The 68044-nt window shown below is 39.4% G+C and overlaps 1 protein-coding gene and 1 long non-coding RNA gene across 2 annotated transcripts; one reads left to right on the top strand and one right to left on the bottom strand.

Moving 5' to 3' along the window:
- Positions 1-27389: 27389 nt before the first annotated feature.
- LOC142168759 (uncharacterized) lies at positions 27390-29503 on the top strand. Its single transcript, XR_012698732.1, has 2 exons — positions 27390-28208; positions 28277-29503. It is a non-coding gene; the product is annotated as an uncharacterized LOC142168759 (long non-coding RNA).
- A 999-nt stretch (positions 29504-30502) lies between these two features.
- On the bottom strand, positions 30503-36303 carry LOC107792682 (putative inactive ATP-dependent zinc metalloprotease FTSHI 3, chloroplastic). Its single transcript, XM_075229721.1, has 4 exons — positions 34889-36303; positions 32748-33071; positions 31714-32014; positions 30503-31126 (listed from the first exon to the last, which is right to left on the bottom strand). Exons 1-4 carry the CDS (start codon positions 36068-36070, stop codon positions 30927-30929), a joined length of 2007 nt encoding a protein of 668 aa, XP_075085822.1. The 5' UTR covers positions 36071-36303; the 3' UTR covers positions 30503-30926.
- Between the last annotated feature and the right edge of the window lie 31741 nt (positions 36304-68044).

Below are 68044 nucleotides of genomic sequence, written 5' to 3'. Positions count from 1 at the left end.
AGTACATAAATGTGTAGCTGCAGAAGATTACCTCGCGGCCGCAGTTCAGAAATTTGCGGCCGCAAAACTACACTTCCTGCCAGCTGAAGAAATCTGCGGACCGCACATGGAATTGTGCGGTCGCAGAACCTCTCGAGGTGCATTTTTGTCTGTGATTTTTGGCCCTGTATACATAGACGAGTTTCACAAAATTATGTCAAGTTTGAACATCTGAAGCTGTTGTAGCCGTTTTTCTTTACTATTTTAGGAAGTTTTACATTATTTTGGTGTTTTAACATTAGATTTCATCATTTTAATCTTCCATTATGAGTTTAATTATCTTTTCTTCTCTATTTTCTGCAATTTGCATTATGAGTAGAAAGCCTTTTACTAAGGTTGTGACCCAACCCTAGTGTGTAAACCTTATGGGTATCTAATTTAGTACTTGTTTATGATTGGGTGTTGATTATTTAGCTTAGTTCATGCTTTAATTTTAGAATTAATGGTTGCAAATATTGATTCATGCCTATTTGACTTAGTCTCTACTTGAAAAGGAGAGACCTAGTCTAGGCTAAGTTAGCTAACAAGGAATTGGGTTAATTGAGAGATTGATTAAACTAATTAAAGGGTTCAAACAAGAGATAATTATAACCCGACTTGAGCCCTTATCAACTGTTTTGATTGATACCCATTTGGACTTGAGAAAGCCAAATTGGGCAAAATCACTCTCTGACCGAGATGTATTGAGTGAGCAACGTAGAGTTGAGAGCTATAAGACACCCCAATCAACAAAACAAGCATTAATATCTTTATCCTATTAGGCAAACACCTAGGTTATGGTCACAACCCTAGGCCTTTAATCCAATTGGAAAAACCTCAAAAACATTTATTTATAATATATTTTCTTTATCTTGCATTCATTAGAGTAACAGTAGAAATAGAAAACAAAATCTTGCTATGGAAGTGCAATCTTAGATAACCCATTTGCTTAATTCAAATATATACTCCTCACTCCCATGATAACTCCCAGTGGATTTGACCCTCGACTCCTAGTTGGGTAATTATTATTCCATACGACCGTGTCATATCTCTTATTGAGGTGTGTTGTAGACGTGATCAATTTTTAGCTTCGTTGTCGGGGAGTTAAAACGGTGCTAGCTATATATTTGAGCGTGTTTTTGGAATATCTTCTTTTCCTTCTATGTTACTAACTTGTTTGAGTAATCGTAGGTGCAACCATGGCAAACAATGAGCTCGGAAATTTACCTTTGGGAGATGTGGACGTCGAGGATGATCAAGTTGATGAGGTTCCTCTTGAACCTCCAGCCAACAGAAGAGGCCGAGTGCCTCATGACAATTTCCCCGCTCCACCCCCACCTCCACCACGAGCGGCTCCACATCGGATATTACCCAATGAAGGATGTGCAAGTGCAATAGTCCATCCCCGTATTAGGGAGGGCAACTTTCAAATCACCAATGTGATGCTCCCTTTGCTGGAGCAATGCGATTTCTTCACCGGTGCTCCAACTCAAAATGCGTACAAACATTTGAAGGGATTTGTGGACACTTGTTAGGGGAGTAAAAAAACAAATGTCTCCGACGATGCATTGAGGCTAAGGCTTTTTCCCTTCTCTTTACGGGGGAAAGCTTTAGATTGGTTGAAACGATTGCCAAACCATTCCATCAACACTTGGGATGAGTTGGCGTAAAAGTTTATTTTTAAGTTCTTCTCTCTGGGGCACATGGCTACACTTCGGGATGTGATTTTGGCATTCAAGCAAGAGCCAAATGAACCACTATACGAGATATGAGAACGCTATAGAAAAATGGTTAAGGAATGTCCCAACAACGATATGATGGAGAATATGATTCAATAAACTTTCTATCGTGGGATTAACATAAGCAACCAATGTGTAGTGAATCAACTTGCTGGTGAGAATTTCATGACTACGCCTTATACGGAAGCTTGTGAGATTTTGGATGAGATGGCGGAAACATCATCGGCTTGGCAATCCCGGGCTAATATCCGAACGTGATCCACCTTCACAAAGAGTTGCATGACCATGGGCAAGCCATTGCTAAATTGACTACCACCATGAATCAACTAGCAAAGTCTCAACTTCAAAAAGTGCAAAATCCTAAGCAAGTCAATACCATGGGAGGGGTGAACATGATGGTAAACAAAAGAAGGACTAGAGGTCCACAAGTGTAAAATCGAGTGGAGAATTATGTGCAAGAAGATAGTGGCTTTGATCAAGATGATTCTTATAATGAACAAGAATAGGAGGTGTAATATGTGAACAACTTTCATGGGCAAATAAATAACTTCCAAGGTTCAAACCAACAACAATGGCAACCTCAAAATAATCAAGGCAATTGGAATTCTAACAACCAAGGAAATTAGAGTGGTGGCAACTATCAAGGGACATGACATAACAACAACAATCAAGGAAATTGGAGTAGAAATAATCAAGGAAATTGGGGGTTACAATCAAGGCGGATGGAATAATAATTAAGGCAACCGGGGTTCGGGTTTTCAAAAGCCCCCGATGTATCAACAACCGAGCAACCCGCCTCCTTATCCTTCCCATGGTCCAAGTTCTTCAAACAAAGAGATGGGGCATATTAAGAATATGTTCAAGCAAATAATGGAAACGAATGCCAATTCGGATGCCCAACTTGCCTCACACAACACATCGATCCACAACTTAGAAGTGCAAATGGGGCAAATCTCTCAAGCTCTAAATTCTCGTCCTAAGGGGGAACTACCAAGTGGCATAGTAGTAAACCCAAAGGGTGAAAACAACATGGGTCATGCCATGGCCATTACTACAAGAAGTAAAAGAGGTGGGAATGCACCCACCTCAAGTCAAAGGCAACTTATGGATGATGAGCGAGTGGTACAAGAAGAAGAGGTCCCGAACAATGTGGTGCAATTAAATGATGAAGTTCGGATTGATATTGATGATAGTGTGAAAGAGACTCAAGAGGAGGTCAACCCATCTAGGTATCACATTATTGACATACTAGAATTGATAGTGCAAAAGGCTAAGGCACCATTGCATAAGCCTCCACCTCCATACCCTCAAAGACTTTCCAAGCAAAATGGCGAGAGTCAATTCAAGAAGTTCATTCAAATGATGAAGAGTCTCTCAATCAATGTTCTATTAGTTTAACCTTTGGAACAAATTCCTGGCTATGCAAAGTTTATGAAGGATCTCGTGACAAAGAAATGGTCAATGAATTTTGAAACCACCAAAGTAACTCATCAAGTGAGTGCAATTGTGCATTCAATGGCTTCTAAGTTGGAGGATGCTGGTGCTTTCACGATTCCTTGTACAATTGGAAGTGCCGAGTTTGCAAAAGATCTTTGTGATCTTGGGAAAAGTATCAATTTGATACCGTATTCGGGCTTTAAGACCTTGGGAATTGGAAAACCAAGACCTACCTCTATGAGATTGCAAATGACCGATCGTACTATGAATAAACCTTTGGGAGTGATTGAAGATATCTTGGTTCGTATTGATAAATTCACACTTCCAGCGGATTTTGTCATTCTAGATTGTGAAGTTGATTATGAGGTGCCAATTATTCTTGGGAGATCTTTCCTTGCTACGGGAAAGGCTCTTTGTGATGTTGATGCCGGAGAACTTACATTCTGGGTTGGTGAATAAAAAGTGGTCTTCCGTGTGTTTAAGTCCATGCGGAAACCAAATAGCAATGAGGTGTGCTCTTTTGTGGACTTGGTGACCGATGTTATTGTTGATGAATCAAGTGCTATGATCAATGTTGGTGATATGTTGGAGGTCATCTTTATCAACTTTTATGATGACCATATGGATGGCTTCATGGAATGTGTGAACTCTTTGCAAGGAATGGGGTCGTACAACTATGCTCCCCGAACATTGTCCTTGGATCTTGAAAATAGGACAACTCCTCCTACAAAGCCTTCTATTAAAGAGACTCCTACCTTGGAGTTGAAGCCATTGCCTCCACATCTTTGGTATGAATTTCTTGGTCCTTGTCCTACTTTACCGGTTATTCTTTCCTCTTATTTGACTAACGTGCAGGTAGACTCCACTTTAGCGGTGCTACAAAAGAGGAAGAAGGCTATTGGGTGGACTTTGGCAGATATTCGGGGGATAAGCCCTGCATTTTGCATGCATAAGATCAACTTGGAGTAAGGCGCCAAACCATCTATTGAAAATCAAAGGAGACTCAATGAGGCTATGCAAGAAGTTATCAAGAAGGGAATTATTAAGTGGTTGGATGTCGAGGTTGTCTACCCTATCTCCGATAGTTCGTGGACTTCTCCAGTTCAATATGTCCCAAAGAAAGGGGGCATGATGGTGGTCACCAATGAAAAGAATGAGTTAATTCCTACAAGAACGGTGACCGTATGGAGGATGTGTATGGACTATCGCAAGCTCAACAAAGTCACAATGAAGGATCATTTTTCACTTCCTTTCTTAGATCAAATGCTTGATAGATTGGCCGGCCGTGCTTTATATTGCTTTCTTGTTGGGTATTCGGGCTACAACCAAATTCTTATTGCTCTGGAGGATCAAGAAAAAATAACATTTACATGTCCCTGTGGTACTTTTGCCTTCAAGTGGATGCCATTTGGTTTGTGCAATGCACCGGCGACTTTTCAAAGGTGTATGATGGCTATTTTCATGGACATGGTGGAGGACTACCTTAAAGTTTTCATGGATGACTTCTCGGTGGTTGGATATTCTTTTGATGATTGTCTTGCGAATCTGGATAAAGTGTTGGCTAGATATGAAGAAACAAATTTGGTGCTTAATTGGGAGAAATGCCATTTCATGGTCGAGGAAGGCATTGTCATTGGCCATAAATTCTCAAAGAATGGAATTGAAGTTGACAAGGCAAAGATTGAGGTGATTTCTAAACTTCCACCTCCAACTTCGGTAAAGGGTGTGCGGAGTTTCTTAGGCCACGCGGGTTTCTACCGGCGCTTCATCAAAGATTTCTCTAAGGTGGTGAATCCGTTGTGAAAGCTTCTTGAGAAGGATGCTAAGTTCAACTTCAATGATGATGGCATGAGAGCTTTTGAATTGTTGAAGTTCAAGTTGACAACTACTTCCATCATCACCACTCCAAATTGCAGTGTCCCTTTTGAACTCATGTGTGATGCAAGTGACATAGCGGTTGGGGCTGTTTTGAGGGAACGCATCAAAAAGATTTTTCATCTGGTCTACTATGATAGTAAGACCATTAATAGTGCCTAAGTCAACTACACCGTTATGGAGAAAGAGCTCATTGCCATTATGTTTGCAATTGAGAAGTTCTGCATGTACTTGATGGGTGCAAAGGTCATTGTCCACATGGATCATGCGGCGCTTCGGTATCTTATGAGAAAGAAGGACTCCAAAGCTTGGTTGATGAGATGGGTGCTTTTGTTGCAAGAGTTTGATATTGACATCCAAGATAGAAAAGGGAGTGAAAACCAAGTGGCGGACCACTTGTCTCGTTTGGAGGAGGAGGGGAGGCCACATGATGGCCTTGAAATCAATGACTCATTCCCCGATGAGAAACTCTTGGCTATTTCAATGAAAGAGGTGTCATGGTTTGCGGATCTAGCAAATTTCCTTGTGTGTGGTATCATCCCGGATGAGTTCTCTTCAAAACAAAGGAAGAAGCTCAAACGGAATTGTCAAGATTATTATTGGAATGAACCATACCTCTTCCGAATTTGTACGGATGGGGTGATTAGAAGATGTGTACCGAAAAAAGAGCAAGGTAAAATTTTTGGGGCTTGTCATTCTTTTCCATATGGTGGTCATCATGGTGGAGAAAGAACGGCGGCCAAAGTGCTAAGTTGCAGTTTCTATTGCCCCACTCTTTACAAGGATGCTAGTGAGCTAGTGAAAATATGTGATGAATGTTAACGGGCTGGTGGAATCTCAAAGAAAAATGAAATACCTCTCACTACCATTTTGGAGAATGATATTTTTGATGTGTGGGGTACTGAATTCATGGGTCCTTTGTGAGTTCTTGTGGAAACACCTACATCTTGGTCGCGGTGGATTATGTATCCAAATGGTTTGAGGCCTTTGCTCTACCCAATAATGAGGCTAGATGTGTGGTAGCGTTCTTGAAGAAGAATATTTTCCCAAGGTTTGGTACTCCGCGGGTAATTATAAGCGATGGGGGTCACATTTTTGCAACAAGGCTTTCGACACTTTACTTAGCAAGTATTGTGTTACTCATATAGTCATGACTCCCTATCATCCCCAAGCTAGTGGTCAAGTGGAAGTTTCCAACCTAGATATAAAGAGTATTTTATCCAAAACGCTAAATGCTAATCGGACGGATTAGGCCAAGAAGCTTGATGATGCACTATGGGCTTATCGGACGGCTTACAAAATACCTATCGGAATGTCACCATACCAGTTGGTGTTCAGGAAAGCTTGTCACCTTCCGGTGAAACTTGAGCACAAGGCCATGTGGGCTCTAAAGAAGTTGAATCTTGATTGGGATGTAGCCACTAACTTGTGGGTTGCACATTTGAATGAATTGGATGAGTTCCAGTACCATGCTTATGCAAGTTTGTCCTTATACAAAGAAAATATGAAATATCTTCATGACAAATACATTTGGAACAAAGAGATTAAGGAGGGCGATCTTGTATTGTTGTTTAACTCAAGGTTAAAGATGTTTCCTGGGAAGCTAAAGTCTAAATGGAGTGGTCCTTTTGAAATTGTGGGTGTGACACCTTTTGGGGCATTAGACTTGAAGAACAAAAATAATGAAGTATTCTGAGTCAATGGTCACCAGGTGAAGAACTACTTGGGAAAAGTTAGAGATAGCCACGTCGTGGAGGTCATTCATTTCAATTAATGGTATTCTGCGTCATGTCGCGACATTAAATCAGGCGCTTCTTGGGAGGCAACCCATGTTTCTTTTCTTTTTCCTTTGGTAGTTAGGTGTTATCTTTGTTCTAACTTGATTTGAAGTGTGCTACATGGCTGAGTGTGACTTACAGAAACTGTGGACAAAAATGTGGCTAAGTTTTGAAATAAATGGGGACCGCAGTTGATTTGTGCGGACCGTATAATTTGGAATGTTGTAGCAAAAGAGAAATGCGGTCGCACAATTATCTTGCGGACCGCACAAATGAGAAATGGAAAATACAAACTCTCTAAAGTTTGATCCTGTCAGAGGAGAGGTGGATGTGCGACCGCAAGGGAAATATACGATCGCACATGAGATCTGCGGCCGCACACAAAATTGTGCGGACCGCAGATGAGATGTTGAAGATAATGCCCCAGGTAATAGAGTCCAGACCGCACATGAAAATGTGCGGCCGCACTCGACCTTCTTCCCCTTTCATAGACCATAAGTATAAATAGAAGGGCAGGGGCAAGGGTATGCTTCAATTTCTTGTATGCTTCAATTTCTTGTTAATATTGTTCTTATAATTTGTAGATATTTAGTCATTTGTAGGTCATTTGTCAATAGAATTCAATTGTGCATTCATGTGGGGTAAATCTGTAATGGGTTAACTAATACGTGCTCTATAGGGATTCGGTCAACATATTTTCATGCCTCTATATATGTTGTTTCCATGTCAAAATTTGCACAAAATTGATAAACCTAGATAGAAAAAAATTGGATTGTTCGTAGTTTTTGAATTCTATGGCCGCACATGAAATTGAGTCCGCATATTGTGATTTTAGGGCAACATAGTGAAAGAATGGATCTGAGTCTGCACGATAAAATGTGCGGACCGTATATTTCCCATCGCGCCACAAAAACAACTCTTTTCCTGTCATCAGAGAGTCTACACTTTTTGACTCAAATGTGCAGTCGCAGGTCTAATTGTGCGGATCGAAAAAAACAGGTTGCAGCCACACATCAGCCAATTCTCTGTCATCAGAGAGTTGGCACTTTTTGGGATTCAGAGGTGAGGCCGCAAGTGAAATTGTGTGGACTGCACTTCACTTTTGCGGCTGCAAGACAAAATTCTGTTGTCCGTAAGTCCAAATCTGTGGCTGCATGAACATTGTGCGGACCGCAGATCTGGTTTCCTGCAAGCATGCTTTGACTATGTACCCTCACTGTGTCTTCTAGTTTATATCTTACTTGCATGTCTCCTGGGTATGTTTGAATATTGAATTGCAACTAACAATCGCCTTCGCTTGAAACAGACAATGGTTCGATCTATAGGATGAGGCGACACATATAAAGGGAGGGGTGAACCTTCTTGGGGTCGAGGCAAGAGTGCCTTACCCCTTTGCAAACAAAAGACAATTACAAAGAAAGCTACAACCGGCAGAGGGAGAGGTGCAGATCTCTCCGAGACAAGCTCATATGTCTCGTTTAGGGACGCATCTGAGGGAAACTCAGCCTCTGTTCAGGAGCAGTCGGCCGTATAGTCAAGGCCGCAAGGGATATACCAACTTAGGGACGAGTCATCCTCATCTCATAGCACTTTCGAGGGATCGGAAAGTGCTAGTCGGGCTTCTAAACAATCTGCTACACCTGTCCATGAGACATATGATACACTAGTTCAGGATATCCCCGATGATGGCAGGGGGGGAGATGCTACAGCTGCCGGCCTTGAAAGGTTGAAGAAGAAAGAGGTTTGGGACGACCGATTTGTCAGCTTGGATGCCTTCACCAGCTTTCGTACATTATGGCCAATGAGGTCGCTAACTCTCGAGCGGAAGTTCCTATTGAAAGATTTGGAGAGGTACAACTCAGCAGTGTTGAGACAGTTCGGTGAACGCAAGGGGTGGATGTGGTTCACTCAAAGTATAGTGGACGCCAAAGAGTACCTGGTCAGGGAATTCTATGCAAATATGGCTCACATCAAAAAGGGGACAAAAGTGACTAAAGTACATAACTTAAAGTGAGATTTGATCAACACATACTTGGGCTTTGAAGATGTTGAGCCAAAGGAATATTTGGAGAAGTTAGCATTGGGAGATGTAACCCGACCTTGGTTAGCGGAAATTCTAGTAGCACTAGGGCCACCACCTCCATGGATTATCATTGGGGTTCCTATCCACCGGATCACTCTGAGTTTTGAGGGGAAGGGGTGGCAAACCTTTGTGTGCAGCAGACTGGACCCGAGCTAGAATGAGACCTACCTTCCGATTCCTCGGGCAGTTCTAGTAGCTTCTATTATGGCCGAGTACCCTATCAATGTGGGGGTCATGATATCGGCCAACATCTTAGTGATTGCTCGGCAAGATGACTCATCCTACCCGTATCCCAAAACTATTACAGAATATCTCACGGATGCAAGGGTAGAGCCGAGGGATTATGACACAAAGGTAAGACCGAAGAAGCCTTTTACTTGGTATTCATTAATGGATGCGAACAATCCAAAGAAGAAAGTTCAGCCTCCTACCACCGCGGGCCAGTCTGATGAGAGAGCTATGGTAGCTGCTGAGGCAGTTGATGTTCCATCAACTTCAGTCGAGCCTTTCTCCTGTGCCGCAGTTATGCCTCTGCCATCATCCACATCCCCTACTGCATTTCCCGCCACAGCTCCCACCTTAGCTTTGAAGCCGGTACCCATGCCTATTGTCCCACTTTCTACTCTGCGAGTCTTCCAGACATTGGCGAGCCTCAACAACTGGATGTAGACAGCCACTGCAAAGTTTTGTCTGACTTACCCAGCACTGCTGCAGCGCAGTCTTCTGTTCAGGCACCTCAGTTTCCCCCGATAGTTGAAGTGACATTGAAGAAGCTCCTAGAGAACTAGAACACTATTATGGCTACCTTGGTACAACACGGGTCAGTGATCGAATAGTTGGGAAAGAAAGTAAAGAAGATGCAGAAATCCCAGGCCAGCAAGAAGTCAGTGGATAAGCTCCGGAAAGAGGTGCACAAAATTGCTACAGCCGGAGATCCTCCATTTGACATGTTATTTGACCCGCATCAACCGGCACCATATCCGGTAGCACCATCTGCATCGGTAGCACCAGCTGGCCAGTCCAACGAGCCAGACCTTGCTGTCGACACTGCTGAGGCAGTGTGCGAGATGTTTGCCAACCCGGCCACACCTAGAGTCGAGGATGATGAGATCCAGTTGGCTGAGCCGGAGGGCGATGACATTGCTGGTGACACAGAGATGTCCAAGGAGCTATAGGGAGTTGTTTTCACTCTTTCCCCTCTTTTACTCTTATTTTTTTAAGCATTGGGGATAATGCTTATCTTTATTCGGGGGGTGGAGTTTATTGATTATATTTGATACATTCTGAGACATTTGGCATGTAATAATTTGATATTATTTTCTCTCTTCTTATTATGTATATATTCTCTCTCTTTCTCTCATTATGTATATTCATTCTATCTTCAGTAGTTTTTGCTTATTAGCTTCTTTATTTTTGTTTCTTTATTAGTTCTTTGTTTGATTTAGTAGCTTTTTTATTTGATTTAGTAGCTTCTTTTTATGTTTTAGTAGATAATAAGACTTTGATTTTCTTAATACCACGGTTCTTTCCAAAGGTAGTTGTTGTGTGAATCGGGTGACTGGTCCCAACGATAGATGGTATGACAACCTTCTTAAAAGAATGAGTCCGTTTTTGTGTTTAAGTAATAATAGTAGTAGTAGTAATGAATAAAAATACTTAATTAAGTCATGCTCGAAGAGTCAACCATGCTTCAATTGGAACCAACAAACTTAACTACGTGCTTATAGTTAGAGACAAGGTTTTTGAAAGAAATAGCTCTAGTTAGTGACTTTGTGACTCTTGTGTTGACTTTGGCAATCATCGAGTGGTTTAATTGGACCAAAGTGATCTTTAAACTTGAATGTGGTCATTGTGGGCCCTCAACTATGTCCTCTTTAACAATCCGATTGCGTGAGGGGTGACATGAATTGTTGCTAGTCCAAGTATCCGTGCGAAGGGTCTAGAACTTGCCCCGAATGTATTTCAAGGCGAAATCCTGAGGTTTGCTTGGTTTGAGAAATGATTGTAGGTAGGCTCTCCTTGGCCTGTTTGCGTTTTCTATTGCCAACCAATGTCATTATCCCTAGTCAACCCCTTTGAGCCTCTAGCCTTTCTCATTTGATAACCATGTTACAAGCCTTTACCCGTTTGGTCATGACCCTCTCTTGGCACCCGAACTTTCCTTAACACTCTCGTGAAACCAATGGCTTAAACCATAAGTTTGGGGGAGAGACGAGGAACTTGAAAAAGGTATCAAGGCACAAAAAGAGAAAAGAAATGATCTCTATGAGAAGATAAGGCAAGAAAAGAAAAGAACAAAAAAAAATGCAAAAAGTGAATAAGTGGAAGGGTTGAATGGATTCAAAAAGAGGTAATGATCCCAAACATGGATAAATCAAAAAGGGAGAAAACGAATGAAATGATAAAGAAAGAGTGATGTTAAGTCTCTCTAGTCCTCAATGAAAAGAAAGTGCCTCTAAGAATTGGCAAAGTGTGAGTCGTGAAATGAAAGATGGAGTGCTTAAGGAAAGATGTAACCACTCACCCATACTGTATCCAACCCTAATCCAAAAGCATTCATACATCCCGAAAGAAATCCTACTTGATTTCAAGCCGAGTGAGCATACATTAGTGGCGATCTACATAAGGGGCAAGCCTATGGTACTTGAAGTTGTACTTGTGACATTCTCTTATGAGAGATGAGTGAACCTTTCATGAATCTTCAGATTGAGTGCTAATTCTTATTAAGTGAGCTGGCAAATGGAAAGTAGAGGAGGAAGATATTGAAGTCCACCATGACCAACATGACAGAGCAAGAGTCCTCGATGAGTAAAGTCAATTTTTGAAGCTCAAATGTCACATTAGAACTATATGTCCATGAATGTTTAACTTGTCACCTTGTTGATAATACATGAGTAGTGTGGGTAATTGTTGGTCCCAACTGATGTGTGGATGGCTCACCTTTGACTCGCTGAAATGACCCTTAACTTTTGGAGGTGGGAACTAATTTATTTACTTGAGGACAAGCAAAGACTTAAGTTTGGGGGAGTTGATAAGTTGGGATTTTGACTTCTTATTAGCACCTTTTAGCTTTTGTTTTAGTCTGAAAGTATTGAATTGTGTTCCCGAAACTAATGAAATTATGCAAAATTGCAGGAATGCTGAAAGTTTGGTTTTCCAAGATGAAATCCGACTCAAAAAGGAGTGTTCTGAAGCACAAGGCAATAAAGGGCGCAGAAGCACAAATGTGCGGTCCGCAGAAGGAATTATGTGGCCGCAGAAGAAATTGCGGACCGCAGAATTCCATTTGCGGCCGCAAACCAAGAGGAAAAATATAACAGAACTTTCAACAATGTGTGGACCGCACATGAATTGTGCGGCTGCATAACTGGAATAAGATTCAAAGATCAGAGAGTATGCAAAAAGACCACGTCCAGGAGCCTTTGTGAATTGCGGACCGCACAAGAATTGTGCGGCCGCAGAAGACTACCTCGTGGCCGCAGAAGATTGCCTCACGGCCGCAGTTCAGAAATGTGTGGCTACAAAACTCCACTTCCTGCCAGCTGAAGAAACCTGCGGACCGCACATGGAATTATGCGGCCGCAGAACCTCCCGATGGGCACTTTTGTCTACGATTTTTGGCCCTGTATAAATAAATGAGTTTCACAAAATTAGGTCAAGTTTGAACATCTGAAGCTGCTGTAGCCGTTTTTCTTTACTATTTTAGGAAGTTTTACATTATTTTGGTGTTTTAACATTAGATTTCATCATTTTAATCTTCCATTATGAGTTTAATTAGCTTTTCTTCTTTATTTTCTGCAATTTTTATTATGAGTAGCTAGACATTTACTAAGGTTGTGACCCAACCCTAGTGTGTAAACCTTATGGGTATCTAATTTAGTGCTTGTATATGATTGGGTGTTGATTATTTAGCTTAGTTCATGCTTCAATTTTAGAATTAATGGTTGAAAATATTGATTCATGCTTATTTGACTTAGTCTCTACTTGAGAAAGAGGAACTTAGTTTATGCTAACTTCGCTAACAAGGACTTGGATTAATTGAGAGATTGAGAAACCTAATTAAAGGGTTCAAACTAGAGATAGTAATAACTCGACTTGAGCTCTTATCAATTGTTTTGGTTGATACCCATTTGAACTTGATAAAATCAAATTAGGCAAAATCACTCTCTGGCCGAGAGGTATTGAGTGGGAAACGTAGAGTTGAGAGCTATAAGACACCCCAATCAACAAAATAAGTATTAACGTCTTTATCCCATTAGGTAAATACCTAGGTTATGGTCATAGCCCTAGGCCTTTAATCCAATTGGAAAAAACTCAAAAGCATTTATTTATAATCTATTTCGTTATCTTGCATTCATTAGAGTAAAAGTAAAAATAGAAAATAAAACCTTGTTGTGGAAGTGCAATTTTAGATAACCCATTTGGTTGCTTCAAATATATACTCCTAACTCTCATCATAACTCCCAGTAGATTTGACCCCGACTCCTAGTTGGGTAATTATTATTGCATACGACCGTGTCATATCTCTTATTGAGGTGTGTTATGGACGTGATCAAAAACTAATGGAGGTATTACCTCCCAAGAATCGGTGTGAGGATGAAGCAGTGAATATGGCTTTTGACAGACTCACTCAAAAATCTGGCCTCTCCAAGAGGTAGATCAAGAACCAAGAAAAATGGAAAGTCTACTAGGGTGAAATCCCACAGTAGAATAAGACCAAGGAGTAGTATTGCATAACCCCAAATTGTTTCTTATGATTAGTACAATTATATGGAACATAAGAGGGATGAAATCTAAAAAGTCTTTCAACAGATTATCTAAGCTTGTTAACATTCACAAGGTGCAGTTTGTAGCCATATAGAGCCTTTTGTCAATGTTCCCAACTTAAACAAATACAATAGAAAAATTGGTTTCCAGAATGTTGTAGCTAATAGAAATGGTGCTTTTGGAATAACAGTCTTGTCTGCTCCATAGTTTCTAATAGCAATCAGTAACTCACCTTGAAGATCAATCAGCGAAACACTAACAAAGTATTTGATATACAATTGTGTATGCAAAAACTACTGCCAATAAGAGGAGGAAACCCTTGTATAAGATAAAAACATCAGTGATCAAGTGGTGGACTCTGGGCAGTTTTTGGAGATTTTAAGACCATATTATCTCCCAATGAAAAGAGAAGTGGCCGACTTCACAGAATGATCCAGAGTATGGACTTCATATCCTGTATGGATGATTGTGGATTAGTTGATGCAGGTTATAGTTGTATTAATTTTACCTAGACTAATGGTAGAAAAAAAGGAAAAGAATTTGTAAAAGATTAGACAGGGTGCTAGTCAATGAGGAATGGAATGATAGTATGGGTGACATAAATGTTAAACACCTCACCAGAATTGGTTCCGATCATAATATTTTACTTCTCACTTGTACAGACCAACCTACAAATGGTGTCAAATACTTCAGGTTTCTTAACTTCTGGACTCTCCAGCCTTATTTTTAGCAACTGGTTCGTAGTTCTTGGGAGGAAAATATTATTGGTAAACCTATGAGAATTCTTCAAGAAAAGTTGAAAATGCTAGCGAAGAGTCTAAGCTGATGGTCTAAGGAGATCATAGGAGATATCTTTGAGAATGTTAAGAAGTATGAGGAACAAATCCTGGAATTGGAACAAAAGATGGATATTGACGGAAGTGATCAAGATAGACAGGAACTTAATAGATTGAATGTTGAATACATCATATGGTTAAGCATTCAAGACAACTTTCTTCAACAAAAGGCTAATATTCAATGGAATGAAGAAGGGGATTCATGCACAAATTATTTTTTCAGTATTATTAAACAGAAAAGAAGGAGAGAAACTCTTCATAGAATCAAGAACACGGAAGGGGAATGGATATAGGGGAATAATGAAATAGGTGAAGTCGGTGTGCAACATTTTGAAAAATTATTCACTGAAATGGAGAGATTACAGATTTGGGTGTCCTGAACCAAATTGCCAGGTTGATTATTGACAAGGACAACCAAGATCTCAACAAATTCTCTGAAGAAGATGAAATCAAAAAAGCAACTATGGACCTTAACCCCAATAGTGCTACTGGACCTGATGGATTTAATGGCCATTTTTTCCAGAAGTGTTGGCAGATCATCAGTAATGACATAGTTAACTTTGTGCAAGATTATTTTTGTGGGAAAAGGTTGACCAAATTTTTTACACTTGCCTTGTTCTCATTCCAAAGGTGGAGGATCCAACTACCTTCGCTCAATTAAGACCAATTAGTTTATCCAATTTCTCCAATAAGATAATCTCCAAAATTATGGCTTCTAGATTGAATGTGTTACTTCCTAAATTGATTTCAGAAAACCAAACCGACTTTATCAGTAGGAGACTTAATACTAACAATATTCTTCTTACCCAGGAAATTATTCATGGAATAAACAAGGAAAGATATGGGAATACTGTTATTAAACTTGATATGGAAAAAGCTTATGATAGAGTGTCCTGGCTTTTCTTAATATTTATGTTAAGGAAATTTGGCTTCTCTTAATTTTTCATAGATATAATTTGGAGGTTACTTTCAGATGTATGGTACCCCATAATCATCAATGGAGAGAGATTTGGTTTTTTTCACTCCACTAGAGGCCTGAAACATGGAGACCCTTTATCTCCCTCTTTATTCATTTTGGCACTTGAACTTCTGACTAGGCTTCTCAATAATATTTACAAGAAGAACAAATACATTGGTTTCAAGATGAACTCGTATGGTCTAAAGATAAATCATCTGGCTTATGAAGATGATGTAATTATCTTTATCTCTTGGGACATATTTTCTCTCAATCTTATTCTAAGACAGTTGAAGAAGTATGAGGAAGTGCCAGGACAAAAGATTAATCCTACTAAGAGTTGTTTCTTGACTGCCTCTCATGCTGATAAGAAAGTAAGGAAAAGGGTGAGGAGACTAACTGGATTCAAATATCAGGAATTTCATGTGACCTATCTTGGATGCCCCATCTACACTGGGAGGAAAAAGATCACTCATTTTGCTGATATTACTTCTAAGATTCTAAAGAATATAGGGGGTTGGCAGGGCAGACTTCTCTCCCCTAGAGGCTGAGCAGTGATCATCCAGCAGGTTCTACAATCTCAGACTATGTATCTATTGGCAGCTATCTCTCCTCCAAAAGTTATTTTGAACCAAATTGAAAAATACTTAGCCAACTTTTTTTGGGGGCGAACAGAAGGTAAGAACAAGTGCCACTGGAGCTCATGGAGTAAACTTTTCTTTCCTAAAGATGAAGAGGACTTGGATTTAAATCACTCTTAGACATTTAAAACTCCTTTATTATTAAGAAGTGGTGGATGTTTAGGACTAATCAAAGTCTTCGGTGTTCCTTTGTCAACGCCAAGTACTGCTTGAGAACTAATGTCATTGCTAGAAGCTGGAGCTCAGGTCAATCACAAAGCTGGAAAGAACTTCTAGAGTGTAGAAAAATTGTTGAACCTCATGGTTTGGAAAGTTAATAGTGGAACCTCTTTATTCTGGTGGGATAACTGGACAGGATTGGGTCTTCTAGCAATGTTACTGCAGCCATGTACTAAACCTAGTAACTTACAGGTGAATGAATTCATTCAGGACAGCAACTGAAATATTAACAATCTTTTGGATGTAGTCCTACCAAATATGAAGAATCATATGATCATATTCTTATCTCCGGAAAGGATGCTCCTGATAAATATTTTCGAATCTGAAGACTGATGGTAATTTTACCTGTTCCTCTGCCAAAGAGCTCATTAGACTGATGAAAAGTAATAATGATACATTTGGGAGGCTGTGGCATAAAGGAGTTCCGTTTAAGTTCTCTTTCCTTAATTGTAGAGTCCTCAAGAAGAAGCTCCCACTAGATGATACTATATCAAAATTTGGACTGAATATGGTATCTAAGTGTAACTGTTGCAGGATTCCTCAATCGGAAACTTCTTCTCACCTCTTCATTGAAGGAGACATTGCCAATAAAGTTTGAAAATACTTTTCAAGCTCCATAGGAATTAAACTGGATACTAATCACTTTAGGTCTCTTTTGTGGAGCTGATGTGGGCACCAAACTAACAACTCTATGCAGGAAATCATTTGCAACATCCTTCCTACCTTCATCACATGGGAATTGTGGAAGAGGAGGAATGCAGTGAGGTATGGTCAGACTACTATTCATGTCTACAGAATCATTCAACGGGTAGTGTTTAGTACTAAAATTATTTTAATTAAATAATTTAATCAGAATAACTATGACTTATCTTGGAGAGAAATTTTTATTTTTGCATATCAATTTCCCCTACGATCTACAGTGTTCCAGTCTACTGGAATAAACTACCTCCCTCTAAGCCAAAAATAATAATAGATGGAAGCTCTTCATGGAAAGAGAAAAAGGCAGGAGCTGAGGGCATTATCAAAAAAGGAGGATGGAACTATGATTCTTGCATTCTCGGAGAAGTTGGACTACTGTAGTAACAACATGGGAGAGATACATGCGGCTTTGGTAGGATTGAATTATAGCTCAACTTTGGGTCTTGATAATGTCATACTAGAGATGGACTCTAAAATCATTGTTGATATGATCAATGGAGCACACAAGCCATCTTGGAAACTTCAGCACTGGATTGAAAAATACAAGAATGCTTAAGAAAGCTTCAGGGCACTACAATTCACTGCTTCAGGGAAGCGAATTCAATTGCAGACATACTATCTAAGGAAGGATCCATAGCTGGACATACTGGAGTATATCAGGACATACGAAGCCTACCTACAGCTGCAAAGGGTGCTTTCAGACAAGACAAAATAGGACTTGCAAACTTCAGAATAAGAAAGAAGAAAAAGAGCATAGGTTAAGCAAAGAGTAAACAAATGATGAATCTCTACCACTATGGTCAGATTCAACATTTGTTCATTGTCAATTCTTTTGAAAGCTCCCATTATTAATAAGGAAACCCCTCAATTTTCTTTCTTATTTTCATCCTTGTAAAGGAGTGATTATGCCATTCCTCAATTGCTGGAAGGTTACTATGTAATCTCCTCTTGGTGTAAGTTTTGCGCAATCAATAAAATACAAAATCCATTTTTAAAAAAATTAAAGGGAATTACAAGCATCTAGCTCTTCAATTTGTAAGGAAAGTAACGGAAAATACAAGAAGAAAGGGGAGATTCTAGATTTAGTCTAAGAAAACAAGGAATATAGACAAATTTCTTGCATGGCTTTCAGAATATGATCTCGGGTGTTCATATTGAGGAAAAGAATGGCACGTGAGCTAGTGAGATTAGACTGATAGTTAGTTATAACTAATTATTGGGTTGGGAGTTATAGATTTAACAGAAGAGTTAGTTGAGCTAGTTAGTTTTAGTTGTAGTGTATATATATAGATCATAACTCATTGTATCCATCATGATTTGAGAAATATCTTAGCTCAGTTTTTCTCTCAAATGGAGCTCTCATTCTAGAACCTTCTCATTTATTTCTCTTCTAATATTTCCATTGAGATAATCTCAGATCTTCATTATAGTATCAGAGCGCGGGAGATAGATTCATGCTCACTGTGATTATCATCTTCTGATTTCTATAGAATCATTTTGTTACCGATTGTTTGTGATTTTCTTGATCAATTGAGCTAGGGTTTGTGATTTTCGATCCGTGACTAGATATTCTGTACTTTGTGAAAACGAAGACTTAATTCACGTGAATTTGTTAGGTATGGCAATTGGAGAAGAAACTTCGACTGGAACCAGAACTGGAACGACTATAGATCATCATCATCCCTTTTATCTACAACCATGTGACACTCCAGGTAGCTCCTTGATTTCAATTGAGCTAACTGGAACTGATTACTATGCATTGTGGAGTAATGAAAATAGGCTTGATTGGCAAGAGTAAGCTAGGTTTTGTTGATGGACGATGTACTAAGGACAAATTTGATCGATCTTTGCATGAACTTTAAGAGAAGTGCAATGCTATAGTTTTGTCATGTATTATGAATACTGTGAGCCAGTAGAATTATGTATAAATAAAGTGCACATAAGGTCTAGAAAGATTTGAAGGATAAGTATGATAAGGTGGATGGCTCTCGCATCTTCTTTTTACACAGGGAATTTCTTTTGTCTCTGCTTATTTCTCAAAATTGACAGATCTTTGGGAAGAGTATGATGCATTGTTACCTTATCCTGGTTATGATTGCCCAGAATTTAAGAATTATTTTGATCATTTTGAGTATAAGAAGTTATTACAATTCTTAACGGGGCTAAATGAGTCGTATGCACAGCTTAGAAGTCAAATTTTAATGATGATCTCAGTGCCTACTGTGAATAAGGCATATTCTATAGTAGTTTCTAAAGAAAGTCAAAGATCCCTGGGAAATTTTCACAACACGTTGACATAGCAGATGAAACAGCATTATTTAGTAATAAAGGAGGAGTGAACTCAGGAAACAATTACAAGCCTAGAAGAAACAATTTGTTATGTGACTACTGCAATTATAAAGGACACACAAGAGAAACCTGCTTCAAGATACATTGGTACCCATCTGACTTCAAAATGAGGAACAAAGTAACTGGTTTTCCTCAACGACCTATGATTAATACTACAACACAAGAGGGACAACAGTCAATGACAAAAATAATGGTCAATGTAGTGTCACGGGAGGGGCAGCAGGTGATGAATACACCTGTGGGAAATCCAGCACAAGGACAGGAAATCATGTTCACTCAGGAACAGTATGACCAGATCCTAAAGCCGATCAATAAGGATACAGGTGATAACATGAAGCACTTTGCAGGTACAACTACGAATTCTATCACTAAGAATGAAAATTGGATAGTAGATTCTGGTACAACCAATCATATAGTTCACACCAGAGAATAGCTTGATAAGATAGACACTGGTAGCATAAGAAATGAACCAAAGGTGTACTTACCTGATGGCACCTCACTAGACATTGCACGCACTAGAGAAAGTGGCATCATTAAGAAAGTGTATTACATTTCAGATTTTAAATACTACTTGTTGTCTGTTTCCAAACTTACAAGGGACGTAAGATGCTTCATATCCTTTTATCCTGATTTTTGGATAATACAAGACCTTCACAGTGGAAAGGTAAAGGGGATTGGTAAGGAACTGGATAGTCTGTACAACCTGCAGCACTGGAGAATTGAAGCTAAGGTTGTAGCTATACACCTACATAATGATTCTATAAAGGAGGAGGACTTGGGAGTATGGCATGGAAGATTTGGACATGCTCCAGATAAAGTAGTGAAATAAATTCCAAACATGAAGTTCAAGACTGGTGGTGATAGAATAAAGGAATGCACAATCAATCCTTTAGCTAGACAAGGAAGATTGCCTTTCTCAAAGAGTACAAATAGATCAATTAAGCCTTTTCAATTGATACATGTAGATGTATGGGGTCCATATAGAGTTTCAACTCATAGTGGACATAAATTGTTTCTTACTATAGTATATGACTGTAGTATAATGGTATGGATTTACTTGTTGAGGCTTAAGAGTAATGTGGTTATATGCTTGAGACAATTTCTAGCCTTAATAAAGACTCAGTTTGATGTAACAATGAAAGTCTTAAGAAGTGATAATAGATCTGAGTTTTTTAATTCTGAATGCAACAGTTTGTTTCAATCTAATGCAATCATCCATCAGAGTTCCTGTGTCCAGACCCCACAGCAAAATAGGATTGTGGAAAGGAAACACAGACATATACTGGAAGTGGATAGAGCCATTAAACTGCAGGGTCATTTGCCTCTTAAGTTTTGGGGGGAGTGTGTGCAGGCAGCAGTTTATGTAATTAACACGCTTCCATTATCAGTGTTGTCAGGAAAATCATCCTTTGAGGTGTTGTATGGGAGAGCACCATCATTGCAGCATATGAGAACTATAGGTTGTTTATGCTTTGCTAAAACAATAGGAGAATGAGATAAATTTTCAGCCAGATCAGTTGGGGCTGTACTGATGGATCATCCCAAAAGGGTTACATACTATATAACATTTTAACTAACACTTTCTTTGTCAGCAGGGATGTCAGATTCATGGAACACATATTTCCCTTTCAATTGCTAAAGGAAGGGAAGCTACAACTTTTTCCAATAGTGTGATAGACTCACCTGCTAGTAGTGATAATGCACCTGCTAATAGTGGTGATGATCCAGGATTAGCAGGACCACTAGATGAGGGAACACCCTCTCAAGAAGCATCACCTATTGCAGATGAACAACTATCATCACCACATTCATTGCCTTTTGAAGATACACAGCCTCAGACAGTCTTTTTCAAAAGAAACTACACTCAATAACACAGATAGTCAGCTCAGAAAATCATCCAGGACTGTCAAAGAGCGTGTGTGGATGCAAGATTATGTCTGCAATGGGTCCTAGACAGGTTCTGCTGGGAAACATCCTTACAAGTATTCAATGCAAAGCTACTTGAGTCATGCTGGTGTGTCAGCCAAATATCAGTCTTACCTATCCAAAATTACCATCATAAGAGAGTATGTGAGCTATGAAGAAGCTGCAGCATATTCCAAATGAATTGAAGCTATAAACCAAGAGTTGACTATACTCAAAGAAAATGGAACTTGGACATTGGTAGACTTACCAGCAGGAAAGGTTCCTATTGGGTGTAAATGGATATTCAAGATAAAGTATTGAGCCAATGGAGAGATTGAAAGATACAAGGCAGACTAGTAGCAAAAGGATACAATCAAGTAGAGGGGTTAGACTACCAAAAAACTTTTTCTCCTGTAGTCAAGATGGTGACAGTGAGTGTTGTCCTAGACTTAGTAGCAGCAAACAATTGGAATTTGCACTAGATGAATATTTACAATGCATTTCTCCAAGGGAATCTCACTAAAGAAGTCTATGTGTGCATACCTCAGGGATTTTCAAGCCAGGGGGAGAAAGTATGTAGGCTATATAAATCCCTTTATAGTTTGAAGCAAGCTTCCAAACAATGGAATCTGAAATTGACTGAGGCACTACTCAGTTCAGGTTTTGTGCAGAGCCATTTTGATTATTCTTTGTTCGCAAGGAAACAAGGCACAAAGTTAGTGATCATTCTAGTATATGTAGATAATATTCTCATAACCGGGAATGATCAGTGTCTGATAAGTCCATATTGCAGTGCAATTTCAAAATTAAAGACTTAGGGGAATTAAAGTTTTTTTCTTGGAATTAAAATAGCAAGGTCCAAAGAAGGGATATTGATGAACCAAATGAAGTTTACAATGGAATTGATCACTGAACTTGGACTGGCAGGATCAAAACCAGCAAATACACCAATGGAATGCAATCAGAGATTTATTACTATGGAATACGATCAATACACAAACTGAAAAGAAGATGAGAAGTTGGCAGATGCAGGACCATATCAAAGGCTGGTGGGGAAGCTGTTGTACCTCACCATGACAAGGCCAGACATATGCTATGCAGTACATGTGTTAAATCAGTTCATGCACTGTCCAAAGAAGTCACACATGGAAGCAGCAGTTAGGGTTGTCAGGTACATTAAAGGTGCTCCAGGATTAGGCTTGATGATGAGCTCCAAACTGTCTACAAAGCTCACAGCTTTACGGGATGCTGACTAGGCATCATGCCCAGTGATGCCCAGTCTCTAGAAGATTAGTAACAGGATATGTGATGAAGCTAGGAAGTTCTCTAGTATCCTAGAAATCAAAGAAGCAGTGTACAGTATCGAGAAGCTCAACATAAGCAGTGTACAAGAGCATGGCAGCAGGAGTTTCGGAGATCTTATGGCTAACAGGACTATGCAAAGAGTTGGGTGTAGAGGTTGAATTGCTAGTGGAGTTGCATTGTGACAGCAAAACAGCAATTCAAATTGCTGCAAATCCCATATTTCACGAGCGTACAAACCATATAGAGATAGATCTGCATTTCATCGGGAGAGAATTCAGCAAGGCATTGTCAGAACCAAGTATGTAATGTCTAATGACCAAGACGCAGACTTGTTTACAAGGGCCCTGGAAAGATCACAACATGAGTACCTGATGAGCAAGCTAGGAGTGCTCAATCTATTTGTACCACCTAGCTTGAGGAGGAGTATTGAGAAAGGAATGGCACGTGACCAGCACGTGAGCTAGTGAGTTTAGACTGATAGTTAGTTATAACTAATTATTGGATTGGGAGTTATAGATTTAACGGAAGAGTTAGTAAAGTTAGTTAGCTTTAGTTGTAGTGTATATATACAGATCAAAACTCATTGTATCCATCATGATTTGAGAAATATCTTAGCTCGGTTTTTCTCTCAGATGGAGCTCTCATTCTAGAACCTTCTCGTTCATTTCTCTTCTAATATTTCAATTGAGATAATCTCAAATCTTTATTAGTTCATATACCTGAGCGACTCGTTTGTGGATAGCTGAAAAATAGTACTACTCTGCCTCTAACAGATGTGGCAGAGTTGGTTCCCTTTCTGAGATTGGGACGACAAATTGACAAATTGGTTCACGTAATTTGGAGTGCACTTATCCCTTTTGCGCTTGAATCCTCCCCTATGGTCTTACTGTTTTGTCACTTTTTCCAACGTGTGATGTTGTATCATATCCCCGTCCAACATGACCAGGTGGAGTTGGATAACCCTTGAGTTGCCTGTCCTTGAGTTGCAACAGTGCCTTTGGATGACGGATCATAGCTGGAGACTTTGGTTGTGCATCATATACAAATCCTCTGTATCCATCATAGTCAGGTGCTTTCTGTGTATCATAACCATGTCCCGGTCTCTGTCTATGCATTGTAACCAGGACCACTTGGGTCCCTTCTGCGCATCATAACCATGTTCATTGTGTCCCTCACTTCCTGTCTGTGCATCATAACCTCTCTTTTTACCTGAATCAGAGTAAGGCTTGTCTGAAGCTAGCACAAACTGAGCTCTAATATGTGGAGAACGTCCCACCCGCACGGATACTGAATAACTTTATTCATCAAGGCTTAGATAGATAGTAAGAAATCAATTAATGTTTATTTATTCTGCTAGGAGTAAAACCCGAGACCTCGTGGTCCTCCTCGAACTTTCTTAACCACTTGGTTGCACCCTTTGATGGATAAGTTTTAGGTATAGAAAGAGTTGTAAGATGAATATAAATGGAAAAAGAAACGTGAGGTGATTTCTTCTATGGTAGGCAGAGTTACCGGTGAATATGCTAGAGCAAGCTGGCCTGGACACCGTAATTATAAAACGAAAAACATCTTTAATTCAAAATAATTGCTTTCTTTACGGACATACAACAAAATTAACATGGGTTTCACACAATAAACTAAAAAAATTCATTCAAAGAAAACCCAATTCCCAAAATAGTAGAAATCAAAATAAAAAGCGGGAAATAAGAAGGAAAAAAAAAAAAAGGAACATCAACTTAAGCGGACAATAAGATATAGGTTAGCGAAGGATAACATTTTAAGTAAATGTAAAGAGGACAGAACACAAAATATTCACTTGCCGTTGAGATACAACGCTGGAGCTGAAAATCCGTTCGGCCGAAAGTAAGGATTAAAGAAGTGTGTATTCTTTTCTTACTTTTTCTTTTATAATTCTATACAAAATTACTCTTTTTTTAAAATCATTTTGTATAGGGCGAATGACACAATGTGCCTCTACTTCATTCCAAAATTTTTAGATAGGATTTTCTTTAAGAGCTAGAATTTTAAAGTATGCTAGGTATAATTAAAGGTCGCAACAGTTATGGTGATCATCAGGATTTGCCACAAATCTTAAGGGATCACTAGAATTTTCAGTATTGTAGCTACACAATTCTGGTTATCGTTAGAATTTGGCTATTTTTCAAAATATTTTAACAGTTCAAAATATAAATAGTGATTTAAAAAGGTCCATTCAACTACATAATTACTTATCTTTTGTATATTGATTGATACTGTCTGCTGTAGGATTAGGTTTGTACGGCTTTAATGCGTTACTAGAATTTAAGGTTTGCTTCCGTATGTATCCGACATCGTTTTGTATTTTGCCAATATGGGATTCGCCTAAAATATCACAAATTTCCTAAATTATTAAGTGGCAAGTGAAATGTTTTGTGTAAATCATGTGCAGCGAAAGCAACCAAGATCATCTTGCATATAATATAGATAATACATCAACGTATGTTATCAAAGAAAAAATTCGTATATACCTCTTGAACCTAGAAGATATCCACAAACATTAAGATTTTCCCTCCTGCATCTTATCGAGTAACGTTTTTGAGACTTCTTGCTTTCCAAGATAAATTAGGATTAGGTTAACTAATATTTTCTTCCAATCAAGTAACAACTTCTTAAAATCCTTATTTAACTTAGGCATCACAGGGACCACATAATTAATATATAGGGCTTAAATATTATGGTAAGGACTCTTTTCAATATGGACTATTCTTAGCATAATAAATTATGAATTACTCCTAATCGCAATCTTTATTAAAAATTTTAATTCAACATTAAACACTTAATTTATTCCCTAGGTTAAGAGTACGAATATCAATCAATTATATATAATTACTGATAGTTTAATTAATTATTTTAGACTTCCGCTTGATTTATTTGATACGTCGAATTAAGTTTTACAATGCAAACTTATAATGTTATAAAGAGTATCAAACTGAGACATGGAATTTATAATAACTATACCCCGATTACATTTAATGAACTAGAAAATTTGTTTTACATAATTATTATAAAACACTTATCTTGACTTGATTTTGCGCAATATATTTATAATGTTCTAGCACAAAAATTTGGAATTAAACCATTCCCTTAATCAAACTAAATAATAATTAGTTTGGTATTACAATCATACCGATAGTATCATACTTCTATCAATATCTATCTGTTACTGCTTTTTAGTCGTCGACCCCCTAAACCTGATTCCAAATTCTTAACTGTTTTGTAATTGAACATTACTTATGTACATTTGCCAAACTTTTTGTTATATAAGTTTCTATCTACATTGTATACCTGTGTATTGCTCTAACTTGTTTTTGCATGGCAAAGAATATAGCCTTTTACAGTGAAGGCCGTGATTAGCATAATAAAAATATATATTATCAGCTCATTGGTTCTTCTAGTTTTTGCAATTAATGAGTTTTTATGATTTCATATATCATATTGTACAACTTCATCGCGCAGTTTCCAGTGTCTATGAGCTGGAGCTACATAGTTCGAATAGGGTTCAATTGAATCTCATTTATCGAAAAATTATATTATGTAAATAGGATAAAAATTAAATTCTTTTGTGTGTAATGAATCTCTTGACATAAAGGAAGCCGATTTTAGTGCAGAGATGAAGATAACTCAAATTAAAATTGTTTTAGGTCGATAGTGTTTCTAACTTTTTTTAAGTGTGCGATTTTACACTTTTGTGAATCCCTTTATTAGAATGATGGACTCCGGTATTATTAAGTGCCACGGAAAGATAATACCCTTAATTAGGAGAAGTTGAAAACAATGAAATGCATGCGTTGAACATAGGTATTTAATGAATAATTAATGAAATTCACTGAGTGGTCTCTCGATCTACATGTTGAAAGAAGAGACCTATATATGCACTAGCTCTTTAACGAACTTAATGCCTTTATCTCAATACTAATTCTAAATAAAGAAATAACAGTAACTATGCCTCAATCCAAAATAAGTTATGTCGGTTACGAAAACGAAATAAATACTAAAGAAAACCAAAAATCGAATTTCTCCAATTCACTTGTTGGCTCCAACAGTATCTTTCACTGCATCAGCAGCCCCTTGTGCCTTAGCCTTCATCTGCTGCCCAGTCTGCCATCAATTTTAATGACTTAATATTATGATATTAATTAAAGAGCATTTAATATAATTTTCTCTCCTTCTCCCTCTCTCTGTATCTCTCTATATATATATGCAATATTACTGTTTCCTCTGCTCAATTTTATATAGCGGTAATTCGTCTGTTATGAAAAGATGATACTTTTCTATATTAATTAGAAAACTCTTTTACTTTATAAAACTTCCTCTTTTATAATAATATGGCATGCTCTAATAAATTATAACTATAGAAATATTATGGTATATTTAAGGCCATGAGTTCTAAGGGTAATTATAATATATGCCAGACGAAGTCTTTCTTTCTTAATTACTTATTCTTCATATTCAATTCCACTGCTATATAAAATGAAACAGAGGGAGAAAATAGAAGGTGACATGGCAAACCTCCTGCATGGATTGCTGAGCAGATTGGACTGTATCTCTAGCTTTGTCCATCATCTGGCTAGCTTTCTCCTGAAATATATATTCAGCAGAATATATATTATGAGCCAACACCACATGTCAATTAATCCAACATTTATCTATCTGCTTAATTAAAGAATGTAAAGTTTGAGACGGATCATTACCTGAGTTTGGCCCTTAACTTCTCCTGCATGGTAACTGGCTTTCTGAGAATCCATCTTGCAATAGGAACTAAACGTACGTACAAAATAAATAATATAAATAGAGAATGTTTTTTGTTACTGATCACTAGTGATGTTGAAAAAATAAAACAAATGGCTAAGGTTTATATAGGCTGCAAGAAGGGATGTGCGACAATATGTGTGCAGCTTTGAATAAATATCGGACGACATCAGTGCCATTTGATTAGGACAACTTTAATTCTGTCCAACACTTGTTAATCAGTGGACGAAACAATCTCCACATGTTACTGGTGGATGATTATCCTAATTAAGATTTGACTTATATACACCGTCAACATAATTTAATCTATTATAACATGTTGTATATATGTTTTATTTTCTGTGTAACAAGTTTAATTTCCCTTGCTATATATAGTCGGTTTAGGTGACCTTATAACATGTTGAATATTTTTTAGTATAGACCCCGGTTTAATTCTCAGATTGTGTATTTTTTATTACATAAATAAAAGTATCGACGATTTCGGTTGGTTTTTTTCTTTTTTGATCGCTTGTGAAATTTAATTCACCGACTGAAATGTAGGTTGGCTCTGTCGACTACACGTTTACCGACAGCCACAAATCGGTCGGTTTTTGCCAATTACCGACCAACATCATCCATTTTGGCAGTCGGTTTTTCCCTTTTTTAGTATTGCGGTGTTGGGTTAGTCATTGTCAGTGAGAGTGACTTTAGTTTAGTCGATGAAACCTCAACAGCTCTTGATCCACAATCTCTTGTTATTAAAGTTGGGGATACATTGTCAGAGCTAGAGGGTTTCAAAGTTCTGCCTGTTGCTCCTATTATCACATACTCTGAGGTAGAATTTGATTTAGGATTTCGTACTTGCTTTCGAGAACCTGATTTGGGTATTGTTTTCTTCAACAGTCAGCTGGAGTTTTGTTTACATTTTGAGCGACCTAGAATTGCTTACAACATGTTCGATCAAATGCCTGAATCTAGTGGACTGTATAGGTATGCGCTTATGCCTAAAAATGTGACTGCTCATTACTTCATTTCCCATTTGATCCCGGTTCAGCAGCTAGACTTGTTATCAGAAAATGTGCAACAGGATCTTGTGCTGGCGATAATGCTAGCTATTTGGTTGAGCAATGTCGAAGGAAAATTATGGGTCAGCGAATCTGGACAGAAGCTTTACATGGAGTTTGGCAGCAAGATGTTCAATATAAAGCCAGCGAAGGACATTTTCGCAGCAGTTCCTTGTCCTAATAGAGCAGTGACCACTCCACACAAGGTATTTGATGATATGATGTGAAGGTATAAATATGCATGCTCTTCTGATCTTGGCTCTACAATAAGGTACCTCGAATCAAGGAGTGATATCTTGACCATGGATAGAATCAAGGAATTAACAATTGATGATTTAAAGAAGAACCATTATATCCTTGTCCATTGTGGTGGATTAAGAGCTTGGTGTTGGTATAAAACCATTGCGCTGTTAGACAAGGCTGGATTTAAAATGACTGCAGTAAAGTTAACTAGTTCAAACATTCATTCTTTTGACACAAATAGCATCACCAGCCTATCACAGTATGCAAAACCACTCCATGATTTTCTTGAAAAGCTTGCTGACGGGGAGAGGGTGTTTTTGGTGGGACTTAATTTTGGTGGTGCCTGCATATCATTGGCAATGGAGCTCTATCCCCCTACAGTTTCAAAAGCAGTATTTCTTACAATGGAGCACTTTGGTCTGGAGAAATTTGGTGGGAGTGTTCTACAACCGTTTTTCCTAATCTGAACCTTGAGGACAAGGTTCTTATTGACAGTGGGGGTATTGTTATGAATGCGGCCCAAGATAACAAAGGTGGTGAAAGTGGATCCATTAAAAAGAGAAGCATGCCCAAATATCCGCCAAAGAACCTGTCAAATGACGTTTGGGACCCTGGCTAAGACAAGGCTATATGGATATAAAGTGAGATAGCTGCGGAGAAGATCCTTACGCGAATACTAAGTATTTTCTTTATTTTGGCTTAGCTCTTGTTGGAGCATTCTGGAACCTCCCTCCATTCTTGTTTTCCTTTTATTTTAGTTCCTTGTTCTTAGTATTGTTCATTATTGGAATTAATAGAAACTGTCTCTATCTTCTTCAGTAAATATGGATCCATTATAAGTGCACGAAGTATATCGCATTCATGTCTCTATGAAGCAGTCTAGTCTAACGTACTGTCTGTGTTTCTTGATGCGCTTGCATAGCAATTTTCGAGCAATATCAATCGACAGGGAAATTTCCTAAAATGCCTATTACTGTTTCGACTCATATTTTTGCACTTTGGTTTCTCACATCGATCTCTACTAGAAAATGATTACATTAATCTCAACATATAATTGCCTTCTTTAGTTTGATGTAGGATCCACGTAAAACGGGTTTTTGACGTCTAAGACTTCTTGAAAGACTAGAGAATAAAGATCTATGTAGGAGAAAGTTAGTTTACAGGTAAGTCTTCTTCCCATCAGCGTCCTGTACCCGCATTAGCATGACTTAGCGCATTCACACCAATTAAAGGGGAAAGCGTTCCTATCAGAATTTTTCCCTTCTCAGAGTTCAAAGGTGAGACGTATGATTAAGGGTAGCAGGATGATATCCATCCTACCACAACCCTTGATGACACACACACACACACACACACACACACACACACACACACACACACACACACACACACACACACACACACACACACATATATATATATATATATATATATATATATATATATATATATATATATATATATATATATATATATATATATATATATATATATATATATATATATATATATATATATATATATATATATATATATATATATATATATATATAACAGGGAACTGCTTCAATGATCTAAAGCAAAACCAAATCATTAATAAGACCACCAATGAACACAAATTACATGCCTGAATAATTTTTTCCTGGATGGGTAGTGTTACTTTCAGAAAAGAAACAGTCAACTTTTCATACAAATATTTGAAAGGACCCATTTGTTGCCTATAAATATCTCAATGACAATTTTCAAGTTAACACTTAGCATAGGGAAAAGAAAATAAAAGGAGATTGCACTTGCTGGGAAAAGAAAATGATCAAAGTTCATGTTCATAAATGCCAATATAATTTCCTAGCAGAAAGGGATATATTCAACTCAGGTAACTGATCAACTAAGCTCACAAATTTCATATTAGTACATCCACCATAAAACAGTGCTCAGAGCTACTTGGATGATTATGGTTGAGTATAAAATTTCCAAATTATAAAAACATTATTGCAGTAGTCCCGAAACAATATGGTGACGTCCTAATGCAACAACTACGTCTCTGTTAACAGCAGTCCAAAAAATTTCATCTATAAATTTCCGCGTTACACTCATGATACAACAACTATGCCTCAATCCCAAACAAGTTGGGATCGGCTATATGAATCTTCACTGACCATGATTCGCCATTTAAACTCATCTGCGGATTACACTCTTGATCATGTAGAGAAAACATTATATAAACAAGAGGGTTAAGAACATATATTTCAGCTGAGTGTTTGATACCCCAAAGGTCCTTGTATTGCATCACTTCTCATATTATTCCTCCTCATGAAAGAAGGAACCCAAGGGAATAGTTTTTCCAGTTCCTTGCCTATTGTACCTTGGCTAAATTGCTTGTCATTTATCCCAAATTTTGCTCTTTCTATGGATTCCATTATGTCTTCCCTTGAGACAGAATCAGCCCCTGTAAAACATGAATATAAATGTAACATTGTTATTAGAAAAGACTATGCCAATCAGTCTTGTCAGTTAAAGCAGAAAAACAAAGTTGTCTTTTCTTTGATGGTAGAATAAGAAGCATAGTTCTCCACCATCTCATAAAAGAGCAGCAACAAAATTCTTAAGCTGAGGGAGAAAGAAGGCTCTACATGTACTATATAAACGGAAACCATATTTATCTTTTAAAAAAAATGGAACTAAATAGGAAGAAGTGCTTGGCTGTAATAAAGAAACATTACAGCACTGCTAATGCAGGGGTGAGCAGGGGATATAGAATACTCGTCAATCAAAAACCTTCCTAATTTTTTCTTCCATTTCTGGCCCTCCTTTTTAGTTCCTTTATTTTTTCTTTTTCCTTTTCTGAGGGAGAAGGAACGGCACTTATAGTTGGTACACATTTATAGTAACACAAATAAAACAGCTAGCTACCAATTATACACATTTACAATAATATGCATAAACTAGCTAGCTACACAAATCAACCAACAAGAGGCTAAGCACTTTTGAATGCAATGAAACAGTGGTAATAAGTGCAATATGTCTAAATCTTACCTCTGCGAGCAGCAAGTAAAGCAGCTTCGTTGACAATGTTAGCAAGGTCAGCACCTACAAAGCCTTGAGTAAGAGATGCAACCAGGTCACAAACAAGCTCCAGGTCTTCCTCAAGGGGCACTCCTCTTAAGTGTACGGCCAGGATCTTTCTCCTTCCATCTTCATCTGGTTCCCCCACTAAAATTTTCCTGGAGAAACGTCCAGGCCGACATAAAGCTGGATCCAGAGCTTCTGGTCTATTAGTTGCAGCAATTACAATGATGTTCAAGTCTGAGTCAAAGCCGTCCATCTCCGTAAGCAACTAGAAAAACAGAAGGGTTTTCTGAGGGCCACAAATGCATAATATAACCAACAACTAAAAATATCAATTTTGTAGCACAATGTTTCAATTCCTACACCCTGAGCAAACGGACAATCAGGAGCTAGTTCGAGTCCGCTATATGGATCCTCTGTATCCAGTTCGATCTATTTCAGTCCAGTTCATTCCAATACTAAATGATTTGTCTTTTAAAGCAAATTAGGGGTTTGATAAAATTAAAAAATTTATAGCCAAGCGTATATACATCAAAACCTGTTGTTAAAAAGGAGGCGCAACATAATGTACAATGGTCCGTCATAGTTCCAACCATCATTCGTATTCATAAACTAACTCATTTAAGAAAGATATGACCAAAACATTCCTAAATTCAGCTTAAATATTAGCAGCTTGGCAGCAAAGCAATGACATAACTTTTATGATAAACGTGACTGGTTATGAAAAGTATTCCCAGGTGAAAGGTAATGAGGAGATCGGCCTCAATGTTTATTTAGAAAAAACAGATTAGGGAAGATAACTAAAAGCGGGTCAACTTGCAGTAGTAATGATAAACTGATGGCTTTATACTGCTTTTGCTATGTTAATACTAAACATCCAACTTAACGATGCACAAACAGCAGAAGGATACTACTGGTAACTTATGACTCAATCAAGATGTCATCGGATAAATACAGTGACACCACCAAAGAGGTGATAGAGGTCCCAGTCTTTGTTTTACCTGATTCAAAGTTTGGTCTCTTTCATCATTGAAACTCCTTCCGCGCTTTCCTCCAACAGCATCAAGTTCATCGATGAAAATGATTGACGGAGCATTCTTTCTTGCTACGCTAAAAAGGTCTCTAATGCGAGCTGCTCCTCTTCCAACAAACATTTCAACAAACTCACTAGCAGAAACGGAAAAAAAGGGTAGTCCTGCTTCTCCTGCCACTGCACGAGCTAGTAACGTTTTTCCTGTGCCAGGTGGACCTACAAGCAGTACACCTCTTGGTAACTTCGCCCCTAATTTACTGAAGTTTATAGCTCCTTGCAGACACAATACTACCTACAAACAAGAAAATGAATTGTTCACAATCCAATAAGGAATAAAAATGGTGTACTATGCAACATAAGACAGATTCTTTACTAGCTTGTAAAGTGAAACCAATCTACTTGGGTTCACTCTTCACACTTATCGTTCCAAGGAAATAATAACAGCATATGAACTGCACAACACCCTGTTTACCTTCCTTGGGAGGAGAAATAATTGGACACCTTATCTGAGGAAATAAATTCAACAATATAAACCGAATAGGCTAGTATATTTGGCATTATCTTAAAAAAATACTCATTTAATCATTAGCAATGTAAAAAATGAGTCAGGATCAAAGAAAAGGTTGGGAGAGGGGGGATGGTTTGCCTCAGTGTTACTATTAGTAATTTGTAGAAACTTTAGTCATGCAATATAGCTGAAGTTTGTAGGACTATATGCAGGTATGCTTTTCTCTTAATATATAGCAGCAGAACTGTGAAAAAGAAACTAAAAACAATTTCAATATATATATATATATATATATATATAGAGAGAGAGAGAGAGAGAGAGAGAGCTCTGCAACGATCCCTGCACTAAAAGCAAATGCCTCTTGAACCTTTTTTGTAGGTGTAAGCATAGGTGTAACTGATGTAGATCTAATTTTGGACTTCATTGGCGCCTTGAGTTTTGAAAAGCTGTCATTAACGCTTTATTAATTATGCATCTTTTGGATGCCAGAATTAACAAAAGTTTCTTTACTTCATCCCAAAAAATGTGAGAAAGAAGCTATTCAAGTTTTATGATATTTCCTAAATCAGGAATTTCAATTTCTAGCTATTGTTGTACTTCCATGGTGTTTACGTTTTCCTCCTTGACTGTTAGAAGTTTCTCGCTTAAAATGGTTTAAGCTTCACTGAAGAAAATAATTTTCTTTGCTTGGCTCAGTGCGCAATGCTATCTTAACGCAAAACAACTTAAGACGGAGAGGAGGATTTTTATGAGTTGGTGGTACTTGTGCAAGGAGCATGGAGAGGAACAGATTACTTCTAATGCACTTGACCATTGTGTTCTCACTGTTTAACATATCATCGGTGTTATCAAGGAAAGTGAAGAAAACAATTATGTATTGGAGATTACAGACAATAAGTAATGGGACGAATGTAGCTAGGAGAACATTGTCACTGTGCCTTTTTTGGACGATTTGGTCTGAAAGAATTAGCATTTTGTTTAAACATGTCGGAAGCCAAAAAAGATTTTTTACAGTCGGCGAAAAGAGCTGCCAGAGCCTATTGTGTTAGTCACCCGAAATGGTTGAAACTGAATAACCCTTGTATTGCTATGTTAATATGGATCAACATGTATGTCCATTACATAGACAATCAACTCTTTGTTAAAGAATATACTAAATTGTTTTCACGCGAATTCAGTTTAGACTATTCTTACTGGAAATGGATTGCCTGAACATAAAGAACTATAGTTGAAAAAAGAGGGAATCCATTTCTTTTTCAGGGGAAGTCATTTCATCAGAAACTAATTGTTGCAACTCTGAATGCTAATATTCACATAAGTCTAAGTTCCCTCTCTATTTAAACTGCCGGATACAAAAAGCATGTGCTTTTATCTTCAGAATCAAAGTATTGAATTAGCATCCGTATACACAAACCTAGTTGAATGCATCACAGCTCATCAAATGAAGCAACAAAGGACTACTACTACTCCCAGCCTAACAGGTGAGGGAGGGAAAAGAAAAAGAAGGAAAAACGCTTGCCAGTTGAGAGATAATAAACTGACTATCACCAGAATTACAAAACTTAAAAGTTACTGTGGAGTTCAGAATGATGGCTGCTTACCTCCATAAGTTCGACTTTTGCAGCATCGACACCCTCGACATCATTAAAGCCAACCACCTGGTTACTTGGCTTTCGTTTTTTTGCAGGACTATTGGCAGCAGAAAGTTGACGATAGAGAAGCCACATTAAAGGAGTCAAAGGAATCCATAAAGTTAAGATAGTAATCAATAAGCTCCTAATCGACATAAGTGCTGATTGAGGGGCTGATCCATATGCTGTTCCCTTTTCCCTCATTAGACTGAGAAGATATCCTTCATCATGATCAATCTTCCTCGTCGAAAACTGCCATACAGGTTGGGCTTTTGACATTTTACTCCTGCCACCTTTGTTGCTATCCATATCTTTGCTTTCCCCAATTATCACCGCGCTTTCAGCACGAACTAAGGAACTATCTTCACCTGTCTGAACAGCCGCGCTTTCAGCAGGAACTAAAGAACTAGCTTCACCTGCCTGAACATTCTTAAGACAACTGAAGTTTGTATTGTAGTAAATACGCCGCGTGCCTTCCTCAAATTGAACCTTAGTTACAGTCCCTCCCTGAAGACTAGTAATCAAGTCTGAATATGGAACAACCTTTGGAGAAGGAGTTGCTGTCAATCTTAGAAACAAATAGCACAAGCCCAATACCACTGAGATTGAAGTTGACAGTGTCACTCTTCTTGTATTCTTCCTCAAAAACTTGCCAAAATCATTTAACATAGATTTAACAGACACCCTTTTCAACCTTCTTGACAATAATCTTAGCCTTGGTCTCAATCTCAACGAAAACTTCCTACGAATATCATTACTTTCTGTTTTGTTCAAATGGGTTTCTATATCTCCCTTCTCATTTACCAGTGACCTAACCCCAGTACTACAAAGTAGTACTCTACTCTGAGATTTACAGAACCTATAATTCAACCCAAAACAAGAATTGGAAAATGAGCAAGATAGATTCTTGAATCTCTTTAAAGGTTCAAAATTTCCAAAATGGAGCATCCATTTCTTGTAATTACATTGAGATTTATACAATCTATAATTCAACCCCAACAAAGGCACGCAACTTGAGGTAAAACAAGAATTGGATAATGAGCAAGTTTGATTCTTGAATCTACTTAAAGGTTCAAACTTTCCAATATGGGGCTGCCATTTCTTGTGAGAAACTAATAAGCAGTCATTTGAAACAAGAGGAAAAGATGCCATTTTTCTATAATATGCACATGAGCTGCTCCATGAAACTTGGACCCAACACTAAAGATTTAATTTTTGACTAGGAATATGAATAAATTTACCTGGTTTTGATTAGTTTGATGTTAAAGGTGGAGACTTTTTAGGCTTTAGCAGTATCCATTAAGCTTGGGAGGAAGATAAGAGTAGTATTTGGGTTTTGCAGAATTTTATTATAGTTCATTTTATTTTATTTTTTATAATAGTACTTGAGGATGAGAGGGTAAGGTGAACCAAAATCTGGGATCCTTTGATATTTTCTGAAAATGACGAGTATTTGGGCTACGATTATATGTTGGGCTTTGTTCAGTATGAGCCTTGTTTTCTGGACTTGCAAAGCCAGTGAGGTAGTTGTACAAAGTATTAGTCAAATCCCACGTCGCTGATGACAATGTTTTAAAAGGGGGTGTGAGGCGGGGCGTTTTACCTCTGATGAGCCGAGGCGTAAGCCCCAAGATATAGGGCGTAAGTCCCACGGATCTTTAAATTTTACTCGGAAAAGGGCCAAAAATGCTCTCAACGAATTAGAAATGGCTCAAAAATGCCCTTCATCCACCTATTTGTTCAAATTTGCCCTTAATGTTATTTTCAGGCTTAAAAATACCCCACTTTTAACGGAAAAATGACATGACATTGATGAGCATTTTAATTGAACATGTAGCATTTATTTAGTGGTCCACATGGATTTTTCTAACCCAACCCAAAAGATCCGACCCATCCATTCTAATAATCCGATCATTTTAAGATAAACAAAACCACACCGTGTGATATTCTTTTCTCTCTCACTACAAAAAAAAGCCTAAATTGCGGCGGTTTAATAGTGAGGTTCAGTTCCAACCCCTGCAAATTTCGTTAAATAGCAAGGGTTTTTCTTAACCGGCACAATATAAGCAAAATAGCGGCAGCTCGAAACCTACGCCATCTGGGAAAAACATTAGCGCGCTAACATTTCCCATACTTTTTTTTGGCTTTGCTCATTTTTTTGGCTGAAACAAAATACAAATATTGAGAGATTAACTCAACTATAACAAAACTTCAAAAGCTCTGCCACTTCTTACTAACATTTTTCCACAACTCAAGATAATGGTCTCAATTATGAGAGATTAACTCAAATTTCATGCTTCTTTCTACTTTAATTTTTTTAAAATCGAAAGTTTTGTGTGAATTTCTCATTCTGTTTGTAAGATTAAAACTCAATCCTCGTTTTTCCCTTTTTTTTCTTCGATTTTCCTCACTTTTTCCCTATAAAGTGGCATAAGCATCTCTATCACTCACTCTAGCAAAGCAATCGACAGGTATATTCAATTACAGTAAGTTTTTCTATCCTATTTTTGGTTTTATGTAATATTATTTCTACAAAATGGGTCTTTCGTCTTTCCCATTATTGGGTTTGTATAATCTGTAATTTTTGTGTGTGTTTCAATTGCATGTGACTTTAATTTTGTTTTTGCTGGTCAAGCATTTGTTAATTTTAGGACCGCAATACCAAGTTCAGACGGTGTTCTTACACATTGGAGACCATAAGATGCTGATCCATGTGGCTGAAAGGGCTTAAAGTGTGACCTAAAGTCCAAGAGAGTTGTATCCTTGTAAGTATCTGCTGAAATATTATTGAAATCATCTGTAATTGTGGTGATATTGTCTTGGATCTAGCTATTGGGCAAATTAAATATTTTGAAAACAAATGTGTTTACAAAATTAGCTACATTGGTAGGATATCACGTGCTATTAACTCTATTAGTTCTTTATCTCTGTTAATTTTGACTGCTATAGGGGTTCTATCTCGCTATAGGATTTTTGTTATCTTGTAGAACTAATGTTCTTGTTCCGAAAATGAATATCGTGCTGAATTTGAGATTTGAATTTTCCTTATCTTGATTTTTTACTGCACTTTTGGGTAGAGACTTTGCAATCATTCATGGTGTTGTTGTATTTGCTAATATTGAGGTAGCCTTTTTATGTGAGAATTTTGCCTTTGAACTTTATATTTGCATGTAATAGATATGCTAACCAATATCTTATTCTTGAAGCCCAAGTTCTTCTTTAAGACAACCGAGTCAGTTGCGCGGCAACATATTCATAAATTTGTTGGAAAGAAATGGGCTGCAAATAAGCTTAACTTGTGGAGTGCATCTAAAGACCCACTTAAAAGTAGAGCTAAGATTATTGATAATGTGTCGGATGGAATTCCGCGGGATCAATGAATTTCTTTTGTTGATTACCGATATAAAGATTCAACAAAGGTACTTATGTAACTACTTCTACTAGTCTTTGTAATTATATTATTATTTGTTCTTCTAATTGAGTTTCAAGTATTTTAATAAGAAAAAGCGTAAAAGAAATGCTGAAAATAAAAAAAAGCAGACGATTCCACACACAGGTGGCTCCAAAGCCAACGCTACGAGAAGGGCTGAAATTGAGAGTAAATTAACTTACTATGTAATTAATTCTAAGTAGTAAATAATTCTAATTTGATTTTTTATTTGTTGATGGCTCAGATTGGACTAAGGCCTGGACGAGCACAAGTATACATTGCTACTCATAAGAATCAAGATGGAGTATATGTTAATGAAGAAGTAAAAGAAATATGCATGAGTTTCTGTGAATTTGAGTTCTTTGTTTACCATTAATGAATTCAAATATCTAAAAGTTGTGAAAATTATAAAGAGCAATATTATTTAATGGAGTGGTGTCAAAGATTTTAGGATTTATTCATACGGAAAGAGTATCGTATAAATTATATTGGAGGGAGTCTTTATGCTTTTACAAGTAATTGGTTTCTCTTCCTGGTTTCTGCTACTTTAGTTTATCATTTCATCCTAGGCGTCATTGTTTAAATGTCGTTTCTAGTATTTGACTGTGAGTTGAGGTGAGAATTTGGTAAATATGTTCTTTCGTGCACAAGTTTCTGGATAGTTGCAACAAGTGTTTGATTCTTTCATACTTTTCTGGTCCTTATATAGAATGTTATCTCTCTATGCCTTCGAGAGATGGCATATGAACTTAAGTAAATTAAGTAGAATTCTTTTAGGCAAGAAGTTTTTCCTTTACTGGTATCAATCAATCATTTTGCATTAGACAAAATAGGAAAAAGAACGCATGAGCTTTAGGACTATGGGGATAACAGAATCCGTGAAATATGATATAATGCAAGTTTCAATAAGAGGTGTATTTTTAGCTAGTCATGCATTTCATTTGGTTTAAGTTAATGAGGGGTGTTCACTCTATTGAAGTCTTTGTGTATGGATCTGTAAGGTACACTAGACAAATGCATTCATGTTGGTTTAATTGTGACAATAAATTTTGTATGTGTAGGAAAAATGGAGTTAGCTTTTAGCCAAAGCACCATAGACGAGTCTCAAATTTTGCCAAATGGTTTAGCTTTTAGCCAAAGCACCATAGACGAGTCTCAAATTTTGCCAAATGGTGTCGTTGGTAAGGTTCTAGGAAAAGAGCACTCTAGAAGGGCGAGGTGTTTGGGATTAGGACCTGTCCCCATTAGCATTTTTAAACAAGTAAGACCTCGTTTTGGTGCTACAAGTACTTCAAGTAGTGAAGGTTCATGTTCGTCCCAAATGTCAATAGAACCATAATCAAATGATGAATGCTCACAATCAAATGATGAATACTTTCAAGGCATATATTATAATGAAAGAAGGGGCAATACCTGAACAGTTTGCAGGATTCTTTACTTCTCCTTCGACGGTTACTCCTACAACAGTAAGTAAAGTTCTTCAATTTTTTTTCACTTAAATTTATCTGTTTTCAAAGATAGAGTGGCTTAGGTTAGTACTATACTTTTAGAACCTAGAGTTACTGCAATGTATGATTTGGGCATGATTTTTTTTAAAATTAGGAGCATAATGCAATATAAAATTAATCTTTTATTTGGTCATGTTTATTAATTGCTAGTGATTATTGGTTTTACTGACTTGTATATATTATCAATACTCTTTGACTGCTCCAACAAAATATATCTGCACAAACATCTCTTTTTTCAGTCCAATAAAGAAAAGAAATACTTCAATGTTAATCTAAATTTAAGTTTTAAGTACAAAGGAAGCTTGAAGAGTTACACTTATTTACTTACAGTACTTAGTAGAACCTAGAGTTATTACAATGTCTGATTCTTGCATGATTTTTATACTTTTCTTTTTCTTTTTATGCAGCCAAGTGATGCGGACAGTGGACCGCTTTCGCCCATGGACCCAAGGAGATCATGCGGTGATAGTAATTCTAGTGACAACCGTTGATTTCATTGTAATTGTCTTAGATAATTAATTGTGACAAAATAGTTGTGTGGTTGGAGCGGATGTTGGAATGTTGGAGTGAATGTTTTGTGTTCAAATTTATTTTTTGAGTCTAATGATGCTACTTAATGATGACAATTTAGTTTTAAAGACTAATGATATTTTATGACAACATTTTATGATTTTTGATATGTTATTGATTTCTCTTAACTTTAAAATATTTTTTCTTTGCTTTGATTATGATTTACACCTAAATTAGTGAATTTGTCATTAATATATGAATTAAAAGAATTCAATGAATTGCCGAGGTTATGACTGCCAGGAGTTTTAAATATAAGCCAATAAAAAAAATTAAAAAATTATTTTGCGGAGATTTCAAACCGCCGCAATTCGTAATTGAAAATTATTTTAAAAAGATTTAATTTTAGATTTGCAGGGATCAACTGTCGCGAAGTAACCGCCGCTACTTATTTCTGACGGTCAGCAAAAAACTGCCGCAAATTGAGTGCGGCGACTCTTATTGTGGGGGTTTTAACGACTGCCGCAACAACATATTGCGGGGGTTTCAAACTGCCGCAAACCTTAAAAATAACCCCGCAATTAGGCCGTTTTTTTGTAGTGTCCCCCCCCTCTTGTTGAGATTTAACACTCTAATCTTATTTTCTCTTGCAAGAAACCAGTTGACAATTTTGCTCTTGAATCTACAATAATCTTTTCTCCAGTGTGGAGTTATAAAAGCTAGTGTATTGAGAAACATAAGTAAGCAGTTTTTACTTTCTCCTTTTGCAGTAATTCATGAAATTTTTCACATACACAATAAAAACATCGTTTCTTGGCTGCAACAATGACCAGAGGAACTTGATAGTAATTTTGTTTTCGCCCGATGACTTAAGCAAAATCTTCGGTATTCCGACCTAGTATCTCTTGTTTCAAGGGTTCTTATTTTCCTCCTCTTTCTTCCTTCCTTAATTTTCCGTCAACATAATAGAACCAGCCATACATTAAACACAATTTAACCAACACAGCAACTGTCACAATTAAGCAATATTAATATTAGAACTAAAAAAGAAAATTAAAAGAATTGAAACCAGAAAATTAACTTAAATCAAAGATTTAAAAGAACTAAGACAAAAAATTAAAAGAATTGGTATCAAAACATTAGAAGAAGTGAAATATACAAAAACTGAACTCAGAAAGCAGATGGAAAATCAAGGAAGGAAGAAGATGAGGAAAGAACTCTATTTGGAACAAAAGAGAAGAAAATAATCACTAATGGGGTTTTCAGTAACGTTAGGTTATTTTAAAAGGATCAGGTAATTTGAAGATGGATCGGATCTTTTGGGTTAGGTTAGAAAAAAATTATGTGGACCACTAAATAAATGTCACATGTTCAATTAAAATGCCCATCAATGCCATGTCATTTTCCCGTTAAGAGGGATATTTTTAAGCCTAAAAATAATATTAAGGGCAAATTTGAACCAATAGGTGGAAGGAGGGAAAGACATAAGCCCTAAGACATGGAGTGTAAGTCTCACGGATCTTTAAATTTTACTAATTTCAAGAATTTTAAAATAGTATAAAATAAAAAATAATTATAAAAATTACATTAAAATCACAAAATTATAACAAATAATCTATTTAAAATATTTATAAATTATAATTCAACTATGAATAATACGAAAAGTATGACATATATCATAATATGCAAATTAGTTGCAACGTCGTTACAACTCAAACATCAAAAGTAACTTATTCGATGCGAAAGCTTATATGTATCTCTTAAGGATTAATGAATCTTGAAAGAATTTTGATATTATAATTTGATTTTTTTTAAATACTCCTTTTATTTAATATGTTTTATATTTGAAAGAGAATTTATATAAAAACATAATTCACAATTTAAATATGATTCTCTAGCATCATTTATTTTTAAGTTTCAACAAGTTAATAAAGTAACACATAATTCACCATACTATACCATGATAACTAATTAATTGTAAATAGTTACTAGCTAATACTGAGCTATTAAATTAATATGTATTGTATCTCATAAACGTGAAAAAAAAATATTTAGAAAAATAATTATAAAAATAAAATAAAATTGGACTATTATATAATAAAGACATAACAAAAGTTAATAAATAAATACTTTATAAATGAAAGATTGTTTTAAAATTTACTATCATAGGAGTCTTAGTGGATAACGTGCAGTAATTTTTATTTTAATTATGATATAAAATACTCTCAACTTAATGATTTATAATTAAGAAAAAAAGTAATTTTGAATAGTCAATGATTTATTAAGAAATTTGAGGATTTACAAGGTTAGTTACACACAATTGCATAAAGTTCTATTAGGCGAGCCCAGTACTGTAACGACCCGGCCGGTCGTTTTGAGCTCTAGCACATCATTCAGCGGTTTGAGACCCTGAGCAGCCTCACATCATATATTATGACTTGTGCGCATGGTCGGAATTGAATTTCGGGAAGTACGGAGTTGATTTGGAAAGAAAATTCTAATTTCGGAAGCTTTAAATTGGAGGAATTTACTCAAGTGTGATTTTTAAGTAAACGACCTCGGAATCGGGATTTGAAGGTTCTAACATATTCGTATGGTGATTTTGGACTTGGGCGTATGTCCGAATCGGGTTTTGGATGACCTGGGAGCATTTCGGCGCCTATTGTGGAAGTTGGCATTTTGGAAGAATTTCATAAATTTGAGTTGAAGTGCATTTCAATGATATCGACGTCCGTTTGGGATTCCGAGTCTGGGAATATGTAACGACCCGGCCGATCTTTTTGAGAGTAATAGCCCTGATCCCCTATTAGCTATCTCCCCAAATCTTTTTCTGCTATTGTGACTTGCCGGGATGATTGGTTTTGAGTTTCGGAGTATTTTGGGATATTTAGTCCCTAAATGAGAGCTTAAGCCTTAGGATTTGGACCATAGTCAGAACTGTGTGAAGACGACTCCGGAATGGAATTTCATCCGTTCCGTTAGCTCCGTTAGGTGATTTTGGGTTTAGAAGCATGTCCGGAATGTATTTTGCGGGTCTGTAGTAGATTTAGGCTTGAATTGGCGGAAGCTAGTTTTTCGGCGATGTCGGTCGATAGTGAAAATTTTGATATCGAGCTCGGAATGGAATTCCAAAAGTGGCTGTAGGTTCGTAATGTCATATGTGATCTGTGTGTAAAATTTGAGGTCATTCGGAATAGATTTGATGTGGTTCGGCGTCGTTTGTAGAATTTGGAAAACTTTAAATTCTTAGGTTTAAATCCGTGACTAATTCATGATTTTGGTGTTGTTCGACGTGGTTTAAAGGCTCGACTAAGTTTGTAAGGTGTTTTAGGATTGGTTGGTATGTTTGGTTGAGGCCCCGGGGGTCTCGGGTGTGTTTCGGATGCTTAACGGGTGAAAACTTGGAGTTAGAGGAATTTCTGAACTTTGCTGGTTCTGGTATTTTTTTACCTGCGGAAAAGAGACAGCAGGTGCGCGAGCCGCACATGCGGAGATGGAAGCGCAGATGTGATAAATTGAGAGTTGGCCTGGGGTCGCAGGTGCGAGGAAGTTTCCGCATCTGCGATGCCCGCAAATGAGCAAGGATGTTCGCACATGCGCAAGATGCGCAGAAGCGGAAGGGTCTCCACAGGCGCGAGGGCACAGATGCGGCCCTTTCATCGTAGGTGCGAAGGAAGAGGGGGTAAGTGAGTTGCGCAGATGCGCACGTTTTCCTCACAAGCGCACCCGCAGGTGCGAGCCCAGGTTCCGCAGGTGCGGAAATACTTGGGCAGTGATTAAAACCGAAGGGCTTCGCGATTTTTATCATTTTTTGCTTTGAAAACTCGGGTTGGGGCGATTTTTGAGAGCATTTTTGAGGCATTTCTTGATGTAGGTTCCTTGTGCTTATTTTTGGTCAATAATCTTCCCTTGCCATGTATTTTCCCACCTAGTTAATGTGTATTTAAGGTGAAAATTGGAAGTTGGAGACTAGGGATTTGGGAGTTTGAATTGTGGATTAGAGGACCATTAGGTGTCGGATTTTAGTAAATTTGATATGGTTAGACTCGTGAGTGAATGAGCTTTCTAGTTTCATGAATTTTGTCGAGTTTTGAGACGTGGGCCCCGGGGGTCGGGTTTGAGCCAATTTCGGGTTTTGGCATAATTTTGTAGTTTTTCTTGTGGGATTCATTCCATTAGCGCATATTGATGGTATTGTACTGTTTTGAATAAATTCGGGTCATTTGAAGTCGGATACTCGTGGAAAGAACGTGATATCAAGTTGATTTGAGCGGTTCGAGATAAGTGGCTTGCCTAACCTTATGTTAGGGACTTTCCCCTTAAGATATCTTGATATTATTTGGTGTGTGGGCGCCGTGTACGTGAGCTGACGAGTACGTACACAGGATATTATTGCAAAAATCATGTTTAAACTTTTTAAATCATAAATTGCTTCTCTTATTAATTGTACTAATATGTTTAATTGTGTAGTTTAGACTAGAAAAGCATGCTTACGTGTTTTAACTGCCTAATTGACATTCTGTGCGTCATGTTCAGTTAAGTCCTTGTTTGCCATATTTGTGTCCAGTATAAACTGCATAACTCGATGTCATACCTGTCATTTCATCTTGCGCTGCATATTTACTTTGGGACTACGGACGTATTCCGGGAGATCTCCCAGCAGTGCATATTTACTTTGGACTACAGATGTATTTCGGGAGATCCCCCTATACTGCATATTTACTTTGGGACTACGGACGTATTCCGGGAGATCCCCCAGCACTGCATATTTACTTTGGGACTACGGACGTATTCCGGGAGATCCCCCTGTACTGCATATTCATTTGAAACTACGGGACGGTATCCCGAGAGATTTCCCATTGTGTTTACCTTGTTTTGAGCCGAGGGCTCCCTTAACTGTTAAATTTTCGAGAATTTCTTTAACTGTGTTACCGTAAATTCTACTCATATCTTTTACTGTTTAATTTATTATATTTACTCTGGTAGGGCCTTGACCTGACCTCGTCATTACTCGACCGAGGTTAGGCTTGGCACTTACTGGGTACTATTGTGGTGTACTCATGCCCTTCCCTGCACATGTTTTCGTGTGTAGATCCAGGTGCGAGCTATCAGCCTCGGGGTTAGTACATGCTGCTGATTCTAGGAGACTTCAAGGTACCTCTGCTTGCGTCCGCAGATCTTCGGAGTTCCCTTCTACTCCCTCATCTAGAGATTTTCCTTATTATCTTCAGACTTTTGTATAGAGCTACATAGATTATAGCAGCTTGTGACTTAGTGATATTCCGGGTCTTGGAAAATTATTTTGTGTATGTCGAGTGGTACTACTCTTGGCTATTTAAAATATACTATTTATCTTAAAAATGTTGTGTTTTCTTTATATTTTCCGCAAATGTTAGGCTTACCTAGCCGTAAAGACTAGGTGCCATCACGAGACCTTACAGAGGGTTAATTTGGGTCGTGACAAGTTTGTATCAGAGCACTAGGTTCTTAGGAGTCGCTAGTCACAAGCCGGTTTATTAGAGTCTCGCGGATCGGTACGGAAACGTCCGTACTTATCTTCGGGAGGCTTTGTAACTGTTAAGAACAATCATATTTCTTTGATTTCCTTGTCGTGTGAGTTATTGACACCAAAAATTCTAAGATTCTATTTTATTCTTTCTCACAGATGGTGAGGACCCGCAATGGGAGGACCGACGATCAGGCACCCGAGCCCCCTGCCAGAGCCACCAGAGGCCGGGGTCGGGGTAGAGGACGACCACGCGGTGCAACCCGAGCACCTGCGAGAGCTGCGTTGGAGGAGCCCCCTGCAGCTCCAGCTGGAGGGCCAGCACCAGAGATCCCTATTGCTATTCCAGCCCTCCAGGAGACTTTAGCTCAGTTCTTGAGCATGTTCAGCACTCTGGCTCAGGCTGGACTATTTCCGATAGCTCCCGCTACATCTCAGGCCGGGGGAGGGGCACAGACTCCCGCAGCCCGCACCCCTAAGTAGAGGGTCCGGGTTTATCAGGCCCCAGAGTATATTCCTATGCCCCCAGTGGCTCTGGTTCAGCATGAGATCAGGGTAGCTGCTTCTGAGGCAGAGCAAGCTCAGACTTGAGAGGTACAAGAAATACCACCCACCTACTTTCAGCAGACTAGCTTCAGATGATGCTCTGGGTTTTCTTGAGGAGTGTCATCATATTCTCCGCACTATGGGCATTGTGGAGACGAGTGGGGTTTCTTTCACCGCTTTCCAGCTGAGGGGAGCAGCATATCAGTGGTGGCATTCCTATGAGCTGAGTAGTCCGGACGAGGCAGCCTCACTCACTTGGACTCACTTTTCAGAGATGTTCTTGCGTGAGTATGTTCCTCAGAGACTCAGGGATGCTTGGCGTGCAGAGTTCGAGCAATTGCGTCAGGGTTCTATGACTGTGTCGGAGTATGCAGTCTATTTCAGTAGGTTAGCTCGCCATGCACCGACTCTGGTTGCTACAGTCAGAGAGAGGGTTCATCGCTTCATTGAGGGACTCCACCCTAGTATTCGGACTAGTATGGCTAGGGAGTTGGAGATGGACATCACTTATCAGCAGGCAATGAGCATTACCAGGAGAGTGGAGGGCATGTTCACCCGGGACCGAGAGGAGAGAGAGGCTAAGAGGTCTCGAGAGACTGGTCATTATTCAGGAGCTCGTGCACCAGCAGCACGCTATGGTAGGGGTTTTGTGAGTTGCCCTGTTCATTCAGCTCTTCCAGCAGCCAGCAGTGTCCCAGCTCCTCCTAGACCTCAGGAGCCCTATTATGCACCGCCAGTATCCAGTATGCCTCCTACTCGAGGTGCTATTACCGGCCAGTCCAGCAGGTCAGGTCTGAGTCAGTCTCAGCCGTCGCGTCCTCCGAGAGGTTGTTTGAGTGTGGTGACACTCGTCACCTGGTTAGAGATTGCCCCAAAGGCAGGAGGGGTGCACCTCTACAGACTTATTAGCCTCCACGTGCTCCACCGGGTCTTCCGGCCCTTCTTCCAGCACCAGCTACTACCCCACCTCCTCAGCCAGCTCGAGGTGGAGGTCGGGGAGGTCGAGGTCGCTCTAGAGGGGGAGGCCAGGCCAGGTACTATGCCCTTCCAGCCCGGTCAGAGGCCGTTGCTTCAGATTCAGTTATCACACGTATCGTCCCTGTCTATCATAGGGATGCATCAGTATTATTTGACCCAGGCTCTACGTATTCATATGTGTTTTCTTATTTTGTCCCACATTTGGGGATATCTCGGGATTCATTGAGTTCCCTTATTTATCTATCTACTCCAGTGGGAGATTCTCTCGTTGTGGACCGCGTATATCGATCGTGTTTGATTGCTCTTAGTGGTTTTGAGACCAGAGTCGATTTGTTATTTCTCAGTATGGTAGATTTTGATGTTATCTTGGGCATGGACTGGTTGTCGCCCCATTATGCTATTCTTGATTGTCACGCTAAGACCGTGATGCTAGCCATGCCAAGTTTGCCGAGATTAGAGTGGAGAAGTACCTTAGAGTATACTCCCCGCAGGGTCGTTTTATTTCTTAAAGCTCAGCGAATGGTTGAGAAGGGGTATGATGTGTATTTGGCCTATGTGAGAGATGTCAGCATTGATACCCCTATAGTTGAGTTAGTTCCAGTAGTGAGGGACTTCCCAGATGTGTTTCCAGCTGATCTTCCGGGCATGCCGCCCGACAGAGATATTGATTTTGCCCGGCACTCAGCCCATCTCTATTCCTCCATATCGTATGGCTCCTCCTGAATTAAAGGAGTTGAATGAGCAGTTGTAGGAGTTGCTTAATAAGGGCTTTATTCGGCCCAATGTGTCACCTTGGGGTGCTCCGGTGTTATTTGTAAAGAAGAAGGATGGTTCTATGCGTATGTGTATTGATTATCGGCAATTTAACAAGGTTACAGTGAAGAACAAGTATCCTTTGCCTCGTATTGATGATTTGTTTGATTAGTTACAGGGTGCCAGGGTGTTTTTCAAGATTGACTTACGTTCTGGCTATCATTAGTTGAAGATTTGGGAGCCGGATATCCCGAAGACTGCTTTCAGGACCAGATATGGTCACTATAAGTTTCTTGTCATGTCATTTGGGCTGACTAATGCCCCAACAACCTTTATGCATTTGATGCACAGTGTATTCCGGCCTTATCTTGATTCCTTCATCATTGTGTTTATTGACGACATCCTGGTATATTCCCGGTCTCGGGAGGATCATGAGCAGCACCTGAGGACCGTGCTTCAGACTTTAAGGGAGAAGAGGTTGTATGCAAAATTTTCTAAGTGTGAATTCTAGCTTGATTCAGTGGCATTCTTGGGACACATAGTGTCTTGTGATGGGATCAAGGTAGATCCGAAGAAGGTGGAGGCAGTGTAGAGTTGGCCTAGACCGTCATCAGCTACGGAGATCCGCAGTTTCCTTGGTTTGGCAGGGTATTAACGTCGCTTTATGGAGGGATTTTCATCCATTGCAGCACCTATGACCAGGCTGACCCAGAAGGGTGCTCCGTTCAGGTGGACCGGGGAGTGTGAGTAGAGCTTTCAGAAGCTCAAGACAGCTTTGACTACAGCCCTAGTATTAGTATTGCCTACAGGTTCAGGGTCATACACTGTCTATTGTGATGCCTCGTGGATTGGCCTTGGAGTGGTATTGATGCAGGACGGTAGGGTGATTGCCTACGTGTCTAGACAGTTGAAGGTGCATGAGAAGAATTATCCAGTTCATGATCTCGAATTAGTAGCTACTGTTCACGCCCTGAAGATCTGGCGTCATTATTTGTACGGTGTTCCCTGTGAGATTTACACTGATCACTGGAGTTTGTAGTACTTGTCCAAGAAGAAGGACCTTAATTTGCGTCAGCGGAGGTGGTTGGAGCTACTTAAAGACTATGATATCACTATATTATACCACCCGGGGAAGGCCAATCTAGTGGTCGACGCCTTGAGTCGCCGGGCAGAGAGTTTGGGGAGCTTGGCATATCTTCCGGCAGCTGAGAGGCCCTTAGCCTTGGATGTTCAGGCCTTAGCCAACCAGTTCGTGAGATTGGATATTTCAGAGCCTAGCCGGGTATTAGCTTGTGTGGTTTCTCGGTCTGTTCTTTATGATCGTGTCAGGGAGCGCCAGTATGATGATCCTCATCTTCTAGTTCTTCAGGACAGGGTTCGGCAGGGTGATGCCAGAGATGTGACTATTGGTGATGACGGTGTGATGAGGATGCAGGGCCGGATCTGTGTGCCCAATGTAGATGGGCTTCGGCAGTTGATTCTTGAGGAGGCCCAGAGCTCGCGGTACTCCATTCATCCGAGTGTCGCGAAGATGTACCAGGACTTGAGGCAGCACTATTGGTGGAGAAGAATGAAAAAGAACATAGTTGGGTTTGTGGCCAAGTGTCTCAACTGTTAGCAGGTTAAATATGAGCATCGAAGACCGGGTGGATTACTTCAAAGGTTGGAGATCCCAGAGTGGAAGTGGGAGCGGATCACCATGGACTTTGTGGTTGGACTTCCTTGGACTTTGAGGAAGTTCGATGCTATTTGGGTGATCGTGGATCGGCTGACCAAGTCAGCCTATTTCATTCCGGTGCTGACTACATACTCTTCGGAGAGGTTGGCTAAGATTTATATCAAAGAGATTGTCCGCCTTCATGGTATTCCAGTATCCATCATTTCAGATAGAGGTATACAGTTCACATCACGATTTTGGAGAGCCGTACAGCAGGAGTTGTGTACTAGGGTGGAGTTGAGCATAACTTTTCACCCGCAGACGGATGGGCAGTCCGAGCGCACAATTCAGATTCTTGAGGATATGCTTCGTGCCTGTGTGATGGAGTTTGGAGGGTCATGGGACCGATACTTGCCACTTGCAGAGTTCGCTTACAACAATAGTTACCAGTCCAACATTCAGATGGCACCGTATGAGGCTTTGTATGGTAGGCGGTGCCGGTCCCCACTGGGATGGTTTGAGCCGGGTGAGTCCCGATTGTTGGGTATAGATTTGGTCCAGGATGCCCTGGATAAGGTGAAGGTGATTCAGGAGAGATTTCACACAGCCCAGTCGAGGCAGAAGAGTTATGCGGACCGTAAGGTTTGTGATTTGGCGTTTATGGTTGGTGAACGGGTCTTGCTTCGGGTATCGCCTATGAAGGGTGTCATGAGGTTCGGGAAGAAGGGCAAGCTGAGCCCGAGGTTTATTGGTCCTTTTGAGATATTGCGGCGAGTTGGGGAGGTTGCTTATGAGCTTGCCTTGCCTCCCAGCCTAGCAGGAGTTCACCCGGTATTCCACGTGTCTATGCTCCGGAAGTATCACGGTGATCCGACTCATGTATTGGATTTCAGCTCAGTCCAGTTGGACAAAGATCTATCTTATGTTGAGGAGCCAGTAGCCATTTTGGACAGGCAGGTCAGAAAGCTCAGGTCAAAGAATATTGCTTCAGTAAAGGTCCAGTGGAGGGGTCAGCCGGTCGAGGAGGCGACTTGGGAGACCGAGCAGGATATGCGCAGCCAGTACCCTCATCTTTTCACAGTTTCAGGTATGTCTTTATACTCGTTCGAGGACGAACAATTGTTTTAAGAGGGGGAGGATGTAATGACCTGGCCGGTCGTTTTGAGAGTAATAGCCCCGTTCACCTATTGACTGTCTCCCCCAAATCCTTTTCTGCTATTGTGACTTGCCGGGATGATTGGTTTTGAGTTTCGGAGTATTTTGGGACACTTAGTCCCTAAATGAGAGCTTAAGCCTTAGGATTTGGACCGTAGTCAGAACTGTGTGAAGACGAATCCGGAATGGAATTATGTCGGTTCCGTTAGCTGCGTTAGGTGATTTTGGGTTTAGGAGTATGTCCGGAATGTGTTTTGGGGGTTTGTAGTAGATTTAGGCTTGAATTGGCGGAAGCTAGTTTTTCGGTGATGTCGGTCGATAGTGAAAATTTTGATATCGAGTTCGGAATGGAATTCCGAAAGTGGCTGTAGGTTCGTAATGTCATATGTGATCTGTGTGTAAAATTTGAGGTCATTCGGACTAGATTTGATGTGGTTCGGCGTCGTTTGTAGAATTTGAAAAACTTTAAATTCTTAGGTTTAAATCCGTGATTAATTCATGATTTTGGTGTTGTTCGACGTGGTTTAAAGGCTCGACTAAGTTCGTAAGGTGTTTTAGGATTGGTTGGTATGTTTGGTTGAGGCCCCGGGGGCCTCGGGTGTGTTTCGGATGCTTAACGGGTAAAAACTTGGACTTAGAGGAATTTCTGAACTTTGCTGGTTCTGGTGTTTTCGCACATGCGGAAAAGAGACCGCATGTGTGTGAGCCATATATCCGGAGATGGAAGCGCAGTTGCGATAAATCGAGAGTTGGCCTAGGGTCGCAGGTGCGAGGAAGTTTCCTCATCTGCGATGCCCGCAAATGAGCAAGGATGTTCGCACATGCGCAAGATGCGCAGAAGCGGAAGGGTCTCCACAGGCGCGAGGGCGCAGATGCGGCCCTTTCATCGAAGGTGCGAAGGAAGAGGGGGTAAGTGAGTTGCGCAGATGCGCACGTTTTCCTCACAAGCGCACCCGTAGGTGCGAGCCCAGGTTCCGCAAGTGCGGAAATACTTGGGCAGTGATTAAAACCGAAGGGCTTCGCGATTTTTATCATTTTTTGCTTTGAAAACTCGGGTTGGGGCGATTTTTGAGAGCATTTTCGAGGCATTTCTTGATGTAGGTTCCTTGTGCTTATTTTTGGTCAATAATCTTGCCTTGCCATGTATTTTTCCACCTAGTTAATGTGTATTTAAGGTGGAAATTGGAAGTTGGAGACTAGGGATTTGGGAGTTTGAATTGTGGATTAGAGGACCATTTGGTGTCGGATTTTAGTAAATTTGATATGGTTAGACTCGTGAGTGAATGAGCTTTCTAGTTTCATGAATTTTGTCGAGTTTTGAGACGTGGGCCCCGGGGGTCGGGTTTGAGCCAATTTCGGGTTTTGGCATAATTATGTAGTTTTTCTTGTGGGATTCATTCCATTAGCGCGTATTGATGGTATTGTACTGTTTTGAATAGATTCGGTCCATTTGGAGTCGGATACTCGTGGAAAGAACGTGATATCAAGTTGATTTGAGCGGTTAGAGATAAGTGGCTTGCCTAACCTTGTGTTGGGGACTTTCCCCGTAAGATATCTTGATATTATTTGGTGTGTGGGCGCCGTGTACGTGAGGTGACGAGTACGTACACGGGATATTATTGCAAAAATCATGTTTAACCTTTTTAAATCATAAATTTCTTCTCTTATTAATTGTACTAATATGTTTAATTGTGTAGTTTAGACTCGAAAAGCATGTTTACGTATTTTAACTGCCTAATTGACATTCTGTGCGTCATGTTCAGTTAAGTCCTTATTTTCCTTATTTGTGTCCAGTATAAACTGTATAACTCGATGTCATACCTGTCATTTCATCTTGCGTTGCATATTTACTTTGGGACTACGGACGTATTCCTGGAGATCCCCCAGCAGTGCATATTTACTTTGGGACTATAGACGTATTCCGGGAGATCCCCCTGTACTGCATATTTACTTTGGGACTACGGACGTATTTCGGGAGATCCCCCAGCACTGCATATTTACTTTGGGACTATGGACGTATTCTGGGACATCCCCCTGTACTGCATATTCATTTGAAACTACGGGACGATATTCCGAGAGATTTCCCATTGTGTTTACCTTGTTTTAAGCCGAGGGCTCCCTTAACTGTTAAATTTTCGAGAATTTCTTTAACTGTGTTACCGTAAATTCTACTTATATCTTTTACTGTTTAATTTATTATATTTACTCTGGTAGGGCCTTGACCTGACCTCGTCACTACTCGACCGAGGTTAGGCTTGGCACTTATTGGTTACCATCGTGGTGTACTCATGCCCTTCCCTGCACATGTTTTCGTGTGCAGATCCAGGTGCGAGCTATCAACCTCGGGGTTAGTACGTGCTGCTGATTTTAGGAGACTTCAAGGTACCTCTGCTTGCGTCCGCAGATCTTCGGAGTTCCCTTTTACTCCCTCGTCTAGAGATTTTCCTTATTATCTTCAGACTTTTGTATAGAGCTACATAGATTATAGCAGCTTGTGACTTAGTGATATTCTGGGTCTTAGGAAATTATTTTGTGTATGTCGAGTGGTACTACTCTTGGCTATTTAAAATATACTGTTTATCTTTAAAATATTGTATTTTCTTTATATTTTTTGCAAATGTTAGGCTTATCTAGCCGTAAAGACTAGGTGCCATCACGACACCTTAAGGAGGGTTAATTTGGGTCATGACAGAATAGCTCCGTATGATGATTCCGGTCTTTGAAGCGCGTCCGGATGTGGATTTGGAGGTCCGTAGGTCATTTTGGGGTCATTTGGACGAAAGTTGGAAATTTGGATAATTTTGAGAAGTTTGACTGGGAGTGGACTTTTTGATATCGGGCTCGGATTCCGATTCCGTAAGTTGGAGTAGGTCCGTAATGTCAATTATGACTTGTGTACAAAATTTGAGGTCAATTGGACGTGATTTGGTAGGTTTCGGCATCAATTGTAGAAGTTTGGAATTTCAAAGTTCATTAAGTTTGAATTGGAGGGTGATTCATAGTTTCGATGTATTTAGGTGTGATTTGAGGCCTCGACTAAGTTCGTAATATATTTTGGAACGTGTTGGTATATTTGGTTGAGATCCTAAGGGCCTCGGGTGGATTCCGGACGGGAAACGGATTGAGTTTGGACTTTGGAAGAACAGCTGAAGCTTCCATCTTCTGGTGTAATCGCACCTGCGCATAGATGGCCGCAAGTGCGAGCTCGTAGGTGCGAGCTATGAGCCACAGAAGCAAAAGAGTGAGGGCAGGCCAGCCACCGCAGGTGCAGACATTTTGGCGCACCTGCGCAGGTGCGAGGGAAGTAGTCGCAGAAGCGGATGGGTTCGCAGAAGCGGCCCCTTTTGTCCGCAGATGCAGAGCTTGGCCAGGTAAGGGAAATGCGCACCTGCGAGGGTTTTGTCGCAGGTGCGGCCAAGGCACCGCAGGTGCGAAAATCTCCTGGGCAGTGAGGTTTTTAAAAGACGGGATTTGGCCATTTTCCTCCACTTTTCATTTGATTGGGCGATTGTTGGAGCTCTTGGAAGGGAGATTTTCGCCATATATGTCAAGGCAAGTGATTCCCACCTATTTCAAGTTAAATACTTGGATTATATATGGATTTAGACTTGAAAATTTGTAGAAATTTGGGATTTTGGTAGAAAACCTAGAAATTGATATTTTTGGATTTTGACCACGAAATTGGACATGGAATTTGGAATAAATTATATATTTGAGTTTGTGGTGTCATGGGTAAAGTTTATCTTCGAACATTTACGGAATTCAGGCACGTAGGCCCGAGGGTGATATTTATCGACTTTTCAAGCGGAGTTAGGAATTGTTGTAAATTGAATTATAATGAGTATTAGAGTATATATTTATGGGTTTACACACTTATTGACTATTTTTGGAGCGTTGGACATCGGTTTCAGTTGTTGGAAGAGCTTGGGAGCCGGTTATGGAATTTTGGAGTGAGGTAAGTCTCCTTTCTAACTTTGTAAGAGGGAATTAACCCCATAGGTGAAATAATTCAATGTGTGCTTCTATTTGTGGGGGCTACGTACGCACGAGGTGACGAGAGTCCGTGCACAACTACTAATATATTTATGTCAGTGTAGTCTAGGACCTAGATCATGTTATAATTGCGATGCTTGCGTCCTACTTGTTAATTTAAATTGCTTAAATAATATCGAAACGTGGTAAAGGAACTTTAAAAAGGTTAAACTTCATTTACTTGACCATTAAATGAGAATTTGAAATTTTGGAATAATTGGCCCTTAATAAATCTTGAATTGATTGTTTAATGTGTTTTCTCTTTTGTGGAGCGGGCCGAACGCCTCGGCGGGTTAAATAGATGCATCTATGGTTCGTGCCGTTCGACTCTCGGCAGTGCACAGTTTAAATATTATGTTGGATTGCGTCGTACGACCTCGGAATGATTTGCGCATGATTGAATTGGTTGTTTTGAAATTTATGATAAATGATAATGCTTTATTGGCCTAAGATACAAATTGATAAACGATGAAAAATAAATTTGGAAATTTCTTATTAACAAAGAATTTTTCACTTATTTCATGATATTTAGCTTACAACCATTCTACGTAATCCATACTTAGTTATACCATTGATATTTTATTTATAGCCCATAGTAAGTGTAGAAGTCGACCCCTCGTCACTACTTCTTCGAGGTTAGGCGGGATGCTTACTGGGTACGCGTTGATTTACGTATTCATACTACACTTACTGCACGTTTTTGTGCAGGTGCATATATGCCTAGTGGCCTTGTGGGTGCAGAGGCATGGTTATTGTAGGGACTTAGGTGAGCTGCACTTATTACTACGACTCGCAGCCGGCAGAGACTCCTTCAGAGTATTTATATTTTCCTATCCAATTTGTATTCCGGACAGATGCTGTATTTTATTTTACATTCCTAGCTGATGCTCATGCACTTGTGACACCGGGTTTTGGGGTGATTAGGGGTTGTTCTGTATTGAAATTGTTAAAAATGAGAACCAAATTAAGTATTTATTTTTGTTGTGCCTCACGACGGGGTCCGGCGCCATCACGAGCTTTAATGAATTTTGGGCCGTGGCAACATGGTATCAGAGCACTAGGTTCACGTAGGTCTCACGAGTCCTGAGCAAGTCTAGTAGAGTCTTGCGGATCGGTAGGAGACGTCCGTACTTATCTTCGAGAAGCTATAGGATTGTTAGGAGCACTTCCCTTTCTTGATTCCTCGTCGTGCGATTTGATTCCTTTGAGGCTTATGCCTTCATTTCCTTCCTATTCGATTTTATGCGACGTGAAGCGCCTGCTATAAATTGGTAATCGAGGAATTTTAATGGTAATACAAATGTTATGCAAGGTGTTTCTCCCTGCATATTTGATTGGGCTATTGTCGTCGCCTTGCGGAAGGTCGTTCTGTCGTTGCAGCTCAGTATCAGTATTACCTAAGGTTTTGAGGCTTGGCATTGATTGTTATAACGATTTGTGCGTTACTATCGCACTATGTTTGTGTAATGGTTGGATGCTTGTCTATGCATCGAAGTAGTGAATGACTTGGAAGGAGGTTTACTCAGTGCATGATTCAGAGATCCAGTATTCTATTTTCGGTGAAGGAAAGACAATCGGGCTATGAATGTTCAGGTTTGGGTTGACGGAGTAACGAGACTTGGTATTTCGAGCATGGTGGAATTTTCATCTGTGATGTGGTGTCATCGCCCTGGATCGAATGTGTTAAGTTCGCCGATGTTATGGTCTTCATCAATTTGCCTTCGGGGCAGGGTAGTGTGAAATAGTGTTGAGGAAGCGGCTGTCAGAGATCGCAGTGTGCGGTGGTTCAGGATATAATCGGTGGTCCGGGTGTTGAGGGCTCAAGGAAGATAATCTTCGAAAAGGTTTAAAGTTGGTAGAGACCGATTGGTTCAAGTGCTACAGAGGTAGATTTTGATTTAAGGAAACAACTGGGCAGCGAAGGATGAGGAAGAACATATGGGAGGTGTCTTGGGGTGGTTAAATTTCTAGAAGGCCAAGTGTGAGAAACAGAAGTCGGGTAGTTACTTAAAGGAGAGGGCTTGACCAAAGTGGGAGAGTGGCAGAGTAGTAGATGGGTTCTGTGGTAGGATAGCTACACGCGTTGAGTAAATTTTAGAGTGATTTGAAACTCATGGTGGACAGTGACTAAGTCTACGAACTTAATTTGGAATATTGGCTGCTATACGGAGAAGGGTTGGATACGACGGAAAGTAGTTGCATGATATGAAGAAGGATACAACATGACTTTGGATTGGAATGTATTGTCACACCTTTAGTTAATGTCCATGGGGAGTGAATGGACTTGTACAGCTGGTGAATGAGCACAGGCTCAGGGTGATTTATTGATTTCGTAGTAATTGTACTCGGTGCAGCGTTGTTGGGAGATTTCGGCATGTAATTTCCACAGGTGGGTTATCTCCTGCGAGCAGGTTAGCGGTCGTGTGGTGTTGGTAAAGCCTCTACGAAAGATTTTATTGGCTATCCAGTAAGAGGTCGAATATGTAAATGTGGCTAGTGATTCAGAGCGTTCATAAAATGGTTAACATAAGGATTTTGAGAAATTTGGCGGGTCGATTGCGCAAGGTCATGTCAATAAGGAAGAAGGAATCTTGGTAGGTTCCAGGGTCATGCAATAGTAGCTTCAAGATTAAGTGGGAGAGCCCCACCGCCTACAATTTGATTGCATGGTTATCTACTTGTGAGGGTTCTAGTTAGCAGCATATTGATAGGTTATTAAGACTAAGGAAAGAAAATATCAGTGGAAATTTGAGCAAAGGATTTGAGGAATGTACGCTATAATTGGCCTTATCGATTCATGTTCAGGCTTTGGGAAGACTCAGGATTTATGCTTTGTATAGAGGTGAGTTACAAGGAACATGATTCAGCCGAGTGCTTCTTTGAGAGGGTGTTCATGTGCCAGCAGGTACTTGGAGTTTTATCATAATTGGGAACAAGCTAGAGTGGGTGACTCTCAACAATGGTTCTAGTGGGTTCAAAGTGCGGTGCCTAAGGATTTCGAGCCAGTAGTATGGTTAAATATTGAGCTTTTGCAGCAAATTATGAAAGTAGCTTGGAGTGTTCTACGTTATCTTCGGTCTGCGGTGTGGTATTGGAGGAATGGGAGAAAATAACTTCGAATTCATAGAGGGATTTTCAGAATGGGTGTACCAGCTGAAGATGCGAATATGCGCATAAGGAGGGTGTGGGATGGTTCGTGGGTTTTGGAGACAACGTGTTCTCATGAAATAAGGTCACTCAGGACGAGTGCAGATTTTTGTTCATGATGTTTTGAATGGAGCTATTATTATTCCGAAGGCAAGTCCAAAGTAAATTAGAAGAAGTGTCTTGGTTGGTAATGGTTGAATCAGCACGGTTATGGCAGTGACCAGTTTCTCCAGCGTGAAGTTATACAAGTAGTTTATGGTTGTACACTTGGTCTTGAGCGCCACCACAACTTGGTTGATTTGGGAGGTATTCAATTCGTATGGCTTTGTTATGTAAAGGAATTTTTGGAAGAGTTATGGCAGTTTAGATTACGACATGAGGTTGTATTTTCCGTGGTTTGGGAATTTAGTTGTGTGTTGCATTGGTTCTTCTGAAATGAGCTAAGTAAAAGGTTTCTATATGATGAAGTGTTTATCCTATTAGTGGATCAGGGATTATTATAAAATTCTTGTACTCTTGCGTATTGGTATGTTAGGTGCAGTGAGCGGCATGGGAATTGAAAGTTGAGGATCAAGGTTGCAGTTGAGGTCGACAAGAATGTCAAGAGCTCGGATGAGCAGGGAAGAATTCAGATGCTTAGAATAAGCTGGTATTGTCTTTAGCGTCACCTGAGATCAGGGTCCTGTGTAAGAGGCTCTGTGTACTGAGTTGCGGATTCTTGATTTGCTTTACAACATTAATGTGGCCGGCAGTATAGAGGTGCAGACTTGTTACCTGGTGCGGAAGGTTGTGGGAATGCAACCCACGGGAAATTTGAATAAGGGTGACATGTAGTCACTTAATTGATTAAAAATTGAAACCACGTATGGAGATGTTGGTACTATCGCGTAAGTGGGAACTGGTGTCTGGAGGGTGCTCAGTTCGTTTGATTATGAGTTGTGGAAGTTTGTTCCGGATTTGATGGTTGTTCTTGCGGGTCATGGAAAAAAATGGTCATTGTGGATCCTTGAGAGGTTATTTTCCCAAGCATGGTATGATCAGAATCGGTTTGAGGTTTGTTGATGGGTCCAAATGTGGATGTGTACTTTACACCAGCCTAGGTGTTTTCATTCAGCATAGCATTCCTTATGGAGGAGTATTCAGGTGTGGGATGTTAATTTCATCGCCAGCTATTTCATGTAATACTCTATTATGCCATGTGGGTCGTGAGTCGGCTTAATTAATTGTACAATGTGTTGAGGTCCCTCATAGCAGTGGTGTTATGTGAGCAAGATGGCTCTCGAGATGCAGATCATATATCGCACCTTAGTTGTGCTTGAGTTTTATAGCGTATGACGCTACCCATCTCCTCAGGATTTGTATTATGCACTAGGCGTGCTTATGGTTGATATTCAGGCATTTCGTAAGGTATAAACATTTCTGTCTTGATGGGTATTTCCTCATTTATTACTATGTGCGGATCGGGTGGCACGCCGCCACAGAGATATTGATTGGATCGGGTTGCATGCCGCAACGGGTATCATGGTTGGATCGGGTTACACGCCGTAACGGTGTCATGTATGGATCGGGTTGCACGCTGCAACAATGTGATGTTGAGTACAGTTCCCTATACCTATTCTTGTGTGTTTTGCTTCTCAGTTTCTGGGGAAGGTTCATAACATCTTTTCGGTTGTTTAAATTAGTTACGTGGGTTGAGTAGTCCTTTCCAGAGTTTGTTTTCCTTATGTACCACATTCAAGTTTGTGGATTGTTGGAACATAGTGGCATCATATGAGACCTTTGGTAGTGTTTGTGGTGGCTTATTGCCGGAACAACTTATACTGGGTGAGACGAGATCATTGGACCTGGGATCAATGCGAACGGATTATATGAGGCACATTAAAAGAAAAAGTAAATATCGTTATTTGGTTCATAATGGGGTAATGGTCCTTGTCAGGAGGAGGGACTCAATGATTTGTCGACTCGGAAGTTGGTTATGAATTTCTACACATCCTTTCTGTTGTGGCAATATTGCGAGAGTTGAAATGGGACTTATATGCTTTGTGAGGTGTGTGTGGGCATTAGATTTGTGGGATTTCGACTATCGTTGTCAAAGGATGTTATTATGGTCATGTGGGTTACACGGTGCAGGGTATTAATTCAGTAAAGGTATGCAGTCATGTATTGATGCATCATGTAGTGATGGATACGGTGTTCGTATGTTGGAAACAGACCTGGTAGAGAGTTTCAGATGTTGGAATTTGGCTCTAAAGCTTATTTGACTAGATAAAAGGGAGGATTTTCAGGTTTGCTCGCGCAAATGTGCTCAACTCAGTTGTGGTAGCACGGGTAGGTGCACGAGGTGTTAAACAATGATTTCGGACAACTCCAGAGCAGCTCTTAGCACATTCGAGGACGAACGTATGTTTAAGTAGGAGAGAATGTAATGACCCGATCGGTCGTTTTGAGCTCTAGAGCGTCATTCAGTGGTTTGAGACCCTGAGCAGCCTCACTTCAGGTATTATGACTTGTGCGCATGGTCGGAATTGAATTTCGAGAAGTTCGGAGTTGATTTGGAAAGAAAATTCTAATTTCGGAAGCTTTAAGTTGGAAGAATTGACTAAAGTGTAATTTTTAAGTAAACGATCTCGGAATCGGGATTTGAAGGTTCCAACAGGTTCGTATGGTGATTTTGGACTTGGGCGTATGTCGGGATCGGATTTTGGATGACCCGGGAGCGTTTCAGAGCCTATTGTGGAAGTTGACATTTTGGAAGAATTTCATAAATTTGAGTTGAAGTGCATTTCAATGATATCGACATCCGTTTGGGATTTCGAGTCTGGGAATAGCTCCGTATGATGATTCTGGTCTTAGTAGTGCGTCCAGATATGGATTTGGAGGTCCGTAGATCATTTTGGGGTCATTTGAGCGAAAGTTGAAAATTTGGATAATTTTTAGAAGTTTGACCGGGAGTGAACTTTTTGATATCGGTGTCGGATTCCGATTCCGAAAGTTGAAATAGGTCTGTAATGTCAATTATGACTTATGTGCAAAATTTGAGGTCAATCGGACGTGATTTGATAGGTTTCGACATCGATTGTAGAGGTTTGGAATTTCAAAGTTCATTAAGTTTGAATTGGAGGGTCATTCCTAGTTTCGATGTTATTCAGCATGATTTGAGGCCTCGACTAAGTTCGTAATGTGTTTTGAAACGTGTTGGTATTTTTGGTTGAGGTCTCGAGGGCCTCGGGTGGATTCCGGATGGGAAACGGATCGAGTTTGGACTTGGGAAGAACAGCTGAAGCTTCCAGCTTCTGGTGTAACCGCACCTGCGCAGAGGTGGCCACAGGTGCGAGCTATGAGCCGCAAAAGCAAAAGAGTGAGGGTAGGCCATCCACCGCAGGTGCGGAAGTTTTGGCTCACCTACATGACCACAGGTGTGGAAGTTGTGGCGCACCTGCATCACCGCAGGTGCGAGGGAAGTAGTCGCAGAAGAGGATGGGCTTGCAGAAGCGGCCCTTTTTGTCCACAGATGCAGAGCTTGGCCAGGTAAGGAAAATGCGCACCTACAAGGGTTTTGTCGTAGGTGCGGGACCGCATATGCGGCCAAGGCACCGCAGGTGCGAAAATCGCCTGGGCAGTGAGATTTTTAAAAGACGGGATTTGGCCATTTTCCTCTACTTTTCATTTGGTTGGGCTATTTTTGGAGCTCTTGGAAGGGAGATTTTCGCCATATATGTCAAGGTAAGTGATTCCCACCTATTACAAGTTAAATACTTGGATTATATATGGATTTAGACTTGAAAATTTGTAAAAATATGGGATTTTGGTAGAAAACCTAAAAATTAATATTTTTGAATTTTGACCACGAAATTGGACATGGAATTTGGAATAAATTATATATTTGAGTTTGTGGTGTCATGGGTAAAGTTTATCTTTGAAAATTTACGGAATTCGGGCCCGTGGGCCCGAGGGTGATATTTATGGACTTTTCAAGCGGAGTTAGGAATTGTTGTAAATTGAATTATAATGAGTATTAGAGTATATATTTATGGGTTTACATATTTATTGATTAGTTTTTGAGCGTTGGGCATTGGTTTGAGTTGTTGGAAGAGCTTGAGAGCCGGTTATAGAATTTCGGAGCGAGATACGTCTCCTGTCTAACCTTGTAAGAGGGAATTAACCCCATAGGTAAAATAATTCAATGTGTGCTTCTATTTGTGGGGGTTACGTACGCACGAGGTGACGAGAGTCCGTGCGCAGCTACTAATATATTTATGTCCGGGTAGTCTAGGACCCAGATCATGTTATAATTGCGATTCTTGCATCCTACTTGTTAATTTAAATTGCTTAAATCATATCGAAATGTGGTAAAGGAACTTTAAAAAGGTTAAACTTCATTTACTTGACCGTTAAATGAGAATTTGAAATTTTAGAATAATTGCCCCTTAATAAATCTTGAATTGGTTGTTTAATGTATTTTCTCTTTTGTGGAGCGGGCCGAACGCCTCGGTAGGTTAAATAGATGCATCTATGGTTCGTGTCGTTCTACCCTCGGCAGTGCACAATTTAAATATTATGTTGGATCGGGCCGTACGATCTCGACATGATTTGCACATGATTGAATTGGTTGCTTTGAAATTTATGATAATTGATAATGCTTCATTGGCCTGAGATACAAATTGATAAACGTTGAAAAATAAATTTGAAAATTTCTTATTAACAAAGAACTTTTCACTTATTTCATGATATTGAGCCTATAGCCGTTCTACGTAATCCATACTTAGTTATACCATTGATATTTTATTTATAGGCCATAGTAAGTGTCGAAGTCAACCCCTCGTCACTACTTCTTCGAGGTTAGGCGGGATACTTACTGGGTACGCATTGATTTATGTACTCATACTACACTTGCTGCACATTTTTGTGCAGGTACATATATGCCTAGTGGCCTTGTGGGCGCAGAGGCGTGGTTATTGCGGGGACTTAGGTGAGCTGCACTTATTACTATGACTCGCAGCCGACAAAGTCTCCTTCAGAATATTTATATTTTTCTGTCCAATTTGTATTCCGGACAGATGCTGCATTTTATTTTACATTCCTAGCTGATGCTTATGCACTTGTGACACCGAATTTTGGGGTGATTAGGGGCTGTTCTGTATCGAAATTGTTAACAATATTATTATGTACAATGTAAATTCCACCCTTTACTATTTAATTGAAGGAAATATGATTTCAAAATTATTAAAAATGAGAACCAAATTAAGTATTTATTTTTGGTTTGCTTGACGGCGGGGTCCGGCGCCATCACGATCTTTAATGGATTTTGGGTCTTGACAAGTACACTAGGTGTTGGGCGTGTCCGGGGCGTAAGCCCCGATGGCCGAGGCGTAAGTCTCACGGAATTAAGCCCCACACATAAGCCTAGGGGCATTTTTCGAGTGCTCCGCCCCTGCACGAGTCCCAATTCTGCCTTTTAAAATAGAGCTGCTAGCACCCAATATTTGCTCAAAATTCAAAGGAAGAAGTGTATAGCCTATTTAGCCAATCTCTTTTTTTTTTGTTAAAAATATATTTTTTGCCAAAAATACTTTTTTTTTCTTCAAAGTTAAGTTGTTTGGCCAAGCTTAAAGAAGGAAAAGAAGTGCTTCTGAGTAGAAGCAGAAGCAGTTTTTGAGAAGCCGAAAATAATAGTTTCTTTCCAAAAATATTTGTTTTACAAACTTTTGAGAAAAATATGCACAGACACTTTTTAAAAGTTCGGTCAAACGCTGAGTATTGCTCAAAAATACTTTTCAAATTAATTAGATTAACACAAATTGCTTCTCACCAAAAGTATTCTTCAATTTTAAGTTGATTGTAGAAGCTTGGTCAAACAAGCTATTAGTAGTTACTAATTTTCTCTCAATTTATACGACACGATTTTTACTTTTTTTATCTATTCCAAAAAGAATAACATAAATTGTTGGGATCTTCACACCACTCATTTGAATGACAAGGCATGGCTCAGCTCCTTTAAAAGTATAATTTTGGTACTTTACATATTTTTGTGTACATGTCAAAAGTTTCTTTAGAATATTAAATTATATACTCAGTCAAACATCGTCTCATAATACACTATGAAAGGCGTAATATAAATGTGAGTTTGCTTAAAACTTAAGTAAGCTTTTAGAGATAAATGTTATTTATAAAAAATAAAATATTATATCATTATTTCAACCTCAACTTAAGATAGTGAATTTTAAGTTGAAAAACGGGTTAGGGTAAGAAATTACAATTTTGTGCAGAAATGGACTTGCTCTAGCCTTTTTATTACTTCAGGTAAGAAAGTGGATTCTCATATTTACTCCTACTACTCTCTACTCAAATACAGTAATTTTTGCACATTTAAAATACAAGTAAAAGTATATAAATTCAAAAAGATAGAATAAATGGATAAAAAAATACACGCTTAAAATGTAGATAGATAGTTCTCTTATTGGTAGAATACATAAAATGTCACCTAGACTTGTACCCAAAATCCCCGTTACACCAAAAAAATATTTTTAGACATTTAACCTTTCAAAAGTGTATCTATTATACACTGCTTTTGTATTTCACCACTCTTTACAAGTAAGTGTTTATTTGTTGGAATGCACCTGTTGTGCTTTGACCTGGATAGCCCAGAAACCGAGGCACTACTTTTGTGCCTATACCACATATCTCATATCAAGGATGGATCCTCTAAAGTACATCTTCCAGAAACCCATGCCTACAGGGAAGCTGGCACAATGGCAGATATTGTTGAGTGAATTCGACATCGTCTATGTGACTCAAAAGACGGTTAATGGACAAGCATTAGCGGATCATCTTGCATAAATTCCTATAGGAGTAGAATACGAACCACTAAAAACGTCTTTTCCCGATGAAGAAGTATCATTCACAGGAGAAGATATCGCCAAAGCCTACGACGGATGGAGAATGTTTTTCGATGGAGCCGCAAACTTCAAAGGAGTGGGTATTGGAGCCGTTTTGGTGTCAGAAATAGGTCAACATTATCCGATATCCGCGAAACTCCGATTTTCATGCATCAATAATATGGCAGAATATGAGGCTTGCATATTGGGGCTCAATTTTGCCATTGACATGAATATCCAGGAATTACTGGTAATTGGGGATTCAGATCTTCTGGTACATCAAGTGCAGGGAGAATGGACTACAAAGTATACCAAGATATTACCATATCTATATCATGTGCAAAAGATGATGAAGAGGTTCACGAAGATAGAGTTTAGACATATCCCGAGAATCCAGAATGAGTTCGCAGATGCATTGGCCACTTTGTCCTCCATGATACAGCATCCGGACAAGAATTTCATCGACCCCATTCCGGTAAGGATTCATAATCAGCCAGCTTACTGCGCTCATGTTGAAGAAGAAGGAGACAGGAATCCATGGTTCCATGATATCAAGGAGTACATGGCAAAAGGTGTGTACCCAGAGTATGCAAATCATACTAAAAACGCATGCTCCGAAGATTGTCCAACCATTTCTTCCAAAGTGGAGCAATTCTGTATAGAAGGACTCTAGATCTAGGGTTATTATGGTGTGTTGACGCCAAGGAAGCTTCCAAACTACTCGAAGAGATACACTCTGGAACTTGTGGACCACACTTGAATGGTTTCGTTTTAGCCAAGAAGATACTGAGCGCAGAGGTTATTTTTGGATGACTATGGAAACAGACTGCATCAGGTATGTCCAGAAATGTCATCAGTGCCAAATAGATGCATATATGATACGGGTGCCGCCAAATGAACTCAATGCAATGAGTGCACCTTAGCCTTTTGCCATTTGGGCAATGGACGTCATTGAACCAATCGAGCCCGCCGCTTCAAACAGGCACAGGTTCATTTTAGTGGCCATAGACTACTTTACAAAATGGGTCGAAGCTGCATCCTACAAAGCTGTAACCAAGAAAGTCATCGCAGATTTTGTCAGAGATCGTATTGTTTGCCAATTCGGGATTCCATAGTCCATCATCACCAACAACGCCGCCAATCTCAACAGTGACCTAATGAAATCTATGTGTGAGTCCTTTAAAATCAAGCACAAGAATTCCACATCATACATGCCTCAAATGAATGGAGCCGTGGAGGCCGCAAATAAGAATATCAAGAAAATACTGAGGAAGATGTTAGACAACCACAAGCAATGGCACGATAAGTTACCATTTGCCTTATTGGAGTACCGTACCACAGTCTGCACATCAACAGGGGAAACTCCTTATTTGCTGGTCTATGGTACCGAAGCTCTCATTCCTGCCGAGGTTGAAATTTCTTCTTTAATAATTATACAAGAAGCTGAACTCAGTGATGCAGAATGGATAAGAAGACGCTATGAACAATTAGCTCTCATTGACGGGAAAAGAATGAATATAGTTTGTCATGGTCAACTCTATCATAATAGGATGTCCAGAGCTTTCAACAAAAAGGTCAAACCTAGACAGTTCGCACCGGGGCAGCTGGTACTAAAGCGGATCTTCCCGCATCAAAATGAAGCCAAAGGGAAATTTTTGCCCAATTGGCAAGGGCCCTACATGGTTCACAGAGTACTAACAGGCGGAGCACTCATACTCGCAGAAATGGACGGAGAAGTTTGGCCAAAGCCTATCAATTCAGGCAGTCAAAAGATATTACGTTTAGAATGTTCGCATTTCTTCATCTGATGTAATTGAACTATGCTCGACCTGATTCCCGTTTAAGAGGGGATACGTAGGCAGCCCTGTGGGTTCAGTCACAATTCAATAAATTTTCATTTTCCCCTCAACTAGAAACTGGGGCAGAATTTTGAGGAGGACCCTCAAAATACCGGAGCAAGTCCAACCAACGTCATCATATGCAGAACGGTCAAAATGGGGAAGAATTTTGAGGTGGACCCTCAAAATTCTAAGGAAGTCATAATGCCTCTAAAAGTGTCACAGTCATTGGTTCATCTAATTTATCCGATATTACAAACTAATGTATTTTAAATAGCTACATTCATAATATGCATGCACATTTTTCGAAAACTTTATTTTATGAAACAGCCAGATGCTACCCATGGTAACTCGAGCAGGATTCCTATGCAAAGCAAGGCAAAGCAAGCAGGCGAAGGCACGGACCAACCTTCCCCGTATAACTCACGATTTCCCTTTGGATGCAGGAAGAAAGAATATTTGTAAATACATGCACATCTCAGGATCACTATCTTCATCACGACAAAGCTGCCAAATGCAAACACATTTCCAGCTAAGAAATACTCTGCTACTACTTATTATTTGTTCATTGCATGAGACTAAGCATTGTCTCCATCTTGCATGAGGCTAAGCCCTGCCTCCTCAATTGCATAAGGCTAAGCACTACCTTCCCCTGCATGAGAATAAGCATTGTCTCTATTTTGCATGAGGCTAAGCCTTGCCTCCTCAATTGCATAAGGCTAAGCACTGCTTTCCCCTGCATGAGACTAAGCATTGTCTCTATTTTGCATAAGGCTAAGCCCTGCCTCCTCAATTGCATAAGGCTAAGCATTGCCTTCCCCTGCATGAGACTAAACATTATCTCCATCTTGCATGAGGCTAAGACATGCCTCCTTAATTGCATAAGGATAAGCAATGCCTTCCATTGCACGAGACTAAGCACTGTCTCCAATCTTTGCATGAGGCTAAGACCTGCCTCCTCAATTGCATAAGGCTAAGCATTGGCTTCCATTGCATGAGGCTAAGACATGCCTCCTTAATTGCATAAGGCTAAGCACTGCCTTCCATTGCATTAGACTAAGCACTGTCTCCAATTTTTGCATGAGGCTAAGCCCTGCCTCCTCAATTACATAAGGCTAAGCACTGCCTTCTATTGCATGAGGCCAAGCCTTGCCTTCTTAATTGCATAAGGCTAAGTACTGCCTTCCATTGCAT

This window comes from Nicotiana tabacum, chromosome 14, assembly GCF_000715075.1.
Source record: "Nicotiana tabacum cultivar K326 chromosome 14, ASM71507v2, whole genome shotgun sequence".
In the NCBI taxonomy this organism is placed as follows: Eukaryota; Viridiplantae; Streptophyta; class Magnoliopsida; order Solanales; family Solanaceae; genus Nicotiana; species Nicotiana tabacum.
The sequence above is the reverse complement of the archived record's forward strand: the minus strand, read 5'-3'. Positions and strand labels throughout refer to the sequence as shown.

Excerpts from the sequence above, each read along its gene's own strand:
- LOC107792682 (XM_075229721.1), bottom strand. The coding sequence starts at position 36,070 with ATGGCATCTTTTCCTCTTGTTTCAAATGACTGCTTATTAGTTTCTCAC. Across the intron at positions 33,072-34,888 it reads CAAAAGTCGAACTTATGGAG|GTAGTATTGTGTCTGCAAGG; the intron begins GTAAGCAGCCAT and ends TCTTGTTTGTAG. Across the intron at positions 32,015-32,747 it reads GAGACCAAACTTTGAATCAG|TTGCTTACGGAGATGGACGG; the intron begins GTAAAACAAAGA and ends CTGTTTTTCTAG.